This window comes from Halichoeres trimaculatus, unplaced genomic scaffold (assembly GCF_033239565.1).
Source record: "Halichoeres trimaculatus isolate MK-OKI-2021-1 unplaced genomic scaffold, fHalTri1.1 fHalTri1_scaffold_11, whole genome shotgun sequence".
NCBI classification, from domain to species: domain Eukaryota; kingdom Metazoa; phylum Chordata; class Actinopteri; order Labriformes; family Labridae; genus Halichoeres; species Halichoeres trimaculatus.
Window position 1 is genome coordinate 32,993,521 of NW_027437189.1, and position 60,605 is coordinate 33,054,125.

The 60,605-nt window shown below is 38.7% G+C and overlaps 2 protein-coding genes across 2 annotated transcripts; both read left to right on the plus strand.

The window, feature by feature from the left end:
- Positions 1-1,669: 1,669 nt before the first annotated feature.
- On the plus strand, positions 1,670-27,950 carry arih2 (ariadne homolog 2 (Drosophila)). The gene is made up of 15 exons (XM_074682035.1): positions 1,670-1,827; positions 8,297-8,843; positions 12,954-13,021; positions 13,184-13,256; positions 13,452-13,593; positions 17,491-17,612; positions 20,835-20,944; positions 21,054-21,171; positions 21,333-21,383; positions 21,697-21,718; positions 22,098-22,249; positions 24,048-24,191; positions 25,553-25,621; positions 25,815-25,940; positions 26,179-27,950. Exons 2-15 carry the CDS (start codon positions 8,577-8,579, stop codon positions 26,248-26,250), a joined length of 1,536 nt encoding a protein of 511 aa, XP_074538136.1. The 5' UTR covers positions 1,670-1,827; positions 8,297-8,576; the 3' UTR covers positions 26,251-27,950.
- Positions 27,951-30,522: 2,572 nt separating this feature from the next.
- impdh2 (IMP (inosine 5'-monophosphate) dehydrogenase 2) lies at positions 30,523-54,323 on the plus strand. The gene is made up of 14 exons (XM_074682325.1): positions 30,523-31,011; positions 36,075-36,123; positions 37,758-37,859; positions 37,940-38,014; positions 38,437-38,643; positions 40,487-40,574; positions 40,719-40,918; positions 41,435-41,525; positions 41,622-41,717; positions 49,092-49,235; positions 49,587-49,731; positions 51,442-51,585; positions 53,631-53,714; positions 53,950-54,323. Exons 1-14 carry the CDS (start codon positions 30,914-30,916, stop codon positions 53,969-53,971), a joined length of 1,545 nt encoding a protein of 514 aa, XP_074538426.1. The 5' UTR covers positions 30,523-30,913; the 3' UTR covers positions 53,972-54,323.
- Positions 54,324-60,605: the final 6,282 nt, after the last annotated feature.

Here is a 60,605-nt window from a genome sequence, read left to right on the forward strand (position 1 = left end):
TTTCTCATATAAAGCCCCCAAAATGAGTGCATTATATAAAATTACCTGAATCTACCTGAACTATTGTGTATGATATTTTATGCATGAATCACCCCTCAGTTGCATTAGAAGCTGATGCATCTTCCTCCTGAGCAACTCAAAACCGTTTATCAATGCATTAACTCCAAGGGGCACAACCCTCAGCTTCTGGCATGCACTGCTAAAAGACACAGTAGAGGCTAATGCATTGTTTATAAAGCCCTTGGTCCTATATCCTTAGAACTAAAGTACTTTGAGTGCAACATTTCCATCCAGCTGGAGTCCTGCCTGTGCCACCTCTACAAGCACTGAAAGTAACTGCAGGAGGAAGCTGTACAAAATGTACACCAACCTTCAAGAAGGTTATCCAGGGTATCTGCAGGGTCTTAAATGTCGAAACAATGTTTGAGATCCAGTAAGTCAAGTTAAAGGCCTTAAAATGTCTAAAATTCTCTTAAAACCTTGTAAAATTTCTCAAATACAATTTTGGTAGGTCTTCAAATGTATTAGCATTACTTTTATTTTAAAAAATGCATAAACTTCAGTCTTGCTTTCAAATGTTTAAGTTTTTGAGGACATTATATCTAGAGGTGTCCCAGTCCAATATTGATATCGGATATTGGTGCGATATCAGCAAAAAAACAAGTATCGGTATCGTATCGGAATGCATCTAAAATCTCTGATATAAGCAATTTCTGTTACCCATTGGTTAATAATAAATCATTCATTTTTTTCCTCATACCTACTGTTGCTGACTACTGTTCTTTGTTTGAATAATATCACTTAATCAAGCCTTTTCTAACATGACAGACATACTATAAAATAAATAATAAAAGTATGCATGTTTAATGCTGATATCGTATCGGATTAATATTGGTATCGGCCAATACTCAATGCTGCAGTATTGGTATCGTATCAGAAGTGAAAATGTAATATCTCTAACTATAACATAACTACACATCTAAACCTAAGTACCTGTCCGGCCCAGTCAAAATGTATCTAACACAACCAGCTAGTGTGCTGTGAATGCATCACAGTGTGATACAGTCTATGATTATAGCAGAGCTGTAAATAAATTAAATTCCATGCCTCCAATTTTGCTTCATGTTTTGTGTAGTTTCTTGCTTTTATGGATATGAAATGGGACTTAAATTGTATTTACTATAGTTTTTAAAAAGTCTTAAATATGATGTGTTGAAACCTTCAGAGACCATATTGTCCTAAAGAGTTAAATGCCTTTGTATTCACCAAATGTTTTCCTGTGAGAAATGGGGTGTGGTGAGCATAAAAAAAAAAAAAAAATTTTTTGCAACACTGATGCAGCGTTGAAAGATGTTTAAACAGTGAGGACCCAAAAAAAAGGAAGGAGGAAGAAAGCAATTATTTTATTAATATTATTTTTTAAATCTAGATGTGTGCACAAATAGCACACTGAGTATATGAATTGCCTCTGATTCTTAAAAAAAAATTCCTAAAAAACAAACCCTGTTTGTAAAAAGTGAAATCTATTTTCATGGGAACCTCTAAGACCGCCTGGAAGCTGGATGCCTGTGTGCAAAAAGAAGTGGAAAGGGGGTTGCTGTATCTTGTAGTGCTGCTGAGACACTAATGGAAAGTACTTTAAGTGCATAAAGTAAAGCTGCCACACTTGCATATCAACGCGGAAGTGACGTCATTGATAAGTACCTCTGGACCGTCTACCTTCCGCCTACCAGTCAAGAGAACAGAGTGTATACCGCTCTTTGGGTTTCCCCTCACAAAATCCACTTCTGGCTGTCAACGCTGACACGGCCGACGCTGCTCTCACAGGTAAATATCACCAACTTCGACCAAGGGGATTTTATGCAGTGCTTGTTTAAATATCCCTGTTTAATCCTGAGCTGTAAAGGGCCTTGTTTACATCTCAATCCTCGGTCTAGAGTGGGTTAGAGGCGGAGGCACAGCGGGAGGGAACGATGAGGGGGTGGCTAAATTGACTAGCTTTTATGTTTTCACTTTTTATCTTTGTTTCATTGTAGTTGAAATCCTTTGCTAGTGTGTTGTAGGAGTGCCCAACAGTTCCACTCGTAGATTTCATGGGTTTAGCATGCCTTTACTTTGTTGCTGAATAAAACTGCAAGCACGCTAGCCAGGAAGCTAATCCAGCTAACAGTTAGTCAGCTAGCCGTTCAGTAGATTTGACTGCACTGGTTTTTGAAAGTAGTTTGTGTGGAAATTTTAAATAAAATGTGTATGTATTAAAACAACCAATCAACTCTTAATCTGACAAGGCTCTTCACAAACTTTTGCGTCCCATCCCCCATTACGTGTTATCAAACCTGTGCTGAGTCGCTGTGATACATTAGCCTAGCAAGATGTGTGTCACCCAGTTTGGTGCCTATTTTTAGCCTGGACCGGGCGGAATGCTTGATTCGTCTGTCGCTAGGCTGGCACCGGTGCCAGACTCACCATGGACGGCTAACCTTGTTTTCAGTCCAGGTGGATATTTGCAAAGTCACATTTGTGCATCGTTGCCAGCAAACAGCTTTGATCTAGTGTGTTTTTTTATCATGGTGGACGCAAATAACATGTCGTAATAAGCCTGACGGTACTAAAAGACACTGGAGTTTCAACGTCTGGTATTATTTCAACTTCATAGTTTATCCTTTAAAGTTTTGGATGTGTATTCCTCTCTAATGTGACGGTTTTCATATTGCAATCTTGCATTACTATGGAAAAATAATACTGTTCGATCAGCGTGAAAGCAGTGTGTGTTTATCAGGGGAACCCCCATCGGACAAGGACAGTTTGCTGCACAGCCGTGCCAAGAAACTGTCAATTCACTGTGCAGTTTCACATGCAAATGATTAGGAAATTCAAGTGTGAAGTAACAGCTTGAATGTCACACAGTAACTTCTTACAAAATCTGTCATGATGCAAATTGTTGTTTAGAACTTTAAGTATTTTGCCACACATTCTTATAACTCTTAATGGGTGTTTTTTTATTTACTGCCCAAACAGGTTAAGTGATAAATCAGATAGTCAAAACCTTCTATTTTTTACAAGGCTGTTTTTAAAAGCAAGAGACCACTTGTACACACCGTTGGTAGATGAAAAAACAAACGGCAAGCTGCAGAAACAAGCTTAACTTTCACATTTTAGACTTTCTTTATCGTCATTTTACGAAATACACAGTGGTGCACTTGGAATGAAATACAGTTGCATTTGGCTTTCTGCAATGTTAACGACAGTGTTTGAAGTTCTGTAGTTGGATTGGTCATAAATACTGTGGACGGGTATAAATAGGTCTGTCATGAACAAATTTTGCTAGACGAAAATTTTCCAAAATATTATTCAAATAAACGATATTATTGTCAATGTTATTTTGATTTTTTTTTTCTTTCATTTTTTCACTTTGTAATTATGATAAATGGGATAATAAAGTGAGTACACCATATCAAAAGCAAGAAACTTTAATTTCTTTATAGTATTTAACTGTAATTAAAAGGTCAGGATCTTTTAAATAAAATAAATTAAACAAAAAATTTAATAAATTTAACAAATAAGAAAGAGAAAAAAATACAATAAAAATGAAATGGACTCTCTTGCAGAAAAAAATACATGTCAATGAGACCCTGTCTCTAAAGAAAAAACGAAACTCAAAAAAAAAACACAACAATAAAAACTGTTGCCTAAATAAAAGGGAGTTTATACAGTTCCTGAATTGTTTGTAACATGTACTTTTTCCCAGTCAATCCGTACTGTCTGTCAAACATTTTGAACATTTCTGGCTTTCAACTGGATTGAAGGGATGCATTTCTTTGGCAATGTATCTATCTTTGAGCACCCACCATTTGGTGCTTTTATTTCTATTTACTTTGCAGACCAAAAGCCTCAGTAAGAGCGGATTGTCAAAGAACAAGGCTCCGCTGCACCTCCCCTTCTTCTTCTTCTTCGTCGCCACTATATTCAAACAAATGTGACATATCAGCTCGTTGGTGTTCATGAGCTCACACTTTGTTCATTCTGATAAAAAACAAAATATTCCCACACTGGGACTGTGGCAGGCGGCTTAAGAATGGTATCTTTGGTGCCATCACTCATATTAGCGTGTTTCCTCCTTACCCCTCAGGACGCTCGCTTCAGCTCTCTCCATGTGTACGTGCGAGCAGCCCCGTCTTCACCCCAAAGATCGGGTTTTTGACAGATGCTCACTCTGCTATACATCTGCTAAATCTGCTATAGAACCTGTGAACCCCGGTGTTAAGAAAGATAGACGTTAATTTATTGTATTTAAAAGATCCTGACCTTTAATTACAGTTAAATACTCTTAAGAAATTAAAGTTTCTTGCTTTTGATATGGTGTACTCACTTTATTATCCTATTTATCATTATTACATCAATGAAAAAAATGAAAAAAAATCAAAATAATAATGACAATAATATTGCTCATTGGCAATAATATTTTGGAAAATTATCGTCTAGCAAAATTTGTTATTGTGACAGGCCTACTCTCCAGTGTTCACTGTAACAGTTCTGTTTGCCACCGAGTAAACTTGTGTGATAGTTTGTCTGTTTCCTTCAGCCCCAAAGCTAAAGCATCTTCAGCTAATCCTTTAAACTGTGACATTAAGCCTCAGCCCATGCCTTGTGTCCACACACGTGTTTAACAGATCTGCGCTGTTGCGGGATAAACATATACAATATACGTGAGCTGGAGTTAATTTAAAGTCTGCCTTTGTGACGTTCAGTCCAAACCTTGTGACAGTTATAAGAAGCAGAAGTAGGAGCACAGAGAGATGTAAGTTAGCAGAGAAAACATGATCCCCTGAAAGGAAGTTAGGACAGGGACTTTTAATTGTTTGTTGCACAGAAAGGCTGGCTGTCAAATGGTGAGTGTGCTAGGTGAAGATTTGCAGGCAGGAAGAGAAAGGAGGGAGGGGCTTTGTACCTAATTCAGTTACAGTCCTCTGTCATTAGATCATGGCTAGCTTATCTTAAAGCCTGCAAAGAAAATACTTCAGTCGACTGGACTCTAAGCCAGGAGCTGCTGTAACTGTTAGGGGCTCATTCCAGCTCGCTTTTTAGAAAATGACATAATCTGTCAGGAAAGGTCGACTGCTAAGTAGGAAGAGGCAAAACAAGCTCAGCCAAAAATATTAGCAACAGCTATCTGTTGGCTTTTGTAATCCCGCTTCAGAATATATCATGCACAAAGAATAGTTTTACAGAAAGAACCAACAAGGGACAAAATTTGTCTCGCAAGAGATTTTTTTTTAACTTTTTTTCAGTGGATTACTGTAGAATATTGCAATTCATCACAATATTGTGATATCATGATATTGTTGTAGCGTGACCCAAGTATCTTGATGTGTATTGAAGAGCTGAAACGATTCCTCGAATGATTCAAGGTACTCGATTACAAAAATTACTCGAGTAATTTTCTCCGCCTCGAGGAATTGTTTAATTTTAAAAAAGATCAAAGAGTGGTATTTCAAATAGAGCTGAGGCCATATTAAGAGAGTTTTCAGACCCATCAAGCTACCTATTATACAGCGTAGCAACTAGCAACAAATCTAGCTTCTTTTCTGGAGTTTGGAGACTAATGGGTCATTCTATGAAACCGGTGCCATTTGGGTCTGCAACATTTGATGAGATGTACAAGACACAAAAAAATGTGTCAGAGTGTGTTTACAAATTTTGGAGCTACCAAAGCAAGTGCTCTTATTGACATGCTATATCAGAAAATTCTGTTTCTTAAACAGAAAAAATTTCATTTGAAAAATAACCGCTCTTTAACTAAACAAAAATGGATTTTATCCAATTACTCGATTAATCGATTAATCAATGGGATTTTCAGAAGAATACTGGAATACTAAAATATTGGATAGCTGCAGCCCTAGTGTATTGTATCATGAGGTTCTTGCCAGTACTCACCTCTTATGTATTATTTGGGTCACCTGCTCATTTTAAGAGACTCTTAGCTTGTAAAACAGTTCTGCTGTTTATGTCCTATAGTTCAATTAGTTGAGTGGCTCTACTTTCTGTTTGGCAAAAATGAGATTTGGAACGTGAAAGGTGATCAGATTATAGTGAGTGCAACTCTGATTTCTTTTATTTATTTCAAAGGATCCACACTATCTTCCTCAGACATTTTGCGTGCTGATATTTTTAGATACAGAGCTGTGTGTTCATGTGTGAATGTGAGTAGAAAGTGTCTTTACACCCAGCAGATCCCATTAACGTTCCCAGTGGTGACGATGCAGATGGCTGCTGTACTTTCTGTCAGTGAGAATTCCTGTCTCAAAGCCTGTGACTGTTTCTTGGAAGGAAATGATTAATTCAAATTTCTCTCACAGTACTTCTCTTTTACTCACTTGACTTGGGTAAAGCCTCCAGAAAGCAATGAGTATTGATTGATCTGATTGTCAGTACTTCTGAACTGTTTTGGCACACCCTCACCTCCTCATTAATCAAAGATACGCTCAGAGAATTTCATGATAATGCTGTTACACAGCGTTATCAAATCACAGTAGATGCTTTGTCATTGATCAAGCTTGTGTTTCTTTATGTCTCTTTTTATTATGTGTAGTCATAACCTTTTTTTAAATTCTAAATTCTTTAAAGGGGACATATCATGCTGATCCCTGATTTAATACTTACATATAATGAAATAAATTTGAAAACAAGACCTTTCACCCCCTGAATTTTCAAAAAATGAGATATTGTATTTTTTCTGATATCCTAGAACGAGATTTGATGCCTCTGAAAATAGGTCATTGCCAGTTGGCCGTGAGATTTTCAAACGTCGTGACGACACGAGGATCCTTTCTTTTTATTGGAGTAATCTGATAAAGCAGCTCCTCCTCTGTGATGTCAGTTAGTCACACAACCGCCACTGAGGGATACACTCACCAAGAGCCGACTGACTGAGTGCTGGATGCAGGGACTCTGCTCTGCTGAGCAGCTCGGCTTTACATGGTGAATTAGCAGTTAAAACACTGTAGTTTTAGCAGATGTAATACTTGTGAGACTGTGATATTTGCATGCTTGTTCTGACATGCACTGTGAACCTGGACCACAATAATACTGCTGTAATAACATAGTGAGGAACTGACGGTAGAGGTGATCTTTAGACTACACTTTCAGCATGATGGATAAAACAGACAGAGAAAAGTGAAGGAGCAGGATGGAGCCCTGTTAGAGAAATAGTTTATTGGTGAAGTCTGCCTATATTTCCACGTATAGAATATACATGTTACAGTACCGGTTTGACTCACCACACTGAAGCGTCCTGAGATGATCTGTGTCCAGGTGGATTTTCTTCCTCCTGAGCTGCAGAACCGTACGGGTCTGACTCGGGGTCCAATACAAAAGGACGTATCCTACACTCTGCCATTTTATTAGTGCTATCAATGCCTTATGGTGAAGTTTTGGCAAACAGCAAACTCGCTCGGTCTGCTCCATCCAATATGGCGATTTTGTAAATACTGCCATGCTGCAAAAACCGCCCCCTGGCTCTACCCCCTTCGCCCTCTGATAGAACTGACCAATCAGAGCACAAAGGGCTGTGACGTTGCGAGGTTACTGGAGGTCATTCTCCAAACGGAGCGTTTCAACAAGATCTTCAGAATGGCCTAAAATGAGGATATTGAGAACGCTATTGTGGGGCAATGAAGGAACTAAATGACTTGTACTGAGGGCAGAAATGCTTTACAGGCATCCTAGTCTGGCATAGTGAAAAGGAGAAACAAGCATGATATGTCCCCTTTAACTTATAAAACATCAGCTGATGAAAAATGTAATCCCTGGGCACCTTAAATCCTGAACAATGTTGTTTTTTTCTTTACTGAGTTGGTTCCAGCTAATTAGAGGGTTGATAGTTTGACAGTTAGCTTGAACCTTGTCTGACCACACAAAATTAGTTTACAGCATGGGAAATATATCCTACCAGCAGGTGAAATGAAACTGTTTGGAATGAAAAATCAAAGCTTGTTCACATAAAATATCCTTTTCTCACTCATTGCCTTAGATTTAGACTTCCACAGTGTGAATAAATTAAAGCAGCTCAAATGATTGATATAATAAAAGAAAATAGCTATAGGCAAAGGTTTGGGTGTGTACAGTTGTGTGAGCTGAAGATTTTCTTGCTGCTTGTCTGAAAAGATCATAAAACAAATATCTTTAGATTTGACTTTTCTTTGGTAAGGGTCAGGACATCTTCATCTTTGGGTGATTTAAATGACCATTTGTTGGGCTAATTTGTTTATATTCCATCCTTTTCTCTTTTCCTCCTCAGTCGCCTTCTGCTCAGATCCCTGTGTAACCAGCTTTCCAAATGAGTGACGGGGAGTGTGACTTCTTCTGCTTCTTCCGCTGCTGCTGAGCGCGCTCTCTCTGCGCCTCAGACACACAAAGAAGGCAGCGTGTCTCCTCACACCGACACAGGCAGGATTGAAGGGGGCGCAGGGTGACGCAGAGAGGTGGAGCTTCCAACGAGCCATTTCAACCAATCGGACCACTAGGATCCGACAGGTAGGCGCGGTCTACCTGTACGGGTGTGTGATTCAGTCGACTGGATGTCTGTGGACATGAACAGCCAGGCGTCGGACAGCAATGAGGAAGACTTCGGGGTGAACTCTGAAGAGGAGGATGAAGACGATGATGGAGGAGAGGAGGAGGATCAGGCTGACATTGCAGGCTACTACGAGGGTGTGGCCAGCGACGTGGAGCAACAGGGTGCTGACTCCTTTGACCCAGAGGAGTACCTGTTCACCTGCCTGACCTACAAAGAGAGTCAGAGGGTGCTGATGGAGGAGGTTAACACTGTGGCTGTTGCACTGAAGGTGAGCTTCTGTCTATTCAGAGTGATGCTGTGTCCCCACACTGAGAAGATCTACCCACTGGGGCATTTCTGTGGGCAGGATGTGGAAAAATTGGAGGAAAAGTGCTCATAAAATGTGTTTTTAAAAGACAAATTGTTAACAGTTAAGGGTCTTTATCACATTTTGCTCTTTGAAACAAACCTTACTTTCAGATTTTGTTGCCTGAGGCCACTGAGCACATCTTACTGTGGTGCCTGAAGTCCTCAAAGTGGATTCATTTCAGGAAAGGCTTTAAGCTGAATGTCACAAGAGATAGCACAAACAACGACACTGACGTACTCTGGACTTAAGAGGATGGCAACATGAGTTCAACACGCTCCACTTGCTTATCTTCGTTTCTGAAAGTTTGTGCCATACCTTTAATAATGCTGAGCATTAGGAATGTAACCGTACACAATACTCACTCAACTCATTGTTTGATAATTTCCAGTTCTGGATCATTTATGTAGTTTTCTCACAATATTTTTAACAGAATGACCTTGCAGACAAAATATGACTGAAAAAGATTATTTTAATTATTTCTGTTACTGCGAAACACAATGGTGACTGCAAAATTTAAAAAACACACATACACATATATGTTTGAATGTATAGAAACCAAATATTTATGTTTTTGATATTTTTAACAAATTAAAGAGAATTTACTTTTTAATTCTGAGGTAGGAAGTGAAACTATTTTTTACCTTGAATTAATTTAAATGAATCAGAACAGGACTTTTTAAACAAATCTCACATCAAAATAACTGCATGATATATACAGTAGTACAAATAGAAAATCTCTTCAAATAAAAAGTCTCAGGTATGCATGTGTTCTTAGTTTAGGATTTACATGTTGTTGAAAACTGGCCCTCTGCTGTTAAAACAGGGCATTGGGATATAGTTTGTATCTCAGCCGATTTGAATCATCACACATTTGTATCAGTTTTTAACCGTCTTGGGATCCATCGTCACAGCATTACCAAGCATATGTTTTCAGTTCATCCAGTTGTGTCTAAAGAGGATTGCATGGAGAGAAAAACTGATTTCTTTACAAACCTTCATTGCTCATGATTTAATTCATCATCTTTCGAGCTCAGAAAGACATTTGAATAAAGAAGCAGTTAAGGCCGATTGGTACGCCTCATGACGTCTTTTATGAAATTGCTAATTGTTGTTGAAAGCTTTTTCAACTTTAAAAATAATAAAATACAGAAGCATTATGTGCTGCTTTGTAAATGTTGAGAAAACCGGTCTGTTTGGTTTCGTTACATGGAGGGGTTTTGTCAGAACCTGTTTGTGATCAGGATGAAACCTGTGTTAAACAGCCCTCTGTGCTGTGCAGAGTGGAGCTTCCAAACAGCTCTCACTCTCTGTCAACTTCAGTCCACACTGAGGAGGTGAAGGAGCCACGTCAAGGACCAGACCTGCAGTCTGGCTCCCCAGGCACAGGGCTGATACACAGGGAGGTGTAGGCATAGGGATGGGTACCCTTCACATTTTAATGATACAGTACCTATGCCATGTGTCAATCAGTACTGGTACTCAACGGTACCAATTTTGGGTACTTACGTAGGTTTTTGTGGATATAAATATTGATTTGTTTAATAATAAAATATCAAAGTTTCTCAATTTAACAAATTTATTTCTCAATGTATAACCTTGCAATGCTGTGTTCATGTCTAGCATGAAAAAAAAATCACCAACTCTTCCACTCCCTCACAGTCACAAGGATATGTTTAGGTACCTGAACATGGTACTGTTTGGTTTTATGTGAATCAGTATTCGGTACTACAGACAGAATTTGGTTGGTACCTGTAACGGTACTTAATTCGGTACCCATCCCTTTGTAGGCTATAACACATGTTCATGCTATAAGAAAATAAAGCTAATTTATTTAGTAAACAAAGCACAATTTCTCCTCCCCTCTTTGCAGAATGAGGTGGCTTCTGTCTTTAGGAGAATGTCATCAAGAGCTCAGATCAGTGCAAAATAAGGGTGCAGTGTGCAAAGAAGTTGCAGGTGACACAAAGTTTGTCAAATAGAAATCGACCAAAATGAAAATTTTGGGCTGAAACTGAAAGCTGAAACACCAAAATAAAGTACTAAGCCATTTATTAAAGGGATAGTTACGGTTTTTTGACATGAATCTGTATGGCATCCTCATCTGTAGTTTCGTGCATCAGCGCTGACTTATCCTTCAAATTAAATATATTATATTATTTTTCCTGACTCTTGGTCCATTATACAGAGTGTGCTCATCTGTGTGTGCGCTAGTGCTGCACGATTTGGGGAAAAGGTGCGATTTGCGAATAGGTGGACAATATTGCGATTGCGATTGTGCATGCAATTGAATAAAAAAAGTTGTGTCTTGATAAGTCTCCAGACTTGCTTGGTTATCATGGAGAAAAATCTGAATTGCATGTGCTGACATTGCGTTTGCGATATCCTCTTTTGCGATTACGTAACTGCATGTGCTGACATTGCGATTGCTATTGCGATTGCGATAATCGTGCAGCCCTAGTGTGCGCTCATGTGTTTGTGACCATACCGTCATAAAAGTTAGATAAATAACATAAAACCGTTCAGTCTGTTAAATACAAGAACAAGGTACTATATAGGCCCTTTTCTGGACTAGAGCGTGCTAGCAGCGGTTTTTACTTGCATTTTACTTGGCCATTTTCAGCCAAATTTATGGTGCATCCCTTGTGTAGAGTGGGGACTGTGGAATATTTAACACATTAAAAGAATAAAGTATCAACAGGTGAAGAAAGGAGCACTGTGTAGCTTTGTCTGCAGGAGGAGCAGGTGTTTGCTAGTTGGTAGTTGGGGATGGGTACGGAATTAGGTACTTTTACAGGTACCGACCGAATCCTGTCAAATGTACCGGGTATCGATTCATGTAAAATCAAAAGGTACCATGTTTGGGTACCTAAACGCATTCCTTGTGACTGTGAGGGATTGGAAGAGTAGGGGTTTTCCACACTAGACATGAACACAGCATTGCAAGGTTATATTGAAGGATAAATATGTCAAATAAAAAAAAATCTATACTTTATTATTAAACAAACTGATATTTATTACCACATTAACACAAAAAAGTACTGAAAATTGGTACCGTTGTGTACTGATACCGATTACCAGGTACTGGGCATCAGTATTGTATTGTTTCAAATATGAGAGGTACCCATTCCTATTGTTAGTTAGTAGTCAAACATAGGGGCAGAGAGCTCAAGAAGTGAATGTTGTTGGGAAATCAAGCCACTGCTTTCATTGTATCACATATAAGACATGTATATTGTAGTTATTAGAGTTGTCTTTTTGAAGTACCAGAAGTGCTGATAGCAGAAACCTCAGTTGCTCATGCATTGGCTTCAGATTCTGTCATCATAGGTCAGATAAGCTCATAGAGGCTGTCTTACACTCAGACTGACTGAGGCTGAATATCATTGACCACAAGCTGGTAATAACTCTGAATGACTCTTATAACCTCAAAAGTAGTTTATTACTGATTCATTTTCTGTAAAGAAATATACCGCTTAATGTTGAGTTGTCTGCATGCTGTCTTGCAATAGTAGCTCATTTAAAACATTTAAAGTTGCATATAACCACAGCTGGGACTACCACAGCATTTAGTCTGTGCCCTGTTAGCAGCGGAGGAGGAGGCGTGTGTGGCTTGGTCCTTTTTCTGAGATTACCTGTGTATAGATTCAGGCTTTTCTGACACAGAGGACTCACATTAGTTGTTCAGTTCTTCTCTTTAGATTCTATTGTTTGTAACTTGAAAGAGTCATCTTAAGTTCACAGTACAGGAACAGATTCTAAAGTGCATCCAGTCTCCAAAAGCAAAAACTGATTGGACTGCATGACTCAGTCCAATCTATTGTTTTCAATGAAACAAAAACCACTTTTATAAGTTGGTATTTATTTTTGTCACAGTATATAATCTTAAAATGGCTCATTTTATCAGCAAAGTGAAAAATAACAACAGGATAAAAATGAGGATGATTATAATGTGTTGACTTTCAAAACATCCAAGTCAGTGTAGGAACATTTGAGTAATCGTCTCTTTCTCTGTCTCCTTTTCTCTCTCAGGTATTACCAGCAGTAGCAAAACTGATTCTGGTGCATTTTCACTGGCAGGTTTCACAAATATTGGAAAGGTATGTCTCCATTCCCTCCTATTCCTGCTTTTTTTCCACAAATATTACTGTGAGTGTTGTTGTTTTTTTTATTTCCCTCATGGGGTATCTCAGTTCTGGGTTTACTCTCTCTGATTTCCCCTGCAAACAATATTTCCTCACACTACTCTCTTCTCACCACAGATACAAGTCCAACTCATCTCTGCTGTTGTCAGATGCACTTGTTCAGCCCAGCAGCACCTGCAGATCAGTCACTGTGAGTAAAGGATGATATAAACTGTCAGACTATTATTTATTCATCTTAACCCTACAATTCAACTTATAATGTCACAGTTTTTTTAATTTAAGTGCTATGAATGTCAGTTTTTCATGTATAAGACCAGCTTTCTGTTTCAGTTTGTGACTGATTTAATGTTCATGATTTCTTGGTTTGTGCCTGTTTGTCCCCCAGGCCCCTCAGTCCCTCCAGTGTGGTGTGTGTCTGCAGGTCGTACGGAGAGACTCCCTACTGGCACTGCCCTGCCAGCATTCTTTCTGCAAAGCATGCTGGGAGCAGCACTGCACTGTACTCGTCAAAGATGGCATGGGAGTGGGTGAGTAAAGAGTGTGTGTTTCTGTCTGTGGCGTCATCAAAACGGATATCAGTGGGCGACTCACACTCTGTTTGGTGTGAGCTCTCCACTGTTTGTGTATGGATCTGTATGCTTTTCCTTGTGTTTATATGGAGGTTTATCTGTGTGTACTCGTGTGTGTGTGTGTGCACAAGCTCACTGCAGTTCAAGCCTCCAATCCTCCTGAAATGTATTTTACCCCATGAGCTCAATCTTTTTTTTTTTTTTACTTTTTACTTTGTGCATTTTTCCTTTTTTGAACCGGCTTGTGTACATACAAACATATGCACCCATACACAAAAAAATTCAGAACAGGAGGTCATGGATTACCCAGTACAAGTAACTACTTCTAAAAAAGATCATACACACAATGGATACCTAGCTTTTTTTTCCTGGCTAAATAAACATCCATTTCTCCCATCGTTTTTCTCCCAGTTCTTTTTGGAGTCTTAAAGGAAAAGTCATTGTTGGGCTCTCCTTTTGTAGTCAAAATTTGGTGGTGGCCTTTTTACTTGATTCCAGCAAGATCTTGAGGAGATAGGTGTAATTTTTATGCAGTTCATCCGGTATATGTCAAAGGTAAAGAGCTATAAATGTTGCGCCTATCGTGAAGCCAAGGGTTTTTAAAATGATCGTTCCAACCTCCTTCCAAAAAGGTTCAATGAGGGGACAAATCCAGAAAATGTGGGCGTGGTCAGCCATCTCTGCCCCACATTCCCTCCAATAGAGGAGACAGGAGTTACTTTGTTTTGATTTCTGTTTGGGCGTAATGAAAAAAGGCCCCTGGGCCCTGTTCTACGAAGCAAGTTCAGCCTAGAGAGATAGCCTTGGAGCTACCTCGCTGAAGTGAGCATGGTAGCCGGTGGTCTCGCTACACGGTTTTACGACGCTGGTTATCAACCTCATAAAAGGATCCAGCTTGGCAATGAGCGTGTGCACGCATACAAGGCAGAGCCCGCTGCAACTGACCAATCGCGAACATGGAGCAGTCTGGAGAGTCAGAGCAGGCGGAGAGAGAAGGAGCGCATACTTCACACAGGAGGAGCAGGAGGTGATCATGAGGAAGTTTGACGAGGTGAAACATGTAATTAACGTTAAAAGCAACACTGTCGCCGCTGCTAAAGCACGGAAGGAGTGCTGGCAGAAAATTACTGACAGTCTAAATGCGTAAGTGTAGTGCAAAAAAAAATCTTCTGTGCCATTATCATCCTCAAATAGCACTGTTCACCATGCACTTTTACTGTAACATGCAACATACCTAATTTATTTCTCAGATGAATTTATTCATTTGTTCATTCCTATAGTGTTTATATTTTTTGTGTGATATGTAGCCCACACGAGCCCTACATGAATTCCTGTCTCAATTTTAATAGGGGCAATAAAATATTTTCATGGAACAGAAGTGTTGGCATTGAAGATCTTATTACGGCAATGAGAGTTCTTCATTCCCTTTAACTACCTGTAGAAAGTGTCATGTAGTGTGTGTGACACGCCACACACCGTAGCTTTGCTGAGGTTCTCAGCGTCACCAACAGTATATAGATATGTACCCGACACATAAAAGCGAAGGGTGACACACACACTCTGCGGGATCGTTAATGCACAGCTTCTACAAGTGTTGCAAGCCACGTACGGCTCTAAAAGCTGGCAGATGTATACCAAACCCTCCCTGGAAAACCGGTACCTTTCATAAAGGTGGTCATCCAAAAAAAAGAGTGGGTCGGTGCGGTCCCTGAAAACACTCCGAGTGCTCCTCGGACAACGCGGGCTTCGATGTCCACGGGATCCTCTAAGAACGGACAAGCCATTTTTTCATGAGGGCTCATTGGTCAGTGGGCGGGGTTTTTATAGTCCACAAGTTCAATCTGAAACCTAACCTGCCCCGGAGCAGGTTAGCCGTTCAGCATATGTTGCCATGGAGACTCGCCTCGCTGAGGAGTGATCCCGTGTCGTAGAACAGGGAATCTGGAACCTATCCGCAAAGCTACCTTGCTAGGCAGTAATCCTGCTTCGTAGAACAGGGCCTAGATTTTTCCAAACAAAGTCCCTCCAAGTCCAAGAATTTGTTGTGGATGACCGTACTTTCCATACGTTGTTGCCAAGTGTCTTCAGTTATTGAAACGTCCATTCTTTTTCCCATCTCTGTTTGATATAGTCTGTGTATAGTCTGTATTTGTCCTTGTTCAGTGTGACAATGGCATTATATAACTTACTTATTAAACCTTTATTAATCTTTGAGTTATAGGCATCAATAAATATTTGAATGAGAGTCTTTGGTTTGCTTGAGTCAGAACTTTTACCCTTTTAAGGAAGTAGTCTTGTAGCTGGAGATACCTAAAAAAGTCCTAAAAAAGTCCTGCCGACCAAGCTCAAATTTTTGACACATTGCATCAAGGCTATTAATTTGACTTTTGTTAACAATCTTACACAGGGCAGTAATACCAAAATAAATCCACTGTCTGTAACGGTCCTCCAAAGAAGCTGCAGTAAAGTCAGGGTCATACGCTGGCCATCTTAATAATTAAACCTCTTTTTGAAGTTGAAAATGTCTAATCACTTCAGACCAAGTTTTCAATGATAAGTTTACCCATCTACTTTCTGTAAAAGCTATTTCCTTCTCTTCATCAACACAGCCAAGCACTGACTGTATTGGAATTTCTATGAAACTCAACTCCATATTCTTCCACTTGGCTACAAAAAAGGGTCACACTATTGTACCAGAGGTCTTAAAAGGGCTGAAAAAATATATTGCTTCAACGATGGAAGAGCCATGCCCCCCCTATCCACAGGTAGCTGAAGGGTTGCAAGCTTTACCCTTGGTCTCTTTCTATCCCAAACAAATCGAGAAATATGTTTGTTCCATTCTCTAAACTGTTTCTGTGGGATTTCCACCAGGAGTGATAGAAACAGATATGATAACCTGGGTAGAATATTCATTCTTCCTGTTCTGATCCTGCTGCCGAAATCTAAAGGGAGCAAGCTCCAAACATCAAGATCCTCACATATTTTCTTCTTTATGCATTTGTAATTAATATCAAACAACTGTGATAGATTTTTGGGTGAGTTTACTCCGAGGTATTTGATATGGGAGAAGTTGAAAATATATTTTGCAATGAGTTCTTGTGTGGGAGTTCAATTAAATATCATAACCTGGGTTTTATTTACATATTAAGAATGGGTGAGGCTCATCTTTCAGTCTTAAAATTATGGTTGAAACAAAAATCTACATTTGCGTTTCTATGTTTATGTAAGATCTAAGAATGTCTCTGAAGATATGGGAGGTGTGAGATGAGACTAAGACGACTCCAATCTGGTGTAAAATTAACCAGCCAGGACTGCTCCTGCTCTGGACTGTCGTAGTGTGTATGTGTCTGCGAGTGAAAGTGTGTGTGTGTCAGAGGCAGAGCAGATTGGTGTGTGGGTGTTTGCATGGACAGCGCACTGTATGTGTGTCATAGTATGCATACAGTGTACCAGACTCTCTGTCCTTAAGTTTTTAAGTGTGTGGGAGCACAAGTGTTTTTCTATTTGTGTGAATGTGTGCACACCAGTGTATTTGTGTACTGCTGGTCCTTGTGCTAGTTTCTCTCTGACGAGGTCCTGCCATGTATCTGAGTCCTGCGTGTGATAAGCGTTTCTCTATCAGCTGTATGAAGGACGAGTGTGTAACAGATGATCTCAATGCAGTTTCTGGGTCACTGTAACTCTAGACACCAGTGGCTAACACCAAACATACTGCCTAACAACTTTTTACGACACAAAGTTAAAGTGACGGCTGTGATTTACTGGTGCACATTAATACTTCTGTAAATCTGTGAGTGATCCATAACTCTCAGTAATGTGTGTGTGTGTGTGTGTGTGTGTGTGTGTGTTTTTCAGGTATCTCGTGTATGGCTCAGGACTGTTCCCTGCAGATGCCAGAAGACTTTGTCCTGCCACTGCTGCCAGGAGAGGAGCTGAAGGACAAATACAGACGCTACCTCTTCAGAGACTACGTTGAGGTGTGTGTGTGCGTCTGCTCGGGTGTTAGTGCACCAATTTTATTTGCTCAGATGCTGCGACAGTCAGCATGAATTTTTAATGAGACGACAGAGGTGCGTGGGAAGAAGACAGAAAGTAAATCTGTGTTATTTTTTTCAATAATTGAAACTATGAATGTCTTTCTCGTAATATTAACAGATTCATTTCAGAATTTTTAAGCCATGTTTTGGACTAGCCTATGGCAAATTAGAGATTATCTCAATAAAGAGAAAACGCCAGGATCCCCTTGTGAATTTAAAGGATTCAGTGTAACATTGTGTGACGCGTGCAGAGGTACAGTCAAGAGAGTAGTTTCAGTGTTGGACCAAAATATGGTGGGAAATAGAACAACTTCCACTCTCTACATTTGAGATAACTGAGAAAAGGAGTGAAAAGATCAAAAATAACCAAAGAAAAGTGGCATAAACCTCCAAAAAGAGGGAATTTGGTTGAAGAAATATTGTGAGATTTTTTTATCTCCCCAAAAATCAAAGGATAATCTTCATTGTCACACAGCCTTGCTGGAGCTGGCGTGGGTAGACACGGCGCTAGATAGTTTACTTGTCCGTCATTTTGACAGACAGGATTGTAAAAATTCTGTCAAAATGAAAAATGATCCGTCAAATTAAAAACTTGATGATGAGACCTATTAGTTATGGATTATATATTTTAGCGTGTCATCGCAAAAGCAACTCAAATAGAACTTGTAATATTAATAATGCAGGACAATTATACAGCTTATTGGGCAGAAAGAGAAACTATGATAAAAAAAATAGACAAATGAGATTAAATAAGAATAAAAAATACCGACCCTGCTGTCTTGAGCTTTGTTAAGTTAAAAGAAGAAAAAAAAACTCTCACAGCAAGAGAAATGCGCTTTTGCGATCCTGATGTATGGGAGAGGCTGCCTCAGGGTCGTAGTGATCACAGATGCGCTTCAAAGCATCATCTCCATAGATCTTAAGCGCCCTGTCAGCAATAACCCATGATCATAACATGACAACATTATACCTAATTAATTATGCATGCATGTCACCAACTGGACAGGGGGTCTACTGCAGGTGCTGTAGGTGATAAATGAACGGTTTTAACAATGAAAGTGTTGAACTGGATCGCTCTCAGGCTTTCTAATCTGTCAAAATGACGGACAGCCTTCAGATTTTTCCGTCATTGCTCAAAAAGTTCTGTCAAAGACGGAGAATAATCGTTAAACGTGACCCCTGGGTCTGGGACATGCAGATCATGCTCATGTTTTTTTGGAGATGTGTAAAATTAGCCACGGTTACATGAGGAGCTTTTTGTCTTTCTGAATGGAATCTTTCTGAATGACTTTTCCAAAAATAATAGTATACATGGAAAGGAATATTCCAATCTCTGGTCTACATGCGCCGCTGTAATCAAACAGAATAGTCAATGGGGCATGCGCAAACAAAAGTAGAATGCAAAACCGAATGCAAGCAGAATATTTGGGTCCATGTATACGTGGCTAATGACTGAGTACTGGGATGAAGTGTGGAAAGGAATGGGAGCAATCTTACATAATGATATTCCTAAGACAGGTGAAGTGCTGTATCTGGGAAATGTAAAACAAGAAAATATTCAAAGCAAAGGCAGACACCAGGTTGAAATAACACTTGTGGCATCAAACAAAGCTAAAACAAGAAAGTGTAAGGTATTACTGTATGCTAATTTAGAAGAGAGTCGATGTCTGGAATTTGTTGTGTGGGAAAAATAAAGCTTTGGGTATGAGCTGAAAATACGAACATGTTGGATACTAAAGCTATGAAACCCAGTTTGGCTGATGTGACACATTAGAAAAACACAGCCTCACTCACCCCTCCTCTCCGTGTTCCAAGATCCTGCCCCCCAGCTGGTATGGCCGTTTTTCGCCTTCTAACAACACGCCCCCTCCGACAGAGCCAGCAGCCGGCCGGCAGAAAATGTAGCAAACAAGACAGTCATCCTCCTTGTAACACACAGTGGTAGCTTTTTCGATTGGACCGGCACGATCAAAATCATGAATTAGCCGGCGAAGCAGGTCTGGCGTTGCCACTGCCAGCTGATCAGAGCAGAGCCGACTGTGGGCGAGGCTTCACCTTTCTCTGCGTGTCTTCACCAGCTCATTTTACAATGCTAAAGATGTGTGGCTAACTTATGCTAAAATTGACAGAGCCGACCTGTTCTGACCAGCAGCGTTCAGTCATTAGTAGGGATGGGTACTGAATTAGGTACTTTTAAAGGTACCAACAGAATTCTGTCAAAAGTATCGGGTACCGATTCATGTAAAATCAAAAGGTACCATGTTTAGGTACCTAAATGCATCCTTGTGACTGTGAGAGAGTGGAATAGTAGGCGATTTTCCATGCTGGACATAAACATTGCAGAATAAGGTTATATACTGAAGAATAAATATGTTAAATTGAAAAGAGTTGACATTTTATTATCAAACAAATTGATATTTTTAACCACATAAGCACAAAAAAGTACAGAAAATTAGTACCGTTGAGTACCGGTACCGATTGCCAGGTACCTTATTGTCTCAAATGTGAAAGGTACCCACCCCTAGTCATTAGCCAGTATAGGCTCAGACTAACCAGTTATTCAGCTGACATCTCCCACTGTGGTAAACAAAGTCATCACCCGTTCAACAGAAACTCAGCTGTCTCAGCATCAGTCTTCAGTCCCAAATCCCTCTGCAGTTTTTTTCACTGGTCGTACATTTCTCCAATATTCAGTCTCTGTTGGCACCTGTATCGCTCATAATTCTTCCTTGCTTCAGCCTCTTTTTTTTTTTGAAACTTTTTAGTTTTCTTCCCTTCCCCGTTGAGGGTAACAGTAACAGCTTCCTGGTCCATGACGCTTCGGTAGCTGAGCAGCTAGCTGACGTGAGAGGGATAGTGGGGAAGGACGAGGTGGGACCATGGGCATGACGGTGCAAAGCGTTTTCGTTCTTTTTGGTCTTTATATTGTGTAGATTTGACCATAGGACCATAACAGCCCTATAAACGGTGTTATTAAGATGTACAAAGCTTCCAAAGCATAGATCATAGCTTTAAGAAAAAATTCAGTTTCATACATCCCTACATTTAACCCAACAGTACACAGCTGCCTTTTAAGTAACTTTTATTATCCAACCCTATCAACAAAGTTAATCAGTGACTGTTCTTCTTTTTTTAATTCAATCCTTACGACTGTTTCCTCAGAGTCACTTCCAGCTGCAGTTGTGTCCGGGCGCAGACTGTCCTATTGTCATCAAAGTGCAGGAGCCCCGGGCGCGCAGAGTGCAGTGTAGTCGCTGCAGTGAAGTCTTCTGGTAGGACACACACACATGTTGAGTTATCATCCAAGTTGTGAGTTTTTTTTTTTTGCTACACTGTGCTAAATTGAGTGTGTGCTGTCTGTCTCTCTTTTCCCTGTCTCAGTTTTAAATGCCGTCAGATGTACCATGCACCCACAGACTGCGCAACAATCCGAAAATGGCTGACCAAATGTGCAGATGACTCTGAAACGGCTAACTACATCAGCGCGCACACTAAAGATGTATGATGGAGCTACATCCGAACACACTCAACATACACTCCCTGGAATTACAACAGACCATCCACACATGACAATCTCACAAGAACATTAAGATACACAATGATTATTTCTTATGCAGTGAAGTAAACTCTCAGTGACATTAACTTCTTGGTCTCTTCTAGTGTCCTAAGTGCAATATCTGCATTGAGAAGAACGGAGGGTGCAATCACATGGTGAGTCAGAGCTGGAAGTCACACGTTCACACATTCACAGAACACAGGAAGTGCAAAAAAAAAAAGTCTTCAGATTGTCAGAGCTGAAGTCCCCAGCTTTGATGGTGTGGTGACATGTGATTTCTTAGCTCCAGGGCAGATGTGTTATTTATTTATCTGTTCCAACAGCTTTGAAGGCACGTGTGTGAAAAACTCAATTTATTTTAACTCAAACCGGTTTGATCGGTTGACTCAAAATGTCATTAAAGCATGACTCACATGTTTGTTTCTGTTTCACTCTTTCTGAATCTTGTCTGTCTTTGATTTGTTTCAGCAATGTTCCAAGTGCAAACATGGTGAGTAGTTTCTCTCAGTTTCACACCTCCAGTATGATCTGATCGAGCGTGAACTCAGTTTTCTGTGAAGCACTTTGCACCCACCTAGTGGCATGAGATGTAACACAGTCAGCCTTGGAGAAGATGAGAATGGCTGAACTCAAAAGAAATTCTAGTTAGTAGAAGTTGATGCTCTGTTACAGTAAAAGTCTTATTTTTTCTGTTTCTCCTGACAAATCAAAGCACAAATCACCAAATCCAGGATGTGTTCAGTCACCATTAGTAATTATTAGTTATTACCAACCTCAGCCTGTCAATAACGTTTCTGAAAGGATGACCTTATTGGACATGATTCATGTCAGAAAAGATGGCTAGTCATTTGTGTTTTTTCTCTTTGGAGACTTCTGCTGGATGTGTCTCGGAGACTGGAAGACCCACGGCAGTGAATACTACGAGTGCAGTCGCTACAAAGAAAACCCTGATATAGTCAACCAGAGCCAACAGGCTCAGGCCAGAGAGGCCCTCAAGAAATACCTCTTCTACTTTGAGAGGGTGAGTTTCTTTTTTTATTTTTATCAGTTTTTTGCATTTTTGCTTAAATAACATCAGGGGTCCCACATATCCTGGAAAACCTGGACATGATTAACCAATTTTCCAGTCATGTAAAACAGGTAGGAAAAAAAGGTCAAATGTCCTGGTAACAGTTATGTTATCCTGGAAATTCTGGGCAACATTAGACCACAGTATACCTCTCTGCTTCTAGCCAACACAGCATCCCACACGATGCTACCAGCCAATCAGAGCTGTTCTGCTACCCAGTGCTTCCAACTGACTTTGTCTTGAGATTTAGCCACTTTTCTGACCCCTTTAAAGTGATACTCCTGGATGGAACAAGTTGGGTCCTATCACAAGGTTTAGGGCAGAAATGACCCCTACAGCAGTGTTTTTGTGCAGCAGAAGCCCAGAGTGCTCGCACCAAACACCCCCTCCCTGCTCCTCTGCTGGTTTCCTCTGCACTCAGACGGGGCCATATTTTACTTGACCAAAAACACAAATAAACGGACTCCCTCTGAAAAAGTCTGATATTGGTCTGCATTCACGCTTTATTTAGAGAATTTTCGGCGCGTTGCTTTCACACAAAAACACCACTAAATAAGGCTCTAGTATTCATTGTGTCGTAAAACGGCGCTACCTCCGCTGCAGAGCCACAGCTGGCTACGAGGCGCTCGCTGCTTAGTGTATCAGTCTCCACGCGGCGTGCCAGATAAAAAACAAACGCAGGTAGTCTGCCAGGATGATTAATTTCCAGTGAAAGAAGTTGTCAACAAGATGAGCTCCTCACAGAGACCACCAAACTTTAACTATTACATGTTCATTTATACCACTAGCATTTGTTATTCCCACTGTTGTTAGCATAATACACAAGATTTAATGAAGCTAAATTAGCATCACAGCTATCAATCAGTCAATCTGACTTTATTTGGTAACTTTTTAACAAACCAAAAGCCTCACAGGCTGATTAAACAACAAAAAAAGGGCAGTTTTAAAATGTGAGTTGCCCTCTTATCACAGAAATGAGTGACTGTAAACTGAGTTGTGCAGTAAACTGAAATAAAACTAAAGAAATGTTTTTTGAGTGATTATGTTAATTATACAAATGATTTTAGAGGAACTGCAAAAGAGAAAGTAAGAAAGAACAGTGTAACTCCAGCTTTTCATGCTAATGAAAGGCTACACTGTAATCTGTTGGTTTGTTTGCATCATTCTATGTTACATTTGTCATATTCGACTACACATCAGATGTCTAAATAATAAAAGTCCCAAAGTTCCTAAAAAAAGGAATAAACAAAAACATTCGAGGTAAATGCAAGTTACAGCTGTAGACAGGAGCACTTCCAAAGAGTGAGGGGGTTGTATTTGGGTATGATGAGATAATTTTTCTCTGTAGTGACTGAAAATGTCCCGGAGACTCATTTTAGGGACAGAGTGGGAACCCTGAACATCACAATAATCATTTTAGTGACAACAAAAAATCATGGATAAAAAGTGAAAGGTTGAAACAGCAGACATTTTTATTTCCTCCCTGTGCTGATACTTTCAAAAAAGTCTCTGGAGTTAGCTTAGCATTTTAAAACGAATCATCTTTTTTAAGTAAAACTTATACCAGATCAAGGAGTCAAATTGTGTTGCTATTGTTTTAATCCAGGGGCCTGTATTTTAGGAAGTCATTTAAAACAAAACATATTCTCTTTATCACAAGCATGTCTCAGTCTCTCTTACTCTCGATCTACAGATGCAGAATTTCCTCTATGAGTCTTTTTTTTAAATCTTCTCTTTGTTATCCCACCAGTGGGAGAATCACAATAAGTCTCTGCAGTTAGAGGCTCAGACGTACCAGAGAATCCAGGAGAAGATCCAGGAGAGAGTGATGAACAACCTGGGTACCTGGATCGACTGGCAGTACCTGCATAATGCTGCAAAACTGCTGGCTAAGGTACTCATGACCTGATCTGCTGCTTTCCTTGTTTCAGGTGCTTGTAGAGAAAGAGAGTGATGTGATGGGTAGAATAATGCTTGAATGCTGAGGAGGACAGCGACTGGTATACAAAAATAAACAAATCATGAATATTGATACAACTTTTGAACTGTTAGTGTTGATCTGATGTTCATTTATGTTGTCTAACTTCTGTCATGCTGTGAAATAATCCTGGAAAGGAACAGTCATTTAGGTGTTTTTCTACTTAATCCATTATTTTAGAAGTTAAGTTAATCAGTTTCTTGGCTTAAAACATTTCTAACCTACCTTTCAACTTCAACATTTTAGATATATTCTTTGGCACATAATACTTACGAATGAAATGGTGAAATATTGATCATGTTGATGGATTATCAATTAACCTCTTCATAACAGCCTGATCCTGACATATTTACCAAGTTTGCATGATAAAATAAAATAACTGGGGCTGTCATTTTAACGCGTTAATTAGATTAATTAATTACACTGCGAATTAACGCGTTATAAAAATTTACGCAGATTAATCTGGATCCCAAACCCACTGGGGGGAGGGTACAAAACGCAACTACTTTTAAATACCTGGCATTTACAAACCATTAATTAACATGTGTTTTTTGAAATTCTACAGAAAATTAACCATTTGCTCTAGCTCAATTCTGTAAAAAACAGAGAATTCTAAACTTTTTACTGCTTTATACAAGCCCTGAATGATCGATATATATCCTGTATTTAAATCTAAAGAATTCTTAGAAAATTTCCTTCCATCTTCCTGCTGTCATTTTTCAGATTGGGGCTGCTCTGCACCAATGAGCAACAGTTTGTGTGTTCAGAGTTTGTAAAACTGAAAATACTTCACTTTTCTTTGATCCAAGACTTGAATAAAGTGTTCTTCACAGTTTTAAGCCTTTAGCCCTGGTTCTCCTGACCTCATAGAAGTATAGAAGTTCATATTGCAGTGAAAAATGAGTCCACAGTGAGTAAAAATGTGACAGAAGCAAAAAACGTCCGAATATTCAAACCAGCTTATCTTAGGTGCAGGACTGTGTAGATTTTGTAAAGATAGAACCATAAAACTTCCTTGACGTGTTCCTTATGCATCAGGGTACCTAAAAATGTGTTGTATATATTCCCACCTTATTTTTATTTTTTTTATGTCTCTTAATGTAATTTTAATGTCCTAGAATCCCAAATCTTTATTTTGGGACCTTAAGCAGATATGAGATTAAAATGCGATTCATTTGATTAATTAATCACAAATCCTGTAATTAATTAGATTAATTTTTTAATCGCCTGACAGCACTAGAAATAACTTTCATATTTCTTGTCTTTTTTAAATGCAGTGCCGCTACACGCTGCAGTACACGTACCCTTACGCCTATTACATGGAGTCAGGCCCAAGAAAGAAACTGGTAAGAAACATACACAAAAGCCTTTTGCAGAGAGCTCATTGGCTATAAGCAAGAGGTGTCACCTCTTTTAACCTTTCTGCTTCCCTGCCACCTTCCTTTTGTTCCCCTTGCAGTCTTTATTCAGTCCTGGCCTTGCAGTGTTTATTTTATCATTTTATGTTAACAAACTTTCTTTTTCACTGCTTCCCCTCAGTTTGAGTACCAGCAGGCCCAGCTGGAAGCAGAGATAGAAAACCTGTCGTGGAAGGTGGAGCGGGCCGACAGCTACGAGAGAGGAGTGGTTGGTGGTGAGGGGGAGCTCAGCGCCAGCGACAGAGGGGTAGGAGCTATTGATGGATTGATTGATCGGTTAAAGATGAATTATAATCCATTTGGTGATCCATAGGCAGCATGGATGATTTACTGTCCTGAGAGGTTATTACTTTGTGGATAGATGGACCAAAACGTCATGTGAACTTCTTTAATAACTTGAGCATCATGGTGGAGCGTTGCTGTGATGTAGTTTGGACGTGTTTTGTCTTTGGTAGTGTTTTAACAGCCGTGTTTTTTTTTTTCAGGATCTGGAGAATCAGATGCACATTGCTGAGCAGAGGCGACGCACGCTGCTGAAGGATTTTCACGATACCTGAGGCTCCATCGCCAATGCAAAGCACCAGCATCTCCCTCCCTCCTTGTCTCCTTTCTTCCTCGTCTCCTACCTTTGATTCCTTCCACAGCCATCCCTCGATGCAGTCATACCTACCCCTCTTTTTGCTTCTCTACACTGGCTCATTTGCTTCTTTTCTTTCTGTTTCTCCCTCCTCTTGCTCCCACAATGCTGCAGGGTCTCTGAATGGCACGATTGTATCTCCCTATCCTCTTTTCTCATCCTCATCCTGAGCTCATTTTCACAGGTTTCGGCTTCACAGCACCACACTCACTGCAGTTACACTTGTTGCAGCTTTTCTTATCTGATCGAAGAGGTTGTGCGTCAGAAACCAGTCGGTTTTTATGTCACATGAAGCATTAACTCACCAACATGAGCAGCTACAAGCATCTGGATACCTTTTGCAAACGGTGTCAGAATCACAACTGTGTTCTTCAATATCATTTCTGTGACAGCAAAGTAAAACTGCTCGTGGTGGAGGAGCTTTTTTTGTATGGAGATGAAATAAAATTCCTTTAAAGAGATTGCAGATTGTGGATATATATTTGGTTGGACCATAATGACTATCTGGCTTTTTATAGCAGTAGTTTCCTGAAAGCCGATTGGCTCAAACACGTACAAAGTTAATTCTCTTAAACCCATTTAAATCTAACTACCTCTCTTAAATTGCATCTGGTAAATTAACAAAAAAAACATTAAGCAGTGGTTCCCGTTGTTTTATTTAAAATGTTAGCATCAGCTCTCATAAAGCCTGTAGTTTTACTAGTTTAGCGATGGGTGAAACTTTTATACAGCTGGTGTCTTTTGTCACTTTACCAGCTTGGTTACGAGCTTTTTTTTTTCTCGGTACCTGCAAATCTTTAACGCCAAATTATGGAGCTCTATGAGCTTCTTGATGTTAAGCCAAGTGTTAAAGGTGTGTTTACTGTGGGGAAACTGTGGCCTCACAGTTCCACATAGTTCTCAAAATACTTGAACTATCATATTTTGCTCTGATGCATGTTAATGTACAGGCATACTACAGAATGAGATGAAAGTGTGTTTAGATGACAGCTTGTTTTTAGTTTGTCGCCAGTGTGTCACAGCAAACACACCATCTCCTCACTTTAAGTTTTCATCTCCAGCCCGACCTGCTACATCCTCTACTGCCAGCAACCGGCGGCTAGTTATTATGGTCAAAGTCAAACAAATGAATTTTGTAAGTTTCATCCTTTTCTGTTGAGATGATGTCACTGTCTGTTTTCAGTGTAAAAACCCATCTTCAGCACCTCGACTGATCAGATGATAAAGATGTTTTAAAGCAACAAGTGTACCCTCAGCCATTCATGCACACTACACCACCCATTAACTTAGCATTGGCGCGAACATACCATGCACACATTACTCAAGCACTCCGCCCACAGGAAATAAACCTTCAAACTGTTCATTTATCCCCCTTTTCTCCTCATCTCGTGCTCTCTCCTCTTTCTTTACAGGCCACACCTTGCTTTGTTTTGCTCTTTTATTTTCACTTTTCTTCCTGCTCACTTTGTCCACTTTTCTTTGGGAAAATGGCTGTTGATAGATAGACCATATAAAAAAATGGGGGGTAAAAAAAAAAAGGAAAAAATACAAAAAAATTGTTGTAATTTTCAACGGTTGTACATTAATACAGAAATAGAGTTACTGAGAGAGTTTTTAAAACCGGACCCAGTCTCTTGTGTGTTCATTCCACAAACGCACACCTGCAAACACACACAGATCAAACCTTGTCAACAGAAATCAAAGTTCAAAAAGGTGTTTTAAGACGGTGTTGGTGTTTTTCTCTGTATACTAGGAGGGTTTGATCATTGTATGATTGAAAGAAGGGATCACTCATCACATCTGATTGGAGGTTCATACAACACTTCAACATTCAACTCCCTTATTTGAGGGCGTTTTCCAAATGTGTCATTATTTTGGTGTGAGGCTTTTCAAACTTTTTTAATAGCATTTATCAGTATACTCCCAACCAATTTCCTCAGGTACATCCTCCCATTACAATGCGTCGAGACATGAACAAGCAAGATTGACATTCAAATATTTTTTATAATCATGACATATGAATGAGATGAGCTGCTCCTTTTGAGTGTGAGTGTTGTTAAATACATCTTAACAGCTCTACGAATTGGTAACTGTTTATAGTCCATGTGCTGCAAATCTTATAGGTCTCCAATCTTCACTATCAAAGGAGCCATTTTGCCTCACCTCACCTAGAAAAATAACATTTTGGAGCCACAAAATTTAACTTCATAATAAAGAAAATGGTGTAAAATAATTCTATACAAAGTTAAAATTTATTGAATAATATCTAAACGAGAAGTTTTTGAATATATAAAATTGTTGAAGTACAAAAAAAATTGAATTTGATTGATAATATCAGCTCATTTTTATTTTTCCTTCCTAATTTCTTGCCACATATCAAGCATGTCTATTAAGTCAGCACATTTGCAGTTAAATGAATCCATCCACACAGAATTAAAAACAGTGTTTTCTTCCAGATTGGTCTTTTTGATGGTTTAGTAATCCTACCAGGGGTCTAAAATTTAAGGTTAGCCACAGGTGCAAGGATAGTGTTGGGTTGTTGATGTTGAAAGAGGTGAAGTAGAGAGGTAGCAAGCTTTATTGCAAGATGTGATTTAAATTCAATTGAACAAAATGTTACATCATGATTATATTTGGTGTCGATATCATTAATCATTAATGCCCTGCATGAGAAAAACAAACAAACAAAAAGTCTTTATTTCAATAATACTTATTTTACAGCTACAAGAAGCCACTGCAAAGGAGCCCAAGAGCTGTATAAGGCTCCAGAGCTGCAGGTCGCAGACCCCTGATCTAGACCTAGGCTTAGCCATCTTCTAACAATAGTTCAAACTGTGCCTGACGACCATTTACCTGAGCCATTTAACAAAACACTGACAAAGATTGTCCCAAAAATTAAATATATGTACATTATTTTGTTTCTAAAATCATATTATATGATTTTTAAAATGTGTTGCATGAAATTTAAATTGAGCAAAGTTTAATATTTAGAATTCATGGTAAGGCCTAGTACAGCTCTCTTATACCAATGAGTGAAACTAAGACACCAGGCTCACTCTAATATTGGTTTGTAGGAGCACTGTCAAAGAAATGAAATGGATACATCTATGCCCTTAAACAGAGGAACATAATGTACCTGCCATGTATTACATTAGGGTGCCATAGTTTCAATTACTTTTAGCACTTCTTTGTTGCAAACATTAATGACAGACAGTGAGGTTTATTAGTTATTTATGCAAATTCAGATAATTATAAAATATTTGATGAACCAATCTACAGGACCTCAGGCCACCTCTGACATTATCAGCTTGGCACCTCATTCGGTGCAGGGTTAGGATTAGCTGGTGGTGTCTGTCACAGCCTAATATAGTGATGTGTAAAGCAGTGCCAAGAAAGTGCTAGCTGCTTGCTGCTCCTCCTGACCGTATGCGTGTGGCCCAGTTTCCCTTCCCTCAGCAACAAAGTAGTGTGAGGAAAGATTGCACCCTCAAGTGGTTCTCCCAAAGAAGGACAGGCAGGCTTTTGATGGTATACAGCAAGTGTGTTGATCAAAGAAAAGTTTTGAAGGCACTCTAGAAGATGTTTTTACATAAAGGGAGAAATATTTTGCCCCTTAACCTTAGTTATATCAAAATCCTTTCAGTATGCTCAAAGTGCTGTACTTAAGTGTATTTAGCGGGATTTTATTTTTTTTAATCCATTTTTTCCCCCTATAAACTGGAAAAGATATGTACATTAAAAATTAAAAATTGAATGCAGGATATAAAATTCATGGACCCATACAAAGTTTGTGCACAAATAACATACAGACACAAAAAGAATGAATAAATAGAATTGTTAAATGATAAAAACAAATTAAAATATACGATTTTATTTTATTTTATCTTTGCTTAATTTTTCGACAAAAAAAAATGTCTAGGCAAATACACAAAAAAAGAAAAAAAAAATGAAAATAAGATTTGAATTTACATTTGTGTAAAAGTTTAACAGTTTTAACCTTAAAATTGTGGTAGATAATCTGTAAATAGATACAAAATACTGTTCTATATGTTAATGTGTTGACTTTTCTCCCGACATGAACAAAAAACAGACTTTTTTTCTGTCCTCGAACTGTCATCTCACCCTTAAAGCTCTTCCCTTTACATAATAATGAAATCATACTGTGTTATTCGTATGTTAATCTGATCCCCTCGAGGGGGCGGGGCAGCCGGAGATGACGTCAACGTCGGAAACACTGTCCGAGGCGAATAACGCACGTGTGCTACAGAAAGCTGTGGCAAGTAGCTGAGCGTTGAGCTCTTACTGCAGAAAGACCTCAAAAAATAGAGATAGATTTTATACCGGAGTATTTTCTCCGGTTCTAACCGGTTAACAGACCGCTAAACAACAGAAACCCTCCCAGCTGCTCCGGAGCTCACCTTGCTGAACGAGGGTCGTTCACTGCCCGAGAGAGAAAGTTCTCGGTCTCTCTCCCTGGGCCTGTGTGCGCATTTCTGTGCGTGTGTTCACTCGTTGCCTTAGCAGCTCTGTCAGGTTGATTTCCTATTAGAGACTGGAGGACTGGTGCCGGTTTCTTCGACTTCATGGCGGACTACCTGATCAGCGGGCAAACCGGTTACGTACCAGAGGACGGGCTAACGGGACAGCAGCTTTTCAACGGTGGAGATGGGCTAACCTACAAGTAAAGACACGAAAAACTCCCACTCAATTCCCATAGGCTCAACAGTCCAACCTAGCGACACACTGAACTGAAATTGAGCTGAATGTTAAAACAGGACCCAGGTTTTTATGCTGTACAAATTACTGCTAGCTTAAATGTTAGTCTGGTAGCTACACACCATGCACAGTTCAATTGTAACAAGTAAGTGAGGAAGAAGTTTATGATTTTTCCGTTTCAGAGAGTTTGTTTACCTGTTCAGCAATCAGCCTTTACCTGTTTTATACAGTCAATGGCCTCAACCCTATGATCCGTGAAAATTAATGAACATTACAGGCTGAGACATGTGCCATGAGCCATGTCCCATAAAACGATGTACAGTAGCACCTGTCACACCTGTCAGTGGTTGGATTATGTTTGACGGGAAGTGAACATTTTGTCCTCAAAATTGACGAGTAACTTAAAAATAGACAGAGGTAAGGATGTGTCACAACGCAGTGAAATACTGATTGTTGCACAAGGTGCTTCTGACCCCTTTCCACCCTCAAAACACCTGCGGTGGTCACATGAGCCTCTAAACTGGACCGTGGAGGAGTGGAAGAAGTTGGCCTGGATAAACCCAACAAGTTCACGGTGTTGACCTAACCTCTAAATTCCCTAGATTTGAGGGATGGGCAGAACTTTGATATTCATCAGATACCACAGCATACTTTAAAGGTTTCAATGGAGTGCATGTATGATCCAGTCAGGACTGTTTGGGCTCATAGTGGAGGAGTTGAGGACAACAATGATAGGATTGTAGTCATAATTTATGGCTATTGGGCGCTTTTGGGGTAAAAATTATAGGGAAAGACCGATATTTTTTTTTCAAGGCTGATACCAGTACCGATTATCATTTGTCAAGGGAGCCGATAACCAATATTTGGAGCCAATATTCATTTGCAGTAAAAGTGAAAATATCAAATCAAAATTTGAGATCATATAAACTAGAGCTGAAACGATTCCTCGAATGATTCAAGGTACTCGATTACAAAAATTACTCAAGTAATTTTCTCCGCCTCGAGGAATAGTTTAACTTTAAAAAGGATCAAAGAGTGGTATTTCAAATAGAGCTGAGGCCATATTAAGAGAGTTTTCAGACCCCTCAAGCTACCTCTTATACAAAATAGCAACTAGCAACAAATCTAGCTTCTTTTCTGGAGTTTGGAGACTAATGCGTCATTCTACGAAACCAGTGCCATTTGGGTCCGCAACATTTGAAAACAAAAAATGCACAAAAAATGTGTCAAAGTGTGTTTACAGATTTTGGAGCTACCAAAACAAGTGCTCTTATTGACATGCTGTATCAGAAAATTCTATTTCTTAAAGAGGAAAATTTTCATTTGAAAAACAACTGCTCTTTAACTAAACAAAAATGTATTTTATCTGATTAATCGATGGGATTTTCAGTAGAATACTCGAATACTAAAATATTCGATACATTTTTGTTTAGTTAAAGAGCAGTTAAAATGATTTTTTTTCTGTAAGAAATAGAATTTTCTGATACAGCATGTCAATACGAGCACTTACTTTGGTAGCTCCAAAATTTGTAAACACACTTTGACACATTTTTTGTGCCTTGTACATCTCATCAAATGTTGCGCCCCCAAATGGCACCCGTCTCGTAGAATGACCCATTAGTCTCCAAACTCCAGAAAAGAAGATAGATTTGTTGCTAGTTGCTATTTTGTATAAGAGGTAGCTTGAGGGGTCTGAAAACTCTCTTGATATGGCCTCAGCTCTATTTGAAATACCACTTTTTGATCTTTTTTAAACGATTCCTTGAGGCGGAGAAAATTACTCAAGTATTTTTTGTAATGGAGTACCTCGAATCATTGGAAGAATCGTCGTGACATTTTGGTGGAAAAAAATATTTTTCTCATCTTTATTTTCACTCAGTTTTCATTGGTTGCTTAATGCATTCTGAATTTTGATGGCCAATATATAGTTTTAATTTTCAACTCATGATCCTAAAGGTTATAAACTGCATCTCTGTATGATAAAGAGTTAAGAGCATCAGGTTTAGATCTGCTGTCTAGTTTGTAATGAGGGCAAAGTTCATGTTGCTCATCCCTGTGTCTTGTATGAACTGTGTAGTCACAACTGGCAGCAGAACAAACACACAGGTTTGTATTAGCCTGCTGTAAAGATAAATAAGTGACAGACAGACAGTTTTATTGTTTTCCGCTTTTTGATTCACACATTCAACAGAAGATAACAGAAAGATAAAGTCGCTGGTTTAAAAAGTGAAAACACAGTGTGATCTGAATGGCAGCCTCGTGGAAAGGAGAAGGGGACACATTCCTTCAGCACACACACTGGTTCCAAATATAGGTCCTGGTTAATGTTTCTGTGTTGTTATGATGGACTGTGCGGACCCTGGCTTTATTTAGAGCATTGCTTACTACTTCTCCTTACAACAAAGCAGAGAGAGTGCCATGCATTGACTTAGTTTGAATTCTAAAATCCAAGATTTTATCCATCCTTCTTTTATTAAAGGCAAACGTTGGACCTTACGACTGAACAAATTCAAGCAGTATTTCTCAAACTTTTTCAAAGCCCTGATGGATGATTTAAATGCTCTGACAAAAAAAAAAAACAGTTTGGTATCTTTGGCTGTTCCTGGCACACAAAGTAAATCAGGTCAATATTAGAAGTAGAGAAGCAGTATGTAGCCGGACGTGAAATTGTCACAAGCCAAGCCCCATTTCACAAATGCTTTTTCAGTACTTTCACTGAGAAAAGAATATAGTGTCAAATTTAAAGAGGACATATCATGCTGATCCCTGATTTTATACTTACATATAATAAAATAAATTTGAAAACTAAACCTTTCACCCCCTGAATTTTCAAAAAATGAGATATTGTATTTTTTCTGATATCCTAGAACGAGATTTGATGCCTCTGAAATTAGGTCATTGACATTTGGCCACGAGATTTCAAACGTCGTGACGACACGAGGATCCTTTCTTTTTATTGGAGTAATCTGATAAAGCAGCTCCTCCTCTGTGATGTCAGTTAGTCACACAACCACCACAGAGGGATACACCCACCAAGAGCTGACTGACTGAGTGCTGGATGCAGGGACTCTGCTCTGCTGAGCAGCTCGGCTTTACATGGTGAATTAGCAGTTAAAACACTGTAGTTTTAGCAGACGCCGTAATACTTGTGAGACTGTGATATTTGCATGCTTGTTCTGACATGCACTGTGAACCTGGACCACAATAATGCTGCGGTAATAACATAGTGAGGAACTGACGGTAGAGGCGATCTTTAGACTACACTTTCAGCATGATGGATAAAACAGACAGAGAAAAGTGAAGGAGCAGGATGGAGCCCTGTTAGAGAAATAGTTTATTGGTGAAGTCTGCCTATATTTCCACGTATGAACTATACATGTTACAGTACCGGTTTGACCCACCACACTGAAGCGTCCTGAGATGATCTGTGTCCAGGTGGGTTTTCTTCCTCCTGAGCTGCAGAACCGTCCGGGTCTGACTCGGGGTCCAATACAAAAGGACGTATCCTACACTCTGCCATTTTATTAGTGCTATCAATTAGAGGTAGACCGATATATCGGCCAGCCGATATATCGGCCCGATATTTGGACATTTGTCTCTATCGGCCATCGGCCGTATTTTCTTTTAAAAAGCCGATTTTTGATCCATTGTATAAAATGACGCAATTTTTGATCATGCACAAAAAAGATGAGCACCTCAAACTTGTGGAACCACTTGGATACATTACATACTTTTGTTCAAATTATATTAATAAGTTTAAATTTCTTTTTTGACATTTTAAGAAGAGTGTGAATGTTTACTACTGCTTGTTACATTGTGTGTTTACTCAGACAAAATATTTCATTGTTTTGAAAGCTGAATAAATGTTCAGAGGACTGGACACGACTTATTGTAATAAATTTCTTTTAGTTGCTCAGAAATTGCTGTGTTTCACAAAAATGTGATAAATATATATTTATTTAACTATCGGCCTGAATATCAAATTGGAAAAATCGGCTATGCATATCGGCATCGGCTGCCCAAATTTGGAAAGCATCGGCATCGGCCCCCAAAAAACCCATATCGGTCGACCTCTACTATCAATGCCTTACGGTGAAGTTTTGGCAAACAGCAAACTCACTCGGTCTGCTCCATTCAATGTGGCGATTTTGTAAATACTGCCATGCTGCAAAAACCGCCCCCTGGCTCTACCCCCTCCGCCCCTCTGATAGAACTGACCAATCAGAGCACAAAGGGCTGTGACGTTGCAAGGTTACTGGAGGTAATTCTCGAAACGGAGTGTTTCAGCGAGATCTTCAGAATGGCCTAAACTGAGGATATTGAGAACGCTATTGTGGGGCAATGAAGGAACTAAATGACTTGTACTGAGGGCAGAAATGCTTTACAGGCATCCTAGTCTGGCATAGTGAAAAGGAGAAACAAGCATGATATGTCCCCTTTAAAGCAAATGTTATTAAAGACCCTTCCATCACCATAGACCATAGTTTTACCTGTTTGTTTTAAAGGCATTCAACACTGCGTTATCAAGTCATGCTCATAATTGTTCAGTGAGTGTCAGTTCCTTGTGTCACATGCTTGAACCCGCTGTTTTACCTTCTCATTGCCACATGAGCCACACGCCCTCCATAGGCAGAGTTCTTAGTAAGAGTGTTTCACACATGCAGCACTGAAACATGATGACACGTTCATGTCATGTCCTGTAAGGAGTCATCAGAGTCACAGTTTTCCTAGAAGACCCTGTTGGTGTTCTATTTCTGACCAACAAAATATTCTGCCAAACATGTTTACTTAAACAAGTTCTGTTTACAGATATGAACCACGTACTAGGATGAGATCAGTCAGGGCCACGTATACTTTTATCATTTTTCTGTCTTGGATCACTTAAAGATTTTCTCTTTAGTCTCAACACATTGCTGTAATACATCAAAGTCTTTCAATTCGTCATGTTTGAAAGTCTAATATGTGTTTCAAGCTGTTAAGTATCCAAACTCATGTATCCTAACTTCTCCTTTCTTTCCTCACTCGCAGTGACTTCCTGATTCTGCCAGGCTACATTGACTTCACATCAGACCAAGTGGTGAGTTGTGATGAAATTTCCACCAACACAGTAAATCTGTTTAAAGCTGGTGTTGTGGTGTTAAACTAATCTGTGGCTGGGATGATGTCCGAGCTTGGATTAAGGAGATCAGCAGAAATTCTCAGAACTGGGTTTACACAGTGACTCCATAAACAGGAGCTGAAATCACTGCTTCTTAGACTTTGGTGTGTATTCGGGTATTTTCGTTAAAAATATCTGACTTTTGAGGAAAGTTGCCACTATGACATTTATTGAGTAATTTTAAAGTCTTAATTGCAGTGTAGAGACACATAAGTAGAGTTATCGGACACGGAACTGTTTGTTCTGCAGTAGAGCTGCACGATTTGGGGAAAAGGTGCGATTTGCGATTAGGTGGACAATATTGCGATTGCGATTGTGCTTGCGATTTAATAAAAAAAGTTGTGTCATGATGAGTCTACAGACTTGCTTGGTTATCATGGAGAAAAATCTGAATTGCATGTGCTGACATTGCGATTGCGATTGCGATATCCTCTTTTGCGATTACATAATTGCATGTGCTGACATTGCGATTGCGATTGCGATTGCGATAATCGTGCAGCCCTATTCTGCAGCAGTCATTACCTAGGGTTTGCTAACATTAGCCATCACAGGTTAATGGCACACAGGCTGTAGAGCACATGATATCCTGAATCCCTTGGCCTTATTTTTTTGGAAACTAGTGGATTATGTTATTGCTTTAAAAAAAAACTTTTATGTGTTATTTAAAAGTGTCGGCATGAAAAAGTTTGTCCATTTGAGTTGGAGAACCTCCTTGTTGCTTAAACACTTAAAGGTAAAGTCTGCAGGAATTTCAGTTACTTGTTAGTAAACACAACATTCAAACTGGGCTCCTCCTCCTTGGCTCAGTGCCAGCGGCAGCACACACCCACAGCCTCTGACCGTGACTACGTGATCACACTCAGTAGCCCAGCAACCACCTGTAGCATTAGGTTTCTATGTTTGAGAGACTCCAGAGCCATGCACCAGACTTGGCATGTTAGCACAAGCTAATCACAGGTATTTCGCACATACCTGGTTAGCAAAAAGGTCTTCATCCCATGCCGTTCTCCAAGTTCCAAAAATGAGTGAAAGTCGAGCCAAGCTTCACCCTTGTTTAGGAAAAAGCTTTATCTGTTTTGCGTTTCATTTCATATTAGTTGTGTTTTTCTTCCTCTGTGCTACGTGCGCTATCGTAGTTCAGGTTAGCTTCTTCCTCTAGCTAATCATTAACACACAAAGTCACTTGCGCACTGGGCGCGCTGTGATTGGCTGATGTAACCACGTCTACTTTCCGCCCAGAAATATCTCAACACAACCAAAACATCAACAGAGAAGGGGGTTGACACAGACACCGACACTGACACACATGTATAGAGGTCCATAGGAGATGATTGAGCAGGATTATTCCTGTAAAAGTTGACGTTTTATTTTTGCAATAAGCGTAAGACCTGGTTTAGTAAGAAAGAGACTCAAAACTTGTACATTAAAGCAGAAAACCATGATTTCTGTCTGTCATCACACACTCCTGGGACTTTCTTATTAAAAGTAAATATCTTGGGTATAGTTTCACAGTGTCCAGAATCATTGAATGTCCCTTAATGTCTTTTGTGCAGGATCTGACTTCAGCACTCACCAAACAAATCACCATGAAAACTCCATTTGTCTCCTCTCCCATGGACACAGTCTCAGAGGCCAACATGGCTATAGCCATGGCAGTAAGTGTGTAAAGAACAAACACGTGATTTATTTGGATTATAGTTACCAGTGGTCTGACACTGCTCCATCTGTCCCCCAGCTAACAGGTGGAATCGGCTTCATCCACCACAACTGCACGCCTGAGTTCCAGGCAAATGAAGTTCGAAAAGTCAAGGTGATACTGATTACTGTTTTCATTTCTTTCACCCTCATCTGTATCTCTCTGATTTTTCTGATTTCTCTGATTTCAAAATCTCACCAGTCTTTCATATAATTTCAATGTTTTGTCCTTGTTTTGATGCTCATCATTTCTCTTTATCTCACATCAACTTCTCTTTGTCTTTTTTCTCCATTTTGATAAATGCTGCTGTCAGTTCAGAGGATGTAGAAGTGTGTTTTTGTCTGCCACCCTTTTCTCCACTGCTTTAAGAATGTAGGCTAAGAAAATGCTTAGTAGTGTCATATCCAGCCGCCCTTAACTGAAAACCTTACGCCTTTACTGTAACTCCTCCTTTTGTCCTCATCCCCCCCGTCTGAATCCTTCCTGCCTCACCATCGTTCCTATTTCTAAACCTCTACCTTCCCTCCCCACTCCAGCGCTATGAGCAGGGCTTCATCACTGACCCCGTGGTGATGAGTCCCAACCACTGTGTCCGGGACGTCTTCCAGGCCAAGGCTCGCCACGGCTTCTGTGGTATCCCCATCACAGATAACGGGAAAATGGGCGGCAAGTTGGTGGGCATCATCTCATCAAGAGACATCGACTTCCTGAAGGAGGAGGACCACAACCTGCCGCTGAGTGAGGTGGGTTTGGTTTGACCACAGAGTAGCGGTCATAAGCCATGTTGTAAGTCAATTAAATCACCTGAGTGCCTGTGGCTTTTTCATACTATTGTGTTTTTTTAGGGATTGAGGAATGTTTTGTGACTTTACTTAGACCACCTGCCATAAAAATAGGAAAACCACCCAGCATTATCAAGTGCTGTAATCTTTATTTCACCATTATAAATAGGGATGCACCGATCCAACTTTTCTGGTTTTGATGCTGATACCGATACTGATCTGATACCAGTGTTTTTAATAATAACTTGCACGCCCTACTGTGGGATATAACTGGTAATGTTTTGGGTAAAAGTAGAAAAAATTAGTATATGGGGTTACTGAAGTTAATATTTATTTAAACTATAACATATTTAAATGTTTACCAGCAGTTTGGTAAAAAACATTCTTCAGAATGTGAAATAATTAATATTTAATTGTAATATTTTCACCCTGTAGACTGGTAATAAAGTAAATAACAAAAACAATGCACCAGAGGTAACGTTCCAAATCAAGTTTCCAAGAGCACTGGTAAAAAGGAAAGGGAGAAAGCTGTTTTCCTGGATCAGGCCCTTCCCTCCGATACCGATCCAGCTTTGAGGGGAACCAATCCACGGATACCTAGACCTGGATCGGTATCTGTGCATCCCTAATTATGAACAAGGGCGAGAAGTTTTGAACTTATATGTTGTTTTTGTTCCCAAATTTAAGCCAGGAACTGAAATTTTCTGATAAGTCAGACATTTATCAAAAACAACATAAAACCACGAAAACACATTTTTCTGTTCAGCAGTATAAGTTAATAACTTTAATTTGTAAATAATAATAATACTATGCTTCACTTCTTTTTTCTTTTTGTGAAACAGTACATTTCAGATTTCATGGATAACGACAATAATTGTATTTTAGCATTATATACATCATTTTGATTTAAGGGCTTGCACATCCTGGTGGATGAACCATTACAGAAACATAAAAAGTTTTTTGATAGTCAGTTTTATACTGCTTCAACACCCTACACTGGTTGTTGGTCAAATCAATTTTTTAAGTACTGTATAAAGAAACAATCGTTCTTACTGTGTCGCAGTTTCTCATATCAGAATGACTGTTCTTAGTCTTTAAGGAGAGACAGTAATGGTACGTTTCCACCAAGTGGTCCAGTTTGTCCCAGTTTGGTTCGTTGAGCTCTGAACGTTCTTGCTCTTACACAACCATAACTTGGTTGGCTTGGTGCAAGCAGGAAGGCAATAGCTGTGCCATCTGTGTAGTAGCTTGGTCTTCAGGGTTAGAAAGGTACACTGGGTAGCCCAACAGAAAAGTGCCAAAAAGTGAGACGGTACAAAGAGATTATTTTGATATTTCTCTTAACATCTGTCATTAAAACTGCAAATTATTATGCACCATTCTGAACTGAACTGAGCTGGACTACTCGGTGGAATCACGGCTTTAAAGGCCAGCCAAAGAATTACATGAAATGTTAAAACTTAAGTCTTGGGTTGGGTTTTCTCATTGTAAATGGCAATGGTATTTTCTGATAAAGAGGTTCATAAATTACCAAATGAAATAATAATCCTAGTAATCTTAGTCAAACATTAAATCTGTTTGCCAAAGTGTAAAAGAAACCTACGTCTTCCTCATTTCCTCCTACCTTTATACTCATTACAGATATTAAACCTGCATTCTTTAACATCTCTGGTTATCCATCCTTTGGTCACTGTTAAAGGATCACTTTTCAGAGTTCTTGAAACCTCAAAGAAGTTAAACCGTTCTGTGTGTTTAACGTAGATGTTTTCTGAATTAACTGATGTGTGTGTGACCGTCTTGGCAGGTGATGACAAAGCTGGAGGATCTCGTGGTCGCCCCTGCTGGGGTGACACTGAAAGAAGCCAATGAAATCCTCCAAAGGAGTAAGAAAGGTGAGGATGATGAATGAAGTTGTTAAAAGTCAGAGATACTTCTATCACAGATCAGTTAGTGAATGAATTAATGACACAGAGCAAATGAACGTAGATCCCGACTGGAACACTGGTGCACGTTGAACCTCTCCTCTCTTCTTCCAGGCAAACTGCCCATTGTGAACGAAGAAGGCTCCCTGGTATCCATCATTGCCCGCACAGACCTGAAGAAGAACAGAGACTTCCCTCTGGCCTCCAAAGACTCTCGCAAACAGCTCCTGTGTGGCGCAGCCATTGGCACGCACAACGATGACAAGTACCGTCTGGACCTGCTGGTACAGAGCGGCGTGGATGTGGTTGTATTGGTAAGGAGGATTTTACTAAACCCTTAGAGATGGAGACTCCTGTGAACCATATAGACTTGGACTAATGAATCAACAATATAAATTTTAGTGCAGCATTCATCAAGTGAGAAGTTAGAGCAGTGCAATTCTGAAATTCTGAGAAAATCATTGAAATAATAATTAGAGACTGTTTTCATTTTTGGCTTTAAATCCAATCACTATGATCTGTGTTTTAAATGTAGTTCTGATGACAGCTCTGGTAATGGTCATACCTTTGCTACATTTCTCAATGAACTCACACACCCTCCTGTCAGTCTTTTGGAAACATTGTCCACTTTGAGGACAGTGAGAAACTTTTTTTTGAAGAGTTCACATTTTTCAGATGCTCTTTTAGGACATGATCTTTGGACATAAACCAGATAAGACTATACATATCTAACAGGTTAAGGATGATTAAGGTGTAATAAATCAGAGCAGACTATACAGATTTAACAAAAGCACAGTCATGATGCTCATACTTTCCTTTTGTACCTCCAGGATTCTTCTCAGGGCAACTCCATCTTCCAGATCAACATGATCAAATATATCAAAGAAAAGTATCCAAGCCTACAAGTCATTGGAGGAAATGGTAATTACATTTCTCTGTATTTAACAAGTCCAGATTAGACAGAGGTGTTACTCTGGATCCTAGTATTCCATTTTAAGTCCTGTTTGTCTGTTGCAGTGGTGACTGCTGCTCAGGCCAAGAACCTGATCGATGCAGGAGCAGATGCACTGAGGGTTGGAATGGGCAGCGGCTCCATCTGCATCACACAGGAAGGTGAGTGACTGATCAGAAAACTCAAACAGTGCCGCTCACAGAGCAGCCCCAGGGCAGCCATGAGCCAACCTCAGAGTAGTTATTGGATCTGCAAATCAGTGAGCGGAGAGGAAAAATATAAAAGATGTAATAGGCTTCATATAGAAGCACCATGTCCAGTTTTCTCTAGGGATCCTTAATCACTAAATCATGGAATAACAAACTAATCCTACACCTGCATCTGGGCCTCATCTGGAGAGAATGACAGGAACAACTTTACTCCTCATGTACAGTCAGGCTTGTGAGACACATTCCCCTCTTCAGGTGTTTTCCTTTGACAGTTTTGTTCTGGCTCCCCCTTTTGGACATCCTGTGAAAGTTCTTAAACAAAACATGGGTTCTGTTTGGTTGGGCTCAGATGTAGTCTGAGATTACTCAGGGCTCCAGAGTGCCCCCAAATCTTTTAAGGAGTGCACCGAACATTTTTCATATGTTGCACTGGTGCACCTGTTACTGCCAGGGTGACAACTGATTTATTTTGCAAGCACATCATCTCTCTGTGTTCTCCTGTGACTGCTCTCACACTCATAGGAGGGTCATAAACCAAAAAGAGACAGAGCTTGGGCGGGTCTATGCCTCTGATTGGCTGTGGTCCTGTTCACTTATTGCCCTAAATTGTTAGCAACCTGAGCGCCATAGTAGGCTAACTGCAACAGAAAAAGAAAACAAACACAACAAAATGAGGGAAAAAAAGACAAGTACAAACATTGGCATCCCTTCTACTGAGAGTCCATCCAGTCAAGACACCAACCTCTCGGTCATTGGTAAAATGCCAAGGCCTCAGCGTCTTCAGCAATAGCAGCTAATCAGAACCAGAGGAGAGAACCAAGTCTGAAATAGAGCCCAGCCCTGAGACTCAAAATAAAAAGCCCAAAATGTTTTCTTTCAGACAGCACTCGTTGAAACAGTTCTCCTGGCTGAGGAACAACAAAGGAACACAATGCACAGAGTTTACTCATGGCTGTCAGTAGTGCATTTGTAAGTAGGTCAATGTTGTTTTATGTCAAAACTTTTAAAAAGCACAACTTGTGTAAAAATCCCATTATTTGGCGTGACAAGTGTCAAGAGGAAGTGTCCCCTCTCCCAGCTGTACTTCAGCAGCAGGCAGTAACCGTCAGGTTACAGGTTGGTCTGGCCTTCTGAGGGACATGTGACAGGAAGCAGAGACCTGGTACAGGACTTAAGCTGTGTTCAAATTCAGGGGCTGCAGCATTCAGAGGACCTGGTCTTTGTAGCCTGTGTAGACCGCAAAGGCCAAACTGAATTGAGATGGTCTGTTCTACCATTGTTTTTTAAATATTTTACTTTATAATTATTATTTTCTGTATTAATATAGAACCACAATGAACATGTAAGAGTTTAGCAACAATGAACATTTTCAACATTTGAACAAGCAATGGGGGGGAATAAGATCAAATAAAAATATATATATATATATAAAATGCCAGCTGTTATTATTTTTACACAGCTTTTTTTGAGATAACTGAATTCTTTGAACTCCTCGTATAAAAGAAATCATCAACTAAGTTTTTTTCCCCAGATAATTTACATTTATGAGCATACAGTTGTTCCATAATGAGAAGACCTAAAAAGAACTGTTTTTTCCTCAGTATATTATTTAAAAAGAGGTCATACAACAGATTTTTTTTCACAGTAAAACAAAGTCTTCTTCAATGTTTTAGAAATAAAATCACATAGTTGTTCCCAGAAATCCTTCAAGACTGGATTAAACAGGACCAGTTCTGTCAGTCATCTTTAGAGTTCTCGCGCAATGAATCTTTGGATATGTGAGGCCGTCCTTTGTGGCACCCAAAAAGGAGGCAGGATTCATTGGCCACATTTAAGAGGAGCCTTTGAAATGGGACAGCCTTCGACTCACTGCTGTGATGTCATCGGTCTTCAGATTCAGCCTCTGTAGGCTGCAGCCCCTGGGTTGGGACACAGCTATTGAGGCATGATTTAGGGTCTCAGCTCAGTGAAGCATTTTAAACACTTTATCTTTTATTATGCTTCAAATTAAGACAGGCATCTTTTGGTGCATTCAAGACAACCCGTAACTCGTATATTTCCCACCTGTAACTCACGAAAATGCTCTGGAACGGCAGTCGGACTTGTAACTTACAACCCGAGAACTCGTACCAGATCGATGTACTCCGAGTTACGACTTGTGACGTCACATCTGTGCCAAAACAATATGACAGCCTCTGTGGATGCAGTGGTTTCCCCTCGTCCATTTCACTTAAATAAAGAACTTGCAGGCTCCTTTGGTAATTGAAATGACCAAGCATAAATCTAAAAATTTCTGCCATGCTGGTTTGTTTACATCCCAGAATTCCTTGCGCTCAAATCGAAGTTGTAAATTGCCTGGAACGCTTTCAGGTTGGAACTCGGAGATTTCAACTGGGAAACATACGAGTTACGGGTTGCCTCGAACGCAGCATTTCTACATCTGATTCTTGTCTAAAAATCAGTCACTTTATATGAAAGTTGTGGAGAGTCCAAAAAAAGTCACTCAGTGAAAAAATTGGGTGCACCTAGATTTTGTGCTAATGCACCCAAAAAGAATTTAGGCACACCAGTGCAACCAATGCAAAATGTTAGTCTGGAGCCCTGATATTGTAACACAAGTCAGATGCACAGATAAAGTAATCTGTTACTGGCTAATGGTAAACACAAAGTGTAATTTCTAAAGTTTCCAGAAAGGTGAATGTAAGGATTTTTAATCTTAAGAGGAAAAGGAGCGTTTGATTTTCTTTATCAACTTCAACAGAAAAGTTTGACACTAACCCTTATTTTCTGGAGGGGTTTAGAAGTGAAGGTGTGTGTTGTCTTTAAGTTCCTCGTCTCCATCTAGTTGAAAATTCATTTCACAGTAGATATTTTTGTTCCAGTTTGTTCTCTTTGCTCACGTCACTTCACTTCTGTTTGTCATTATCATCTTTTCATTTTCTCATTGTCTCAAATACTCTCCTCTGCCTCTTCACGTGGTGTCGGGGTGTGTTTGTATGTGTCTGTACACCGGTCTATGTGTCCGTGTCCAGCTCCCCTCAGTGTACCTCCAGCATTAAAGCTCCACAGCCCCAAAACCCCAACCACTGTTACGGGATTCTCCAGTAAGTTTCCCCAACACTTTGGCCTGCATCGGGTTCTCCTAAAGGCTCAACTGTCACAGTGTGCCCGCCCCTCAACTTCACAGCCTGCTGCACTGATTGGTTAACAGCTTTGCATCAGTAGAAGTAGGAGGTAGTGGTACTAGTCTCTTTTTGTTTGTGTTGACAGCTGGCCTTGGGCGTTTTGGGGTTTTGGTGTTTTTGCTTGTTCCTGTGTCCTCACTAATCTGTCGTACCGATTGAATGTGGCTACTCCTCTGTCCACCTTACTGACCCTTTGGTCTCCTGACAATGCCAGCAGAGTTAGACGCTGTCAAATCCAGTCCTTCAGATGTCTTTAGCTTCATCTGTGTGGGTGGCACCAAATCAAGCATCAAATTCACAGAGACACATTGCCCACCTCCACCTCTTCACTGGAGGGGCCAAGTCTTGAAATAAAACTGAAACTTCATAAAGTTTGTCCATTCAGAATTTGTGAGAGGATTTTTATTTGGCCCTCGTCCTTTCTCATCTGTCAGCTGTCTCATCTGTCACCTCTCATCCATATCCTCTACCCAGTTTTTAACAGCATTGAAATAAGCAAACATGGCTGAGAGGTGCAGAGGCAACCACAAGGTGTCCCTGTTCCATGTGGTTGGTGGATGTGGTGAGCTGAACTGGATCTTTGACTAGAGCTAAGTTCATTCTTTTCCTTTTTTTACCCAATCAGTTGAACTTACCAAAGCATCTCATCACAAAATGGAAGTTAAGTAAAAAACCATAAAAAGATTTTAAAAAAGAAAAATGAGCGTCACTGGGTTTTTGACAGCAGTTAACGGTCTAATGAATCCGTCATGTCTCTTTAAGTTCAAAGTTTTTTAAGTTATGGGACGTCAAAGAGGGAATTGTTTACCGGTGTGTTTTTAACTTACTGAGTGTGTGAGGGTAATTAGTGGAACCTGTGCAGAGGCATTAAAGAGGCTGGTGTTGCAGAAGGTGTGAGGACCTCTCCAGAGCCAAGGGCTGGAGAGGTGAGTCAAGAAGATATCTGTGTGAAGAGCTCTTCATTAGAATGATGTATTGGCATTGTCTGTAAAAAGCTTGATTTCAGAATAAAAGTGTATAAACTTGCTATGATATAGTCAGTCTTGATGCGCTTTGTGACAAGCCCTCATTAGTTTTTAAAAATACTGTCATTACGAGTCACCTAGTAAATCTGCCTATAGATGCGTCTTGAAGCATGACAAACCCAGACGTTTCAGTGTTTTTCAGACATGAAACCTGTGCCTTCTCATCAGATTGAACCCCTGTCATTCAGCTGTGACATTAGAGAACCAAAAACTCTGTTTGAAACTGGAGTTTACCAGCATCTTCACTTTGTCTGGGGTTTTCAGAAAACATTGTTTCAGTGGTGTAAAGCTGTGGTTTCATGTGGATGACAGGCGTTAATATATGAAAATATACGCGGTTTCCCAGACACTCTGCTACTTGTGAACATGGCCTTTAATATAACTGTTTATGGAGCTGGAGCTCCACCCTCGTTTAACAAACCGACAGAGTTGGGGACAGCACTGTGTGTCACCTGAACATGGCACAAGGGTTTTTCCAGTCCGTCTGCAATGAGGATGTAGAAAAAATAAACAAATGAAGTGAGGGGAACCTCTAATGTTGTACTACACTTCTTATTCTCTGAACTTAAAGCACGTATGATAAACTGAGCTGCAGTGTTCAGTCTAAGAAGCGTCTCTACGCTGTAAAAAACTTGCACATAATTTATTGTCACAAGAGCAATTTTTGCTGCTGAAGTTCAAACTTTAAGGCACACTTCATCAGATTTTGATCCAGTGGAGCTTGTGTTTGGTTCTGCTGGTGGTGAGCATTTCACAGGGAGTTTTATTCACTATAAATTATAAAATAAACATTTAATAATAACTCTTAAGGCTGTATGGAACTCAGACCTTTATCTTTTAAGTGGCTTCTTAGTAGATTCACACCAAACTAGATACAAACCAAACTGAGGGCTGGGACCGTATGCTTTTTACCAGATTTGATTCTTTGAGGATTTTTGGGGTGTCCATGCAGTTTTTATTTCTCCTTTTCAAGATTCTTGGTTTGCTTTTTTAAAACCAGACCATGTGGAAAAGTTGGATGATGGTGATGATGTCAACAGACTATATCAGGAGCCATATTCTCCCAAAAATACACATCAGGTGTGAGTTGGATTCTAAGATTTATTCAAGGGATCTAACATCACGTTGCTAGATAGTCAAAGGAAAATGGCTCGCCCTCTGCTGGAGAAAAGCTGCAACTTTTTTCCAACAAAGTCTAAGATAAAGGATTTAAATTAAAAAAATAAATCCTGATACTTTTTAATTAATTTTTCTCACCTCTAAAAAATACACATTTTTTTCCTTTATTCTTTCTTTTGTTCTTTCTTCCTCCCGTTTTTTCTGTCATTTTTTTGTTCTGTCTTTCCTCTTTTCTTTCTCTCATTCTTTCTTTCATTAATTCTTTCGTTCCTACTTTCTTTCTTCTTTCTTTTTTTGTTTTTTCTTTCTTTCTTTTGTTTTTTCTTTCCTTCTTTCTTTTGTTTTTTCTTCCTTTCTTTTGTTCTTTCTTTTCTGTTTTCTTTCTTTCATTTTTTCTTCCTTTCTTTCTTTTGTTTTTTCTTTTCTTCTTTCTTTTGTTCTTTCTTTCCTTCTTCTTTTGTGTTTTCTTTCTTTCTTCCTGTCCTTCTTTCTTTCTTTTGTTCTATCTTTTGTTTTTTCTTTTGTTCTTTCTTTCTTTCTTTTGTTATTTCTTTCGTGTTTTCTTGTTTTTTCTTTCTTTCTTTTCTCTTTTGTTCTTTCTTTCGTGTTTTCTTTCTTTCTTTCTGTCCTTCTTTCTTTCGTCATTTCTTTCTTTTGTTTTTTTCTTTTGTTCTTTCTTTCTTTCTTTTGTTATTTCTCTCGTGTTTTCTTGTTTTTTCTTTCTTTTTTCTTTCTTTTTTTCTTTCTTTCCTTTATTCTTTCTTTCATGTTTTTCTGTTTTTTTTCTTTCTTTCCTTTATTCTTTCTTTCCTTCTCTAATGTTTTCTTTCTTTCGTTTTTCTTTTTTTCTTTCTTTTGTTCTTTCCTTCCTTCTTTTTTTGTTTTTTCTTCTCTCATTCTTTCTTTTTTGTTTTTTCTTTACTTCTTTCTGTCTTTGTCCTGAGGGAAATTCAAGGCATCCAGCAGCAGGTTACAATCTGTACATAACAGGAACATTGTAACACATTAATCCTAAAACTGATGTCCCCCTTCCATAAGACCATTTATTAATTAGACTTACATAAAGAAGTATACAAAACTTGTGCAGATGTAAAAATGAAAATTAAAAAGATAGATATGTCAATTTAAACACAAGCCCATAAACAGTTGAGGGGGAAAAGATCTGTTTCTGAAGTTGTGGCAGAATTATTAAAAAACTGACGGTACAATCATTAAACGGTGCAACTTCAATAGTTGTGATGTAAACACTGGAGTGTAAGTAGTAAGCTTTCAGGTTTGTCTCCCTTTTTTCACATGAGTAGATCAGGCCGTTGAATGTTTGAGTGAAGGAGGATCAGGATCATTAGTTTGGGTAAGTACCGTGCAGCCCAGAGCTCAAAGGAAGCAGAACAAGATCAATAATAAAAAAAAGGAATTGGGCTTTTTCCTCTGCATAAATTAAGATACAGGGTCCAGAACATGATGATATGCAGATAATTTGTTAAGGAGTAACATTTGTGATTGGAAAAAAACAAACAGATAAATACAGCAAAGTTCATGGGAGATGGCTTCAGACTCCTCTTGTGGTTGGGTTTTATCTGCTGATGTGACAAGTTTAACTTCCTTTTTCTCACATGTAGTTAAACAAACGTTGAGACAGAGGGACATTTCCAGCTTGTCTGCTTGTCCTGTTTTTGTTTTTTTTTCTTAGTATTTTTTTAACTTCACTTGAACCACTTGGAATTTCCAGCCTGCATGCCGCTCAGCTCTTTGATGATGTTTGACAAGCTTTTGATGTCAGAAACTAAAAGAATAATACGCTGCTAAAATAATAAACAGCCTGTACACGCTGATGAAAAAAACTGCTGTGAGATGCCGTGTGTGCTGAGCTCAGTTAGCTTTCCTCGTAGGTGATGTGATGCTTCAGAAGCACCTGCTAGCGGTAGTGATGAGAACAGAAACATGCTAGCCTACTGACAGTCTTACATCACAACGTTTGTCTCTCTTCTTCTTTTCAGTGCTGGCCTGCGGCAGACCCCAGGCCACGGCTGTCTATAAGGTCTCTGAGTACGCCAGACGTTTTGGAGTGCCGGTCATTGCTGATGGAGGGATCCAGACTGTTGGACACATCACCAAAGCGCTGGCACTGGGAGCATCCACAGGTACGTATGTGTCAGGGTCCATGTTCAAGATGTTGACTGGGAGCTGGAGAAGTCGAGTGAAGGATGAACTCAGTATACCGCAAAATCAATAAAGGAAGAAAGTCAAGTTTTCCAACAAGATGTCATCCTTAAAGACATTCCAGTAGAGTTTAAAATCAGAACAGTAGATCATTTCTTTTTCTTTGTGATATTTTTAGCTCCCATGAAAAATAATGACTACACTGAACAACAAAAGGCCAATTTCCCCCATTTTCCCCTCACTGTTAAGCTTTTCAGCTGTCTCTGTAATTCCCATTCATGGAGCTTCACTTCCTCCTGCTAACCTCTGTTTCTCTTCCTCTCTGTGTGAAGTGATGATGGGCTCTCTACTGGCTGCCACAAGCGAAGCTCCTGGGGAATATTTCTTCTCTGATGGAATCAGACTAAAGAAGTACCGCGGTATGGGCTCGCTGGATGCCATGGACAAAAACCTGGGCTCTCAGACCAGATACTTCAGGTACAAAGACACAGATACTGCACTGACAGACTGTACGGCTCAGAGTGTTGCTTTCTCAGGGAATAAATGCACGCTGTTGATATAAAAAATAATTTATTCAACAAAAAAAAACAGACGTGAGCTTAACATCATGTGTCGTCAGTAGTGTATTGTGTGTATAGATGCTTGTAAGTGGTGAATAAAATCGGTCATTGTCTGGCCTGCCTTTGGAGATGAACACGTTGGATTTTGTGAAAATAACCAAGGGCCAGCATTCATCCATCATCACAGTCTTATGAAATTAAACCTCACCTATACCTGCATGTTCTCCATTAGGGGGCGATATGGGCAAAATGTGTCAGGATGTTTTTTTTGGCAGGATTAGGATCTGGATTTCAATCAGTCAATCAAAGTTTATTTTTATAGCACATTTCATGCAAAGTCAAATTGCAGCTCAAAGTGCTTTACATAAAGACAAAAGATTGATAAATTTTATATATATATACACATATATATTTAAATATGTGTGTGTGTGTGTATATATATATATATATATATATATATATATATATATATATATATATATATATATATATATATATAATATATGTGCACTTACACACATACAAGTATATATATATACACACACACACACATACACTCACATGTGCATATATATATATATATATATATATATATATATATATATATATATATATATATATATATATATATATATATATATATATATATATATATATATATATATATATACATATATACACACATATACATAAATATGACAATAATGCTAGTTAGTAGTATGACTAATGCACATCACAGAAGCTCAATTGAAATAAGATACAAGATAACAACAGATGCAAGAAAAAGCAAAGCAATAAAACTAAGAGACATCCAAACAAGACACTGAAAATATATTTAAAGCAAGTACAAGTATTTTAGAAGATTAAAATTAAGCCTAAAATAATTAAATGTAAAAAGATAAGAACTATATCAAAATATATAAGCAAATAATAAAAATGGAATAAAGAATCAGAAAAAAAAATACTAAACCAAAAATGTAATGATAAGAATTGATACAAAGAAATAAATAATTATAATTATAATAGTCATTAAAGATAATAAACCTCTACATAAAAGCAAGGCTGAATAAGTAATAAAAGAAATAAATAACTATAATTATAATAGTCATTAACGATAATAAAACTCTACATACAAGCAAGGCTTAAAAAGTGAGTTTTTAGATTACGTTTAAAAGTTTCTCTATCCAGGCCAGATTTAATCTGGATTACTTTTCATATTCAGACTTTTTCGACCTGCAAACAACATTTTTAGCCTAAAACATTTCTTCTCTTGCATTCTGAACAATGTACCAGTTTTTGCCTTTTCTGCATGGTTTCGTAATTCCTTTTTAGTCTCGTGTCCTGATGCTCTTTTGAACTCTAACATTTTCTCCTCATCCATTCATTTTAAGACATCCCTTCCCCCGTAAGAGTTGTTGAGTTTCTGCTGAATGTTCAGAGCTTTAGCTTCATACAAGCAGCCTATGCACAGTCCAAATGTAGTTTAGTGAGATGTTACCAAAAACACTTTGGTTTTGTTTGTGTAGCTGACCTGACAGAAAATAGGAATAGGAATACTGAAAAGCAGAGTGTGTAGTGTTCCACGTACAGTGTTAATCTGTCATCTGTCTTCCATCTCTCCTCACAGTGAAAGTGATAAGATCAAAGTAGCTCAGGGTGTCTCTGGAGCTGTGCAAGACAAAGGCTCCATCCACAAGTTTGTTCCATACCTGCTGGCTGGTACTCAACACTCCTGCCAGGACATCGGAGCCAAGAGCCTCACGCAACTCAGGTGAAAACACACAAGTCACAGATCACCATGTAAATCACCATGTAAATCACCATGTAACTCTCAGGATCAGGCTTTACTGACCCATTCTATACCAAACTGTACTGATCCACACCAGACCACTTGGTGGAAGTGGAGCTTAAAGGGTCTGAAATACAGAAAAGTAGTTGGGACAAAAACTAGTGCAGTAAATGTGTCAAACAGTGTGAATAAGGTCTACCATTCGTACATTAGTTTTACAGCAGGTTAATCGCACACTGCAGTTGGAACATCTAACCCAGTGGTGGAAAAAGCAACACCACAGTGCTCTTGATGGCTTGAAACATCAAGAAGTAAAATGAGCTTTGTCGTTAAAACACCACCTAGAAACTAAGCATACAGATACAGTTAATCACACTGATGTCTGCAGACGTCAACAGCATAACAAAAGCTGGGGTTTCAGGGCTCGAGACTGTGACCCAAATGGTCGCATATGCAGCCTTTTTTTCAGCGTGTGTGAGTAAAAATTTTATCTGGTCTCATTTGTGTGACTGCATATATCTTAAAGCTTCCTCTGTCACAGACACTGTACGAGACACTGTGGTTTGAATTATCCCTCTCTGTCACTGGCTCAGTCAGTCTCCTCCACCTGAGCTCTATACTGTTCTGAAGAGAGAGCGCCGTCGCGTACACACGCACAGGGGCGTAGCTACAATTAGGCAAACACAGGCAGTTGCCCGGGGCCCCAAGATTCCCAGGGGCCCCTAAAGCATCTCTTAAAAACTGATTTATGAAGTTCTCTTCATTTGCAAGCATTTCTTTTTTCTAAATCTTACTTCACATGCTTCAAAATACATCAAAAGGCTTAATCTTTAATTATGGTTTTGGGTATACTCCCCCTCCCTTATCATTCAATGTGCTATTCCATGTTACAACACATCTGACAATTTGATTCAGGAAGAAAGTGGTAAAAAACACTTTTTTCCCCCATTTTTTTCTTATTTTCAACCAAGTCGGAAATAAAAACAATGTTGCTCTGAGATCTGAGATAAACATATAAGACTTTTAGGATTCTAAGGACTTTATCTTGTCCAGGAAACCGGATCATTTTCCCCAAATCAAACTTTTTGAATTGGTGATAAACATTATTGTACAAAATCTCTTTTTTGGATACATAACTCACTGGACAGGGGGTCTAACAAAAATACATTAACTTAAAAATAAAAGTACCAAAAAGTATGGTAACTGTAAATATCACCTCTTTCAGTAGATTTTTTTTCTCCAGTTTTATGTTGTGCTTGATATTTACATATTTTTTCTTTACTAAATTATTTTTTTCAAGATTTACCTATTGTAATGTTTTTCACTTCATACTTTCTTGTTTGTTACTGTTACTCTGTAAATTCCCCACTGTGGGACAAATAAGCTGTCAATTGACCATAAAAGATTTCAAATCCAGGACAAAGTGGACTAAATGATGTATTCACTTTTTTCAAAATCAAACTAAAGTACAGAACTTGAGGAAATGCATTTAGTTGTGTTAAGTTACCATGTACAAGATTAGCACTGTCTCATGCCTGGATTCTCAGAAAGAGACAGTGGACCCAGGGAAGGCCAGTCTAGCTCTGAGGAAGATGAGTTACAAGGACATGGGGGCCCCCATTGACTGGGTTTGCCTTGGGCCCCCAAACCACTAAATACGCCCCTGCATGCGCACATGCGCATCACACACTGAAGACAGACAGATCTTCAAAACGACAAACGTTTTTCTATTTCAGTCAGCCTTCTCACTATAAGATTCACACTACTCTAAACTGTCCTTATTGAAGAGGGTGTTACGTTAGAGTATGTCGGAGCTTATGTTTGATAGAGCAGGATCAGGGATAACCACAGGATGAATCAACTTTTTAACCATAAGAAATTATTTAAGTGCAAAAGCATCCAGGGCAAAAACAAAACTTGATCCATAAGGTCGTAGGAACTAAACCTGTGGATTTGTTTGTCATGTAAAATAAACAAGTCATGGAAACAGACACTGACTGCTTATGTTTGAACATTTCACCTTTCAGAGCCATGATGTACTCCGGAGATCTGAAATTTGAAAAGAGAACAACGTCAGCTCAAATAGAGGGTGGAGTCCACAGTATGCACAGGTACACACACACACTCACACACACACAATCAAACTGATGTTTCTACCTAGATAACATGGTTTAGTTCAGTTTTATCATTTACTGTGTTCAAAGCTGTCAGAGTTTCATGTCTCACCCCGAACACTCACAGCCTCAGTCAAACTTCCTCTTTGCTGCCTTCACTCTGTCTTAACAGGAAACCTCAGGGAGCATGATGGGATATCTGTGTAATCTGTTTGTCTCCTCTCCCCCACAGCTACGAGAAGCGTCTGTTTTGAGAAGAAGGGAGCCGTTCAATCTGCAGATGGAGGAACCCTCTAACACACACATTATGCAACACACTACTCGCTAGACCCTGAAGTTAGGTTTTCAAATTACACACACACACACGCACACATACACACACACACACACACACACTGCTCTTCCAAGGATCCATCAGTCTTCCTTCTAGTATCATCTATGCATCATATGTGTCATTTCAAAGTTTTTTGTGTGAAGAAAGGGAACGAAGCATTTATCAATCAGTGCACGAGTGGTTGAGTTCTCCAGTGTCTTCCATGTTGTGATCAAATGTCTGCTGTGGTCATTTTTAGGCAGAAAAAAGTGTCTGATAATAAAGCCTATGTTTTTTCCATGAACTGCTGTTTATCGTCAGTGATGATTTATTAATTTCAGCTATTTTAAAGTTTAGCATCTGTAGATTATAATTTTACTGTTGATCCAACGCAGTGGAGACACCTTACAAAGTAAAGCAGGTTTATGTGTCTGGAATCTATTGTTACCCTCAGAGGGGAGCTAAAACTGGAGGAGACACGCTGCAGCTTGTGTCAAATCTCTAACAGGCGAGAAAACCCGTCTTTAACGCAGCTTAACACTGAATGTTTAAAGGACATAAGACTAACAAGCTTTTATTTCATACTCTTTATATTCCAGAGCGTTTCAGAGAAACTATCCTTGGTTCTTTAAATAGTACATACAATCAGGGAAGCTTTTATTTGCCTCATAATTTTCTTGAGAGAAATGGATCAAGTCATAACTTTTTATTTTTTTGTCAAGGCTTTTTTTTTTGTATTTTGGTCTTTTTTATGTCTTTAATCAGAGAGGAGAGGACAGTGGGTAAAGTGGGAAACAAATCTGAGCCAGCTGCTGGAGGACAAACCTCATGAGGTGCGATGGGGGTGGGTACCTTTCACATTTGAAACAATACAGTGCCAATGCCTGGTACCTGGCAATTGGTACCAATTGTAGGTAGTTTTTCATGTTTTTGTGGTAAATAAAATATTAGTTTAATAAGAATAATATTTAAAAAAAAATAATACATAACCTTACAATGCTGTGTTCATGCCCAGCATGGGAAATCACCTACTTTTCCACTGCCTCATAGTCACAAGGATGGGTTTCGGGAACTTAACATGGTACCTTTTATTTTACGTGAATCAGTACCCAGTACTTTTGACAGAATTCTGTCAGTACCTGTAAAAGTACCTAATTCAGTACCCATCCCTAGGGTGCTACCTAGATCGCTAGGCCATCTGTGCCACTGTGAAGGTCTTTTTTGTTTTTATCTTTTTTTTTTTTTTTTTTTTTTTTACGATTATCTAATCTACCTTACTCAGAAAGAAAAAAAAGTGTATATATGCATTTTTCCTGTGTAATTTCACCAATTGTTTTGGACTCTGCCTCTTGTGTTAAATCCCATTTTCCTGAAGGTCAGATGATGAGGATTTCATTTCTCCATGATTTAACAATTTCTGTTTAAACAATATCAAGCGGTTCAGAGTTCAGTTCAGTTCAGAGCTTTTATTGTCCCTCCAGGGGAAATTTTGTCTGCAGTGACAGCACATCAAACAACAACAATCAATAAACAAACAAACATTTGTACAAGACAACATCGCAGAATACAGCATAGCCAACTCAACATGAACAACCCCTGATGCTGTATAATGATTTAAAGGGTTTAAAGAGAATAAAAGAAGTGCGGTCATGGGTAAAAACAGTTGTTAATATAAAACAAGGATAAAATATGTCATGTTAACTGAGCATTGCCATTAAGAGTTAGGCAAGTTGACTGCAGTGATTGCTCGTGGCACAAAGGAAAATTTGTACCTATTAGTACGTGCCATAGGTACCTTATATCTCCTTCCTGATGGGAGAGAGATAAACTCCTCCAACAGTGGGTGGTCAGAGCTAAACAGGATAGCCTGTACCTTCTGTAAAACTCGTCTGTCAAAGATCTCTGAGAGGGAGAGCTGCTGCAGGCCAGTGATCTTACTGGCTCCCGCACAATCTTGACCAGAAGATTTTTGTTTTTAAGAGACAGGTTTCCATAGAAAGAAATTAGACAAAAAGTTAAAACTGAAGCTATAAAAGATTTATAAAATAAAACCATCAAAGTCTAATCAACATTGAAAGATTTTAGTCTTTGCAGAAAGTACAACCTTTGAAGGCCCTTTTTACAAATCGATGAGGTGTTGAGGTCATGTGACAAGGTTTTGTCAATCACTGATCCCAAGTACTTGTAGGACTCAACTATCTCCACTGCTGTACCCTTGATAATGTTTGGGTGTGCTTGTTGTGATGTTTTCCTGAAGTCAATGGCCATGTCTTTAGTCTATTGGTGTACCAATAGAGAAACAAAAGCAATCATAAATTTCTGCCCAGTGGCTGAGATGTAGGTCAGGTGGTGAAACTCTAAGAAGTTGCTGTTGTTAAAAAGGCTTTAAGGATATTGTCAAGACATTTGTTAAGGTTGGAAACATCACTTAGAAACCAAACATATGTGAGAAGGTGCTTGGTGCTGGTCCACATCAGTCACTTTGGGATCAAAGCAGGAAACATTTCACATTTTACACAACTTGAATTAAATCACAGCGTGTCAGGAAAATAGGAGAAGAGTATATATTTTTTGAAAGCTTCATCCCAGACTTTCTCAGAAAGCTTTATCCCCAATTCTTCTTCCCAACAGTTATTTAGCAGAGTGAAAGGTTTCAAGTCATCATGGTGAATTAAGGAACAAATGAGCCTGATGGAGCCTCTGGAGGATGGACTGACTTTCAGAATAGAGTTCAGGAGAGAGCTCGTCAGTTTAGATGGAAAAGAGGAGGAAGATGTTGAGATGAAACAAAGGAAAATTTAATGGTGAAAGAAAAAAGCTGTGAGCTTCTTCCAACTATGAAAAGCTTATAAAGTTTTAAGCAGTTTAAAACAGGGGTCTGCAACCTTTACTTTGGAAAGAGCCGTTTTGCCTCAGCTCACATGGATGAAAGTCATTCGGGAGCCACAAAATCTACTTAATCTTCACATTAAGACAAAAAAGTTTATAATCTGTTGAATAATTATAGAAGCTTTTGTGTTAATAAAATTCTAAATGTAATTTTTTACTTTTTTTTATTTTCAATAAATTCGCAAATTTAAGGAAAAAAGATATTTGTAATGTAATAGATTTAATAAATGTGTAAAATTTATGAAAATTCAATTAGTTAAATTTTTTTCGAAAAAAATCAAAAAATTTGAAAATAAAAAATGAAAATAAAAATGTGCAAAATTTTGCGATTTCAAAAAAATTTGCTGAAATGTCATAAATTTGCAAAAAAAAAAAACCCTGAATAATACAATTTTCAAATTTTGCTTAGTTTTGAAAAATTGTAAAACTTTCTTAAATTGCAAAAAAAAAAGGGTATTAACATTAAAAAAAATTCAAAAATTTGTTAAATCTCAAAAAAATGGGGAATTCTTTTTCTTTATCTGCAAAAATCTAAAAAATTGAAATTACAAAAAATATCAAAAATATATTTTTAAAAAATTAAAAGAATTAAAAGCTTTTTTTCAAGGGGTGATGCATTTTTAGTACAAAATATTAAATCGTGATTATACTTAGTGTCTCTGTTGTTTTCATGAATACCCTCTGAAAGATTTTTTTTTTTTTTTTTAACTGTATTTTAATAATATGTTTTAAAGCTACAAGGAGCCACTGCAAAGGAGTCAAAGAGCTGCATGAGGCTCCAGGGCCATAGGTTGAAGACCCCTGGTTTAGAAGGATCAACTGTGTTTTAACTGCACTGTTCACAACACCTACGGTAACTGCTTCTAAAACCCTCTCTACTTTTGCACATTCATCAGACCTGCTTGCACAAAGTTAATCAAAGTTCCACGAGGAAACAGCATCAAATGGAAAGTTTCACTCTGCTCAAATCTGTCACATTGAAATATTGAAAAGTTGCTTTGGTGTCATGTTGTTCCAGGGTTTTTGTTTTTAATCTGGAGTTGACACACAATCACATACACACGCGCACACACACACACACATACACAAAAAAAAAAAAGTCTGTGCATTAATCATCATTATAAGTCTTTGGTTTCCAAGGCTTACACTGCAGCTTCATCATTAAATCCTGAAGGTCATCCAAGGACACTTCATGGGAGTGATGTCCAGACTTCCTCAGGGATCCAGACCCCACCTGCAGCACTACACCTCCATCCGGCCTGCTGGAGGTCCACAGGGAGGATCAGGTGCTTTGCCAAATCCACCGGACTTTCCAGGCTGAAAACCCAGACGTGGCAGAGACACTCCTCCCGTCACACTCTGTTGATCACACCTGCTTCTCATCATCCATCATGTCACATTCAGATGTCTGTAATTATCAAGGAATCCAAGCCTCTGTTGGCACACAGAGATAAGGTCAGCTCACGCAGAACGATCAGCGCTTCCTCCTTTGTCCCTTTTTGCTTATTTTATTAAGAGATCATTTTATCCACGATGGTTGAGAAAAAAGTCTTCAAACTCTTTAGCTGGTCAAACACATTTTAACCAAGTGAATGGATGAATTCACTAAATTAAAGCTTACTGCTGTTTCTCTTTGCAGTGAAGCTGTTTTCACAAACGTTTTACACCAACTTTACAAATACAAATTTTTAAATATCCTGTACTATTCTCAACTGTTTGACAAAACCCAACAAGTACAAAATAGTTTGTGTAGCATTTATTACGAACATGTAAAACCTTTGAATAAAAAATTAACATAAGAAAATGAGCTTAGACTTAAACTAAAAACTTCATCTGTTTTGTTCCCACTCACCCCAGGTTAAACGGTGTTTATACAAACACTAAGTCTGCACAGTTTTCACCTTTAGGTTAAGTTCTAGTTCTTTTGGATCTAGGTCTTACTGCACAATAATTGAAATAACTGAAACAGCACATTTTATGTTTCCACTGTCTGTGTTTAATAATCCTGCACCATCTACTTTCAACAACGTCAGAACAGATTTTTCCCTGTTTATAGGTGTTTTAAAACTGATGAGTATTCTTAGTCTTATTCTTATTTATTCTTATATTAAGGAAATTTCTTTTTTTTTTTTTTTTTTTTAAGTATAATTTTTTATCAATAACAGGCGTGTGGGAGGGGGGCAACAGTCCTTGGGGTTAAGTTTTAACTATTGTTTGTCTTGTAACCGCTACAGGATGCCTTGAATTTCCCTGGGGATAAATAAAGTATCCGTCTATCTACCTGTGAACGAAATAGGAAATGACTTTTTCTCTAATCTAGATTAGAAAAGTTTAAATCTTTTCTGTCCACCCAGGTGGAAACTTGCCTTGTGCTCTGCTGAGCGTCACTGTGGGCACAAAAACATCAAATACGTCTCCTCAACTCATTTTTTTTAAGTTGGGGATCACACATTGGATAAACATGTGTTTTGTTTTTGTTTGTTTTTTTAGTTTTTGATTTACTTTTACTTTTACCCACTAATTTCAATCTTTTGGTTTAGCCTACAGTAACTTCACATTACATTAAATCTGTGTGGAGGGGAGACAGTTTTAGTGAAGGCATTGCTGTGGGCTGGTTTATTTATTTATTTTGCAGCTTATTTATCAAGTTATCGTCATTCATATAGGATTTTTTGATCATGTAATCTCAAGACACTGATAATGAGAGAGGTGTTTGCCATTTTTTAAAATTTCCCTTTTTGATAGAAGAACATAACTGGAATTTACCTGTGAAAACATGCGGCGGTGACATAGTTCAAAGTTACAAACAGCTGTGGTGGTTTTGGGTTCATTGCTTACACTAGAAACATATGTTTCAAATACGTTCATCTACAAATGCTCATGATTTATTCACTTATTTAAAACTGATTCAGATCACATCCTAACAAAATGATTAAAAGTGTTTTTCATGACTGAAAGTTGGTAAATATAAATTACAGGGGTTTGATTTCCTCCAGTTTCTCCAGTGCTGTCTAATCTCATAAATAGTTTTGTTTTTATTTTTTTTATGGTCTTGTGTTTATTTTTATTTTTATTTTTTTAATTTATTTTGAACATCTTAAAAAAAATATGCGAGAAACAAAAACATGAATATATATATATATATATATATATATATATATATATATATATATATATATATATATATATATATATATATATATATATATATATATATATATAAACATGCATTGGAAGACAAAACAGAAAAACATAGCATCAAGATCAAACTCTAATAAAATCTAAACATAATCCACAAAATATATATTTGATTTATCTACTATTTCAAGGCACACCTTTTTCTTTTTCTTTTTCTTTTTCTCCGTACCATCCTAGTCTGGAATTTTTAAACATACATTTGAGCCTTCCTATTGTTGTACATGTTTTCATTTCTTTATTGCAATTGTTCCACAGGTTAACTCCTTTTGTAGATATGCAGTTTAGTCTCATATTAGTCCTGACTGCTTGTTTTTTGAACATGTGTAAACCTCTAAGATTATATTTACTCTCCCTTAAATAGAAAAAAACTTTTGAATACTGTTTGGCAACTGATTATTTCTAACCTTATACATGATTTGGATTTTCTTAAAGTCCTCTAGGGCTTTTAGTTTGATGAAGAGTGGATTTTTTGGTTCTCTCTAACTTGA

Bases quoted from the DNA above. Each gene is read 5' to 3' on its own strand.
- impdh2 (XM_074682325.1), top strand. From the start codon at position 30,914: ATGGCGGACTACCTGATCAGCGGGCAAACCGGTTACGTACCAGAGGAC. The intron at 37,860-37,939 runs GTAAGTGTGTAA...TCTGTCCCCCAG, and splicing joins ACATGGCTATAGCCATGGCA to CTAACAGGTGGAATCGGCTT. The intron at 40,919-41,434 runs GTAAGGAGGATT...TTGTACCTCCAG, and splicing joins GCGTGGATGTGGTTGTATTG to GATTCTTCTCAGGGCAACTC.
- arih2 (XM_074682035.1), top strand. From the start codon at position 8,577: ATGTCTGTGGACATGAACAGCCAGGCGTCGGACAGCAATGAGGAAGAC. The intron at 13,022-13,183 runs GTATGTCTCCAT...TTCTCACCACAG, and splicing joins GTTTCACAAATATTGGAAAG to ATACAAGTCCAACTCATCTC. The intron at 25,941-26,178 runs GTAGGAGCTATT...TTTTTTTTTCAG, and splicing joins TCAGCGCCAGCGACAGAGGG to GATCTGGAGAATCAGATGCA.